Source organism: Chenopodium album, chromosome 6 (assembly GCF_948465745.1).
Source record: "Chenopodium album chromosome 6, dcCheAlbu1.1, whole genome shotgun sequence".
Lineage (NCBI taxonomy): Eukaryota > Viridiplantae > Streptophyta > Magnoliopsida > Caryophyllales > Amaranthaceae > Chenopodium > Chenopodium album.
Window position 1 is genome coordinate 76,656,683 of NC_137839.1, and position 61,156 is coordinate 76,717,838.

General features: G+C 34.7%; 7 protein-coding genes across 8 annotated transcripts; 1 reads left to right on the forward strand and 6 right to left on the reverse strand.

Moving 5' to 3' along the window:
- Positions 1 to 1,753: 1,753 nt before the first annotated feature.
- On the reverse strand, positions 1,754 to 6,457 carry LOC145636381 (cysteine-rich receptor-like protein kinase 15). Its single transcript, XM_081687932.1, has 9 exons — positions 6,335 to 6,457; positions 5,490 to 6,198; positions 4,580 to 4,743; positions 4,246 to 4,374; positions 3,359 to 3,489; positions 3,022 to 3,232; positions 2,692 to 2,929; positions 2,370 to 2,520; positions 1,754 to 2,219 (listed from the first exon to the last, which is right to left on the reverse strand). The coding sequence occupies exons 1-9, from the start codon at positions 6,396 to 6,398 to the stop codon at positions 1,911 to 1,913; spliced, it is 2,106 nt and encodes a 701-aa protein (XP_081544058.1). The 5' UTR covers positions 6,399 to 6,457; the 3' UTR covers positions 1,754 to 1,910.
- Positions 6,458 to 18,525: 12,068 nt separating this feature from the next.
- Positions 18,526 to 23,778, forward strand: LOC145636383 (cysteine-rich receptor-like protein kinase 25). Of its 2 annotated transcripts, none has more exons than XM_081687937.1 (7): positions 18,526 to 19,561; positions 20,644 to 20,769; positions 21,139 to 21,263; positions 22,231 to 22,441; positions 22,548 to 22,785; positions 23,076 to 23,226; positions 23,326 to 23,778. In XM_081687937.1, exons 1-7 carry the CDS (start codon positions 18,700 to 18,702, stop codon positions 23,635 to 23,637), a joined length of 2,025 nt encoding a protein of 674 aa, XP_081544063.1. In that variant the 5' UTR covers positions 18,526 to 18,699; the 3' UTR covers positions 23,638 to 23,778. The 2 variants fall into 2 exon arrangements, with proteins under 2 accessions (XP_081544063.1, XP_081544062.1); XM_081687936.1 differs by having other exon boundaries at positions 18,528 to 19,561; positions 21,136 to 21,263; positions 23,326 to 23,777.
- Positions 23,779 to 28,484: 4,706 nt separating this feature from the next.
- LOC145637322 (cysteine-rich receptor-like protein kinase 10) lies at positions 28,485 to 30,534 on the reverse strand. The gene is made up of 5 exons (XM_081688784.1): positions 30,385 to 30,534; positions 29,656 to 29,866; positions 29,323 to 29,560; positions 28,917 to 29,067; positions 28,485 to 28,802 (listed from the first exon to the last, which is right to left on the reverse strand). Exons 1-5 carry the CDS (start codon positions 30,532 to 30,534, stop codon positions 28,485 to 28,487), a joined length of 1,068 nt encoding a protein of 355 aa, XP_081544910.1.
- Positions 30,535 to 30,624: 90 nt separating this feature from the next.
- On the reverse strand, positions 30,625 to 32,555 carry LOC145637323 (antimicrobial ginkbilobin-2-like protein). Its single transcript, XM_081688785.1, has 3 exons — positions 32,164 to 32,555; positions 31,348 to 31,778; positions 30,625 to 30,815 (listed from the first exon to the last, which is right to left on the reverse strand). The coding sequence occupies exons 1-3, from the start codon at positions 32,553 to 32,555 to the stop codon at positions 30,625 to 30,627; spliced, it is 1,014 nt and encodes a 337-aa protein (XP_081544911.1).
- A 3,913-nt stretch (positions 32,556 to 36,468) lies between these two features.
- On the reverse strand, positions 36,469 to 40,782 carry LOC145635354 (cysteine-rich receptor-like protein kinase 25). Its single transcript, XM_081686636.1, has 8 exons — positions 40,271 to 40,782; positions 39,294 to 39,781; positions 38,403 to 38,582; positions 38,178 to 38,299; positions 37,629 to 37,839; positions 37,269 to 37,506; positions 37,027 to 37,177; positions 36,469 to 36,936 (listed from the first exon to the last, which is right to left on the reverse strand). Exons 1-8 carry the CDS (start codon positions 40,696 to 40,698, stop codon positions 36,619 to 36,621), a joined length of 2,136 nt encoding a protein of 711 aa, XP_081542762.1. The 5' UTR covers positions 40,699 to 40,782; the 3' UTR covers positions 36,469 to 36,618.
- Positions 40,783 to 41,500: 718 nt separating this feature from the next.
- On the reverse strand, positions 41,501 to 45,596 carry LOC145637325 (cysteine-rich receptor-like protein kinase 15). The gene is made up of 8 exons (XM_081688786.1): positions 45,311 to 45,596; positions 43,381 to 44,061; positions 43,124 to 43,252; positions 42,842 to 43,032; positions 42,545 to 42,755; positions 42,211 to 42,448; positions 41,960 to 42,107; positions 41,501 to 41,857 (listed from the first exon to the last, which is right to left on the reverse strand). The coding sequence occupies exons 1-8, from the start codon at positions 45,594 to 45,596 to the stop codon at positions 41,561 to 41,563; spliced, it is 2,181 nt and encodes a 726-aa protein (XP_081544912.1). The 3' UTR covers positions 41,501 to 41,560.
- A 4,084-nt stretch (positions 45,597 to 49,680) lies between these two features.
- Positions 49,681 to 51,720, reverse strand: LOC145636393 (cysteine-rich receptor-like protein kinase 25). Its single transcript, XM_081687947.1, has 6 exons — positions 50,946 to 51,720; positions 50,735 to 50,839; positions 50,539 to 50,657; positions 50,222 to 50,432; positions 49,881 to 50,118; positions 49,681 to 49,786 (listed from the first exon to the last, which is right to left on the reverse strand). The coding sequence occupies exons 1-6, from the start codon at positions 51,712 to 51,714 to the stop codon at positions 49,681 to 49,683; spliced, it is 1,548 nt and encodes a 515-aa protein (XP_081544073.1). The 5' UTR covers positions 51,715 to 51,720.
- Positions 51,721 to 61,156: the final 9,436 nt, after the last annotated feature.

The window sequence follows — 61,156 nt, forward strand, 5'->3', positions numbered from 1 at the left end:
TATTTATTCATTGATCCTAAATATATATTATTGATAGGAATTTGGGCTGATACAAACTATAGATTATTTGTAAAATAAACTTAAACTACGACGTACAATATTATTTTGACCTCTTCTAGAGGAATTTAGTCAATTACATTATGTTTGTCGATCAAGAATAAAAATACTTTTGGTTTTTTGAGATGTAATTCCTCCAATTTTTTTTTATTGCAACCATAAGAATTTTACTATATTCACATAATTTTTTTTTTTTTTTATCATTTTTTATGATTTACTTCATCTGTTCAACAAATATTGTAACAAAGATGAAATTACGCATCCTGAAGCATATTTTATATATTAAATATATAATTAAGAAAAAATTATTAAAAGTTGATGTTTTGAAAGTATTTACGAGACAAATTTACAAGACCTCAAATGACTATAGTTTACTTCAGGTATAAATCATAATATATGGTCAAACAAGGTGTTATGAATAGTGTAAAAATCCAATAATTAAGGCAATATTATTAGAACGGAGAAAGTATATGTTAGAAATATCATAACATACATATTCATATAAAGTTTTGTTATACTCGTAAACCATGTTTTGTTTACTTTAATTTGACTTATAGAATACACCTAATATATACTTTCAAAATATTAATTTTTAATAATTTTTTGGACTTTTAGTAAAGAACTACCTTATACAAGTTAATTTTTGTGAAAAGTACCTTATTATAAACATGTTGTAAGAAACTACTTATTAAACAATAGATATTGTAAGAAACTACCTTAAAAACAATTAATGTTGTAAAAAACAACCTTTTGCCGAATTATTACTTTGTATAAGAGACGTTTAATGACCCATTTTCAATCATTTTTTCTCCTTTTTCCACCCAATTTTTCCATAGCCCCCTTATAACCCTTAATTTCCCTTGTCTAGCATGTTAAAGTAAGCACATGGTAACAACTTACAGCATTTAATTTTATAAGGTAATTTCTTACAACAATTTTTTTTATAAGGTAGTTTTTAACATATTTTGATGTATATAGGAAAATTTGCAAGGAAGGTCCTTTTAAGTGGTTTACCTTGTGAGAAAGGCCTTTTTATAAATAAAAAAGGTAGCACAAAAGGTCCTTATATCCCATTTGGGTTGTGGGGAGGGTCCGTTGACCAAAATTTGGCGTTGACTAAAATTTTTCCAGCCAAATAAAGTCACGTGCATAATACGTGACAACTTTAGTTACCTTTTTTTTTTTTCCCCTTTTATCTCTTTTTCCCTCGATTTTGCCTTCCCCACCCCTGGTTATAAAACCCTAATTTAAGACCCAAAGTAATTTCAAGGATGAGAATTCAAGATTTGTGATTACTTTGGGTCTGAAATTAGGGTTTCATAAGGAGGAAAAGGAGGAAATCAAAGGAAAAAGAGGGGTAAGAAAAAAAAAGGTAACTAGGCCGGAAAATTTTTAGTCAACGTCGAGTTTGGTCAATGGACCCTCCCCACAACCCAAATGGGATATAAGGACCTTTTGTCCCACTTTTTTTTTATAAAAGGGCCTTTCTCACAAGGTGGACCATTTAAAAGGACATTTCTCGCAAATTTTTCATGTATATAAGATAGTTTTTACAAAAAATCCTAATTTTTTTATTATAGTATAATTATAGATATTATCATATTAATAATATAAAATTTACATTGATAAATGTGAAAAGCACTACTTTGCAATTACAGAGTAAAAAAATAATGAAGTAAAACCACTACATTTCCTCTATACCATGATGTAGTACATTTACACAATTTTTAAGACATGCTTTACTATCACTAGTCAGTATCATTAAATACATGATACCAAAAATTACAAAATGTTGATATTTTTTCTCTCCTATTAGTACAATGTAAGATAAAAAAATGAAAGAATGAAGCAGGCTAGTCGCGAGGATACAATTCTGTAATCGATGCAGTACCTGTGTATACATCTTGAAAATTATATTGCATCTCATTATCTTCTACATTATTATTAGTACCAAAGAAATGGGGTGGTTTCGGCACTGGAAGACTAATTGCTTGTCCATTAAGGGCAGCAACAATAGAGGCCATTCTTGGCCTTGCGATGGCTTCTTCTTGAATGCATAATAGACCAATATGGATGCATTTAGTTACTTCGTCGATTGGAAAGTTGTCCATTGTTGTATCTACCAAATCTAAGGTCTTCTCCTCATTCCACAACCTCCATGCCTGTTCAGCAAGAGATTATTAAGTATGTGAAGATAGGTTAATGACCTTTCAAAACATTGATATTTTATATGGATCATAAATCATCATTATTATTAAGTATGTGAAGATAGTGTACATGAATTATGTGTTAAATTAAATTAAAGGACTTACTCGGTGTAGTAATGCTTCTTCAAGCTGCAATCGTCCAAAAAATCTGTTTCTTTGACCGCTCACTATCTCAAGAACTAAGACTCCAAAACTAAAAACATCCGACTTTACTGAGTAATGTCCTGTTATTGCATATTCAGGAGCCATATAACCACTGCATTTCACAATAATAAATAGAGTTAATTACTAAAATACAATAACAATGAAATTTATCATGAATACTAGCATGCTAAAATCTAGGTATAGTTTATCAACTAAGATTACAACAAAGGTGATAATTAACTAAATGATCACTAAAATAATGGTTGAAGTTTAGAGAGCTTACTAAGTTCCAACGATCCTTTTAGTGTCACCTTGAGTTTGATCGACTCCAAATAGTTTAGCGAGGCCAAAATCCGATATCTTTGGGTTCATATCATCATCTAGTAATATGTTACTTGATTTTAGGTCTCGATGAATGATCTTAAGTGGGGAGTCTTCATGAAGATATAATAGCCCTTTAGCAATACCAATTATAATCTTGAACCTTGTTTGCCAATCCAAAGATACTTTCTTTGTCTGATCTGCATGCAATACAAATATGTACACAAATTATAAATGAGTGCACAAATGAATTTCTTTTTGTTTAATTTATGACTTAAATGATTGTAATTACCAAACAAAAATCTGTCCAAACTAGAATTTGGAAGAAACTCATAGACAAGTATCTTTTCTTCTAATTCTACACAAAATCCCAAGAGCTTGACCAAGTTCTTGTGTCGAAGTTTTGCAACTAAATCAACTTCAGTTTTAAACTCTGCAACTCCTTGTCCCGAGTTTTTAGATAGCCTTTTGACAGCAATTTCCTCTCCATTCTCAAATTTTCCCTAAAAAAATCCCCAATGCAACTAGTTACATATATCTCCGTTTTTCTTTCTTTGGGCCACTAGATAAATAAGAATTCACGAAATTGTTCATTTTATTGAATGAGAAGTGATTTGTCTCCATATTACCTTGTAAACTTCACCAAATCCTCCTTCTCCAAGTTTGTTATTTGCCGCGAAATTATTTGTTGCAATTCGAATTGTATTTAGGTCAAATTGCAAAGAGTCCACTACAACTTTTTTGATCTCAGATGCTCTCGCTGTTATAAATTCAGATAAAAGAAAACATAATTATTATATTGAAAATTACCTTATCAAGACAAATTTTATAAAAAAAACTACCTTATAAATAAATTTTTTGCAAAAAACAACTATTTAAAACAAAATATTGTGAAGAGGTCCATATTGTCGGATTACAAGAGTTTGACTATTATCGAGCATTGACTTTTTTTTTGCCCTTTTTAATTATTTTTTCCCTCCGTTAATGGCCCCAAAGACATCCCTCCTAACTCGCCACCTTCTATTCTCACTCTTCTCATTCAAATAATAGCAAATTTCTCTTCTTAATCCCTTCATATTAAAAAAAACTCATTAGCTTCTTTCTATCTCTTTCTTTATTATGGTTGGTCTTCTTCAAGGACATGGGAGGGAACGAAATTTTGGGGTTTAGTGGGTAGTTTATGAAGGAATGAGAAGAACGACAGATGAGTGCTCTGAGATAGATAAAGATTTTGGGTGAAAATGAATGGGGAAGTAAAAGAAAAAAGACAATAAACAAAAAGTCAATGTGGGAAAATAGTCAAACTTTTTGGAAACTGGCTATAGATATCTTTTTACGATATTTTATGATTAATACGGTAGTTTATTACATTTTTTTTTCTAGTAAAGTAGTTTTTTCATAAAAAGTGATGAGTTAGTTTCCCGCAAAAAATTCTTTATAACGATAATCAACCATTTTCGAAATAAAACAAAAAAAAATGGTTTCAAAGCTAAGGGAAAATTAGTCTTTTACTTACAACTATTAGTTATTTTGATGACTTTCCTCTTGAATATGCAAGTCATAACTCCATACAGCAACAAAATTGATAATGCGGCCGATATTGATAAGGCAATCAATAGAATAGTACGCTTCCTCTTAGAATCACCTGCATGTTTGTTGCTTTTATTGTTAGTTTTTTCATCATCGACTGTATGCAAACTTTAATTTGAGGATTGATTGTTTTGGAGCTTGTATACCTCTTTCACAATAGCCTTTTAGTTAGGACACCCAATAGAATAGTACACTTACTTCTCAAAATAAGGAACGGAGGGAGTACTAAAAAGTATAGGAAAGTAAAAATTTTAACTTACTTTTCAAACGAGGCTTCGTGGTGTTCTTTGGAATTATATTTGTAGGGGAAGAATTTGTTGTAGGTGTTGTAGGCGATGGCAGTGATGATGGTGATACTGGTGGCGAGGATGATGGTGATACTGGTGGCGAGGATGATGGTGATTGTAATGGTTGAGATACTGCACTGGACATATTAAGGAAAGTTTATTCAAAAATAAGTAATTGATGTACATACATGAATTATTAGTGAATACTCTGATGAGTTTATCAATTAGAATAACAAAATACAAACTAAAGTAATATAGCGTTAAGCTATAAAACACCATAAGACTGTGAAAGAACCACTTTCTACGCCTAAATCTCAACATCTATCCATAGCCAGAACAGAATCCATTATTATTGGTCACATTGGAAAAGTGAGATTACTTAATTATATTGTAACTATTGAAAGATTTTGTGCATTGCATTTTTATAAGTTATAAGTAAAGACTCTACTAAAAGCGCCAAGCAAAAGAAAATCGTGGACGACGATGAGAGCGGATAAGCCCGCCCACCAATGAATTCATGCATGGATAAAATAACATGTTTTCTGTGCTGCTAGCCATATTGTAACTATGAGTGCTAATAAAATAACGGACATTGAGTACTATTGACTAAACAATCCCTTATATTTATTGAGTTACTCTTGAATAAGTTATAATACTGACATAGTAAATTTTGTATTATTACTCATTAAATAACCCCCTTAACTCTAATAGAGTAGTAACCTCTAACCTTTATAAAACTAATCGAGTTAACCCTTGATAGGTGGGTACCTACGCAAATATAAAAGTTACTGTATTGTTTTAATCAATTATTCTAAATTTGAAGATAAAAAAGGGAAAATAATTATATATAAAATGGGAAGGAGGGGAGTTAAAAGGAATATACCTTGAAAGGTTTAGTGACGGGCAGAAGGTAATTTCATACGATGTCTGATAACCGGGACAATCAAAGGTATATGTTTGATCATCCAAAGCATAACTGTAAGCGCGTGGGCAAGCCTTCTTGAAATTTAACGACCCAAGTGAGAAGCTATTACTTCGACAGTCGTTCACATTCGTACAGCAAGACTCGTTCGTATGAAATACATCACACGGACTTTTACACCCAATCACATTTTGATTGTTGGTCACCTTTAATTCGTCAGGACATCCGTGCTCGTAGTCGAACACACAACCTGTCACGGCGCAGCGGCTTCCACTCCCACTACCTTCTGAAGAGGGAGCCATTGTCACCGGGAGGTTGTAGCCGTCAATAACGCTAACATCGTAAAAGTCGTAGTTATTAGACTGGACAGTACCAAACTCGATCAAAGTTACTGGGGATGTGTAGGGCCTTCCCTGGCAATCCATCTTGCCAGAGCCGCAATCACCGGTTAGACATGAGAAGTCTCCTGTCGAGCTATTTGTTGTGCAATTGGTTCGCCCCCAAAGCCTACCCGTCCAGCTTGAGTTTATGTTTATGACCTTGGTAGAACCATTGGTCAAGGAAAATCCATCAGCAGCAACGACGCTTGAGCTAGCGCCGTTGGTGCTTTGTATGACTGGCCACACAGTGTAGCTACAGTTGTTCGCTATTGTAAATTTAGCTCCTTCACCTGATCAAAATTCAGCCACAATTAAAAAAGAAAAAGAAAAAAAAACGAGTCATGGATAATGCACCTAGAGAACATTCAAAAATTAACATTTGCAGTTAATACGAAATACCAAAGAATTTCTTAAAAAAGAAATTACCTAGAAACAGGTGCATCTGTATTGCAAAGACGACGACAGAGAAAATGATAACATAATTGGCCATATCAAAAAATTTGATAAAGAAAGTTCTTGAATGATAATTTACGAAAGTTTGTATATTCATTTGGGTCGCCAATTCTGACCTTCGGTTTGAAACTCCGTGTAATACTTTTCTTTAATTTGGGATACAAGATTACAAATTGTTTGGAAATTTCGTGTTATACTTTTCTTTGGTCAACATGTTTGTTGGAGGCATTCGGTCAACATCTTTGGTACCCTATAATATGGTCCATCCATTGTCAGTATTTTGACACATAATCAAATTTTGTGACTGAAAATTAAAGAGTGTTGAACTAATCAATATAAATAATACTCTGTAATAAATGTGATCGCTTAACTAAAATAAATAATTGCTTCTTATTATTATTTTTATTTTAGCACTAGATTAGAACCTTTGTCACGAAATAATTTTCCGTAGTTTCATTAGAGTGTAGAGTAGAGTATTTATACAAGAGATTAGGGCTCAAGAAATAGGCCCGTTAACTATACAATATAAACACTAATTATAGGCCCTAACACCCCCCCTCAAGTTGGAGCATGCAAATCACAAATGCCCAACTTGCCAAGTAAATACATGAATTGACTTTTACTCAAAGCCTTGGTGAAAATATCCGCTAATTGGTCTGTTGTCTTCACATAAGACGGACTAATGATACCATCCTGAATCGCATCACGAAGATAATAACAATCAACCTCAATGTGCTTGGTACGCTCATGGAAAACCGGATTCTTCGCAATATACAAAGCAGATTGATTATCACAAAACAAACTCATAGCACGAGGATGAGAGACACCCAAACTCAAAAGAAGGGTCTTTAACCATTTCAACTCATCAGTGGTTTTAGACATTGAGCGAAATTCGGCCTCGGAAGAAGACTTGGCCACAGTGTCCTGTTTCTTAGTCTTCCAAGATATAGGAGAAGCACCAAGGAACACCAACCAGCCAGAGATAGAACGGCGCGATAAGGGACAACCTGCCCAATCTGAATCGCACCAACCGGTAATATGTAAATCACAATCCGAACTCAAAAGGATTCCCTGACCCGGACATCCCTTCAAGTATCGCACTGTACGAAGAGCCGCTTCCCAATGGTCCTGTCGCGGTTGTTGCATAAATTGAGACAAAATATGCACCGCGTATGCCAAATCCGGTCTAGTAAAAGAAAAATAAATCAGGCGGCCCACAAGCCGTCGATTCTGCTCTGGATCAGTAAAGAAAGAGGACTCTGATTTTGCCAGAGTATGATTCTGCTCAATAGGAGTACCTGCCGGACGAGCACCTAGCAAACCAGACTCTGCAATAATGTCAAGTGTATATTTCCGTTGACATAAAAATATGCCTTCCGGACTACGAGCAACCTCAACACCAAGAAAATACTTCAAAACACCCAAATCTTTCATATGAAAACAGTCACTCAAGTATGACTTGAATGTTGAAATTGCAGAAGAATCATTACCAGAAATTATCAAATCATCAACATACACCAGAACACTAAGTTGTATAGACCCAGATTGCAGAGTAAAAAGAGAATAGTCAGAGTACGATTGCACAAATCCGTACCTTTTCAGAGAGGCGGCCAATTTAGAATACCAACAACGAGGTGCTTGTCGAAGACCATACAACGACTTCAGAAGACGACACACCATACCAGGTTGAGAGCCATGAAACCCAGGGGGAAGCTTCATATAAACTTCCTCATCAAGATCACCATGAAGAAATGCATTATGGACATCCATCTGATGCAATTCCCAATTCTTTGCAGCAGCGACAGCAAGAAAAGCACGAACAGTGACCATTTTAGCAACGGGAGCAAAAGTCTCATTGTAATCAATACCCACTACTACAAAATTGGCCAAAGAGACCACAAGTTAGAGACCATTTAATTAAATAGGTAGTCTCTTAGTATCAAGAGACCAAATATCCTAAATATGTAGTCTCTTTGATATTTCGAGAGACCACTTATTTGAAATAATAGGTCTCTGGTAGTTTTTCAAAATTTTAATTTAAAACGACAGAGACCATTTTTCTACATAAGTGGTCTCTCCTTTATTTAATTAAATAAATTAATAAAAACATAAACCATTTATTTAGGACAAGTGGTCTCTCTTTTTTTTAATTAAATAATTAAAAAAATTGAGAAACCACTTATTTAAGAAAAATGGTCTCTCATTATTTTTAATATAATAAATAAAAGAGAGAAAGACCATTTATTTAATAGATATGGTCTCTCCTTTTTTTAAACTAATTAAAAATAACCATTTAAAATTAATAAAATAAATAATGAAACTTGTGAACTTGTAAGTCCATAAACCTAACACCTAAAACCCTAATTTCATACACGCCGTCCCCCCCTTCACCCCACCCTCAATTTTTTCTTTCTCCTCTCTTTCCTCCTCCTTTTTCATTTCTGATCATCCCCCTTAATTCTTTATCTATCCTCTTTCCTCTCTTTTCTATCTCTAGTTTTTCTTTCCTATCTAAACTCCATATTAACTCCATCCTCAACCCACAATCGCCGAGCAACGAGTATCGCCGAGCAACACTCGAAAAACTCACGTTGAACACGGCACACCGGCCTTCAACCAACAACCGCCGCAGCCAGATCTTCATTTACCCCGAGCCTAAGTTTTTTTATTAATATTAGATTTTATTATAGTTTAGATTACACAATAGATCTAGGTATATTTTGTTTCAAATTCCTAAGTATGATTATTTTTTTGATATGATTGTAATTTTAGTTTATATTTATAAGATTGTGTTGTAATTTTTTAAATTTTCATACTTTTTTCTATGTATAATTGTTGTTAATATTTGGATTTTAATTGTTTAATTTTAGATATATTTGTTGGTCATTTTGTAATTTTTATGTTTGTTTTGGTATGATGTATGTTGTAGACATGGGTGGTGGTTGTGGGAGGTCGTGGGTGGAGTGGTTAGATTGGGTGGTGGTTGTGTGGGTTTTAGGTGGGTGGAGTGGGCTGTTTGGGGGTCATGGTGAGGGTAGGTTTAAATTGGGTCATGGCGAGGGTGGGTTTGGGTTAAGGTCGAGGTGGGTACGGTGCAGGTGGGCGTGGGTTTGGGGCGTCGAGGTGGGTACGGTGCAGGTGGGCGTGGGTTTAAGGCGTTGAGGTGGGTACGGTGCAGGTGGCGTGGGTTTGGGGCGTCGAAATAGGTGAAGGTAGGGGTGCGTTGTGATTACTTTTTTTTTTTACAAAAAAAACATATATATGAGAGAGACCACCTATTTGAAATAGATGGTCTCACTTTTTCAAAAACTGAGACCATCTATTTAAAATAGGTGGTTTCACTTTTTCAAAAACTGAGACCATTTATTTTAAATAAGTGGTCTCAAATTTTCAAAAATTAAGACCACCTATTTAAAATATGTGGTCTTAAACAAGAGACCACTTTTGATGAAATGGTCTCTTTGGCCAAAGACACCTCTTAGCTAGAGACCACACCTAAAATGGTCTCTTTGGCTATTTTGAGATGATCTCTTTGGACAATTTTGTAGTAGTGACCCTCAACCTGATGATTACCAAAGATAACAAGACGAGCCTTCAATCTCTCGAGTGTGCCATCAGAATTAAGTTTGACTTTGTAAACCCATCGACACCCAAGAGCTTTCTTACCCAGAGGTAAATTTTCCATTACCCATGTGCCATTTTTTTGTAATGCATCAATTTCTGTTTGCATAGCCGCTTTCCACCCCTCATCTTGCATTGCCTCCTTGAAATTACGAGGCTCAACTACCGTATCAACTGCTGCAATAAAAATACGGTGTTGCACAGAAAATTTATCACAATTCACAAAATGTGCTAAGGGGTAAGGAGTACCTGAGGAGCATGGAGTAGACGATGAACATTGCAAGATAGATGGACTAGGTAAAGATATAGTGTGTGCGACATAATCCCGGTGCCACCCTGGGGGTTGCCTTGGACGTTGAGCACGATCCAACGCAATAAGAGAAGTAGAAGAGGGGTCCGGAACAACTAAATCAAGGCTGTCCGTACCAGTGGTCGAGGAGGCGGCAGTGGGGGCAGGGGACACCACGGGACTGCCGTTGTCATGAACAGCAGCCTCAGGTGCCCCGTGGGGGGTAGAAGTAGTAGCACGAGGTTGTGAAGAGTTTTCAGGCACAAGAGAACCCTCACCAACCTCTAATACATACTCCAAATCATCAAGAAAATCGTGATCAACACCAACATAGTCATTAGGCACACTCTCGGCACCCACAGTAGAAGAAACCGAATCACCATCTTTCACAAACGGGAATTCGTTCTCATGGAATTTAACATCACGGGAAACAAAAATATCACCGGTTTCCAAATCATACAACTTCCACCCCTTCTTGCCATGAGGATAACCCACAAACACACACTTCCTACTCCTAGGTGCAAATTTGTCACCCTTAGCCTTTTGGTTATGAGCAAAACAAAGACAACCAAACACCTTCAAAGCATAAAAAAAAGGGTTCTTTGTCAAAGAGAATTTCATATGGGGTTTTATTAGCTAGCAAAGCAGAAGGAGTACGATTAATCAAATAAACCGCCCCAAGGACACACTCACCCCAAAAAGTAATCGGCAAATTGCCTTGAAACATCAAAGCACGACTCACATTCAATATATGTTGGTGTTTACGCTCTACCCAACCATTTTGTTGAGGTGTGCCAACACAAGAGGTTTGGAAAAGAATGCCATTTTCAGTAAAATAAGGGAGCATGGGTTTAAATTCTGTGCCATTGTCACTCCGCACACACTTAACATTGACATCAAATTGACACTTAACCATAGCAAAGAAAGAGCAAAAAGAAGAATAAACTTCGGTTTTGTCATTCAATAAATAAACCCAAACACCACGTGAAAAATCATCAACAATCGTCAAGAAATAATGAGCACCGCAAGTAGAAGCCGTGTTATATGGTCCCCACAAATCACAATGTATCATTTCAAGAATACGACTAGCACGACTATCACTATCAGGAAAACTGGCTCGGGTCTGTTTAGCAAGAGGACAAATTTCACAAGCTTTATGTAAACACGTAGTACCAGTAGTACCTCGAATAGCAGGAATCAATTTGACGATTTTTTCCGATGGGTGCCCCAAACGACAATGCCACAACTCAAATGTAGAAATGTCCGGACCCGGGAGTGCACATACTTTTGGGAGACGCCGGAAATAATATAGTCCATCTATCCGTTCACCGCCTCTAATTAAGCTCCCCGAGGATTGATCCTGTATAGCACAAAGAGAGTTAGTGAATCGGACAAAGCACTTAGAATCATCAATCAACTTAGATACCGAAATCAAATTGCAAGTTAATTTAGGAACAAAGAGAACATGCTCAAGAGTAATTCCATCCGCCAAGAAAACGCGACCCTCCTTTGTTGCAAAGGCTTGAGCACCATCGGGAAGACCAACGGGGCATGGTAAAATTGATTGAGTATCAAATAATGAAGACTCGTCACCCGTTACATGATGAGAGGCACCCGTGTCAATTATCCAAGATAGAGAAAAAGAATCACTGGTGATACGATCGGAAGGAACATCAAATACCCCACCCACAATTGGATTAGTGGTGGCAGATTGATTAGAGGAAGAAGTCAAAATAGGAGTAATGTTGGCAGAGTGTAAAGTAGAAAAAGTAGCAGCAGTAGGCGAAGTGGCAGCAGCGGCCGCAGGGAAGAAGCGCGGGATATCCCCGCGGCCTGGCAGAAACTGCTGGGTTGTAGCAGCGGCCGCGGGACAGGGCCGCAGGCTATCCCCGCGTCCTGGTGAAGGGTGCGACATTAGAAGCGGTAGAGGTGCAGCGGGAGAAGGAACGGCAGCAGCAGTGACGTGTGGTGCAGCACCCGCCGGAACAGTAACACCTGCCAGAACATTTGCAGCAGCCGGAGATGAACGCCCCTTGTGTCCATACTTATCCAGCCACCAATCGGGGAGGCCGTGAACGAGAAAACAACCGTCAAAATCATGTCCCGATCGATTGCAGTGGGTACAATGTAGTTGTGACTTAGCATGACGCTTCAATTCAGCAGACAACACTAGTAGAAAAATTGCATTTGGCACCCCCCATATGGCACTGGTTCAGCCCAAACCGGTGCCAAAAACCGGCCCAAAATTGGGCGGGATTTTAAACAAAGGGAAAAGGCACCGGTTCAATTCAAACCGGTGCCAAAAATGTAAAAGGCACCGGTTTGAACCGGTGCCAAATGAACCGGTGCCTCATTTGAAAAAAAAAACCGCGTCTTCTTTCTTCCTTATTCTTCCTTCTCTTTCTCTTTCTTTTCATTTTCGCTGTTCAAAATTATCTTCTTCACTGTTCCATTCTCTAAACCCCTCACCTCACCTACGAAACCCCTCACCTCACCGCCGCAACAGTCGCCGGCCACCATCACCGCCGCCACCCCTGGCCTTCTCTTTCTCCCCTGCCATTCTCTTTCTCCCCTCAGCTCAACCCCCTCCACGCCGATGTTACTTGAACCTCCAATGTTTCTGAATTTTTGCTGAAGGTTGCTTGGTAGCTCGGTACCGTTGATGTTAACAATAGTTAAGCCGGTAATTTATGGATCTGAATCTATGAACATTACAGTCTCGCTTTGAATTGCTAATCCCTGTGCTGATTTTGGTAGTAATTTGTTTGATTATTGATATTTGTTAGATTTAGGGTTTTAGATTTCAAATCTAGTTGTTATTTCTTTTGAATTGCTGTTATGTGTGCTGTTTTGGTTGTAATTCGTTTGATTATCGGCGTATGTTAAATCGAATTTAGAGTTTAGGGTTTGCTGTTTTTGTGTGAGTTTGAATTTCGTTGTTATTTGCTCAAGTGTTAGGGTTTCAGTTCAATTTGCTCAATATTGAAGCCAAATTTATTCTTATACCAAAGCTTATGGTGGCGGCTAACTGACTATGGTAATTCTTTTTCTTTCCATTTTTTTGGGATTTTTGTGCTGTTTGGAGAAATTTTATGCTTTGTTGGATTGATGGGCTAATGCAATTTGTAATTGAGAGATTTATTGAGTTTTATGCTGGGATTAGATTGCCTACCAACTGTTTGATGAATTTTCTGAATGAGGATGGTGGAATACTAGTGAATCATACTGCTAGTTGAATGCATGCTATATGAATGCTATTGGAAATACATATATTTTTTTTTTTCAACTAAAATTTCTGTATATATCTATTGAGAAATATCAAGATGACTTAATGAATACTGCATATTTTGAGAAAAGTAAGCTAGAGGGTATCCTGCCTTGTTCAAGTTTTTCCCCTATATTTGCTGCCCCAATCAGTTCAGTTGTTTTCAGTAAATCGGAATAGACCCTTGGTAGTTTTTTTTTTTGGGTGATATTGAGCTGATAATGATTCTGTTTTTGTACAATGCTAAAATCTCCCAAGGGCTTCTGTGTTTGATATGTGTATGGTAGTGTGGATTTGGCATTGATGAGATGAGATTGTATGAATGTCATAGAGAGTCTTGTAGAGTAGTGATGTAGAAGAGATTGAATACCAGCATTGAATATTAAGTTGATCAAACTTGTTCTATGGTAGTAAATATTTGCTCATTTCCTTTGCATGTTTCACTGATGTGATTTGTTTGTCATATGCTAGTGCGCACAACAAGAGAATGGACTTGATTGTGCTTTGTATGTGATGAGATTCATGCTTGACATTGTGACTCATTGTACGGACACTCAACAGCTTGATGAGGTAAGTCCTAAAACTTCTTGAAATGCTATATTGATGTGATTTCACGCCTTAGACACTTAATATTACCCAACAATGGCATGTTATGAGAAACAAAAAAGCTATTTCACAAGAAAGGTAGAAAATGGGCTGAATAGAAGTCATATGGGCCATGTTAGGGCCATTTTGTGTTAATATGCTCTTTTGATGTGATTTCTTTCCTTATACACATATAACTAGATAATATTGACATGTTATGAGATAAATAAAGTTCATTTAATAAGAAATGTAGGAAATGGGCAAAGTAAGGTCATATAGGCCATATTCGGGCCATTTTGAGTAAAAAGCGTCGTAAACCTTAATAAAATGCTCTCCTATACAATTTTAGGGCTTACACACATACAACTACCCAACATTGACATGTTATGAGAAAGAAATAGTTCATTTGATAAGTAATGTAGAAAATGGGCTACATAGAAGTCATATAAGCCCTATTTGGGCCATGTTGAGTAAAATGCGTTGTTAAACTTCTTGAAATGCTATATTGATGTGATTTCTAGCCTTAGACACCTAATATTATCCAACAATGACATGTTATGAGAAACAAAAAGGCTATTTCACAAGAAAGGTAGAAAATGGGTTGAATAGAAGTCATATGGGCCATATTAGGGCCATTTTGTGTTAATATGCTCTTTTGATGTGATTTCTTTCCTTATACACATATAAATAGATAATATTGACATGTTATGAGATAAATAAAGTTCATTTAATAAGAAATGTAGGAAATGGGCAAAGTAAGGTCATATAGGCCATATTCGGGCCATTTTGAGTAAAAAGCGTCGTAAACCTTAATCAAATGCTCTCCTATACAATTTTAGGGCTTACACACATACAACTACCCAACATTGACATGTTATGAGAAAGAAATAGTTCATTTGATATGTAATGTAGAAAATGGGCTACATAGAAGTCATATAAGCCCTATTTGGGCCATGTTGAGTAAAATGCGTTGTTAAACTTCTTGAAATGCTATATTGATGTGATTTCTAGCCTTAGACACCTAATATTATCCAACAATGACATGTTATGAGAAACAAAAAGGCTATTTCACAAGAAAGGTAGAAAATGGGTTGAATAGAAGTCATATGGGCCATATTAGGGCCATTTTGTGTTAATATGCTCTTTTGATGTGATTTCTTCCTTATACACATATAACTAGATAATATTGACATGTTATGAGATAAATAAATTTCATTTAATAAGAAATGTAGGAAATGGGCAAAGTAAGGTCATATAGGCCATATTCGGGCCATTTTGAGTAAAAAGCGTCGTAAACCTTAATCAAATGCTCTCCTATACAATTTTAGGGCTTACACACATACAACTACCCAACATTGACATGTTATGAGAAAGAAATAGTTCATTTGATAAGTAATGTAGAAGATGGGCTACATAGAAGTCATATAAGCCCTATTTGGGCCATGTTGAGTAAAATGCGTTGTTAAACTTCTTGAAATGCTATATTGATGTGATTTCTAGCCTTAGACACCTAATATTATCCAACAATGACATGTTATGAGAAAGAAAAAGGCTATTTCACAAGAAAGGTAGAAAATGGGTTGAATAGAAGTCATATGGGCCATATTAGGGCCATTTTGTGTTAATATGCTCTTTTGATGTGATTTCTTTCCTTATACACCTATAACTAGATAATATTGACATGTTATGAGATAAATAAATTTCATTTAATAAGAAATGTAGGAAATGGGCAAAGTAAGGTCATATAGGCCATATTCGGGCCATTTTGGGTAAAAACCGTCATAAACCTTAATAAAATGCTCTCCTATACAATTTTAGGGCTTACACACATACAACTATTCAATATTGAAATGTTATGAGAAAGAAATAGTTCATTTGATAAGTAATGTAGTAAATGGGCTATATAGAAGTCGTATAGGTAATATTTGATAAAATACATATTTTTTGCCTAATTAATTATTTTTAAAATAATGTTTTTGTATTTCAAGTTTTGCAAGGTCCAAAAGGATGGTCCGTTGACAATCAAGGAGCTTAATGAAGTTCGTGACATGTTGGCGTCTTTCATCACCTTCAACATGTAAATGGCATGCATTGTAATTGTAAATTATTTATGTTAACTTTTGAACTATATATAACTTATTATTCATTATATATGTGTACTTACTATTATTTGTATATGTAAGCAACTTTTTTTTTTTTGTATTGCGTTTGGGAATATTTATATCTATATATATATATAATTGAATTCTTGTATCTAATATTATTTTTGTATATAATAATTAATACCATTATTATTAGTTATTATAATAATAAAATTATTAATTATTATATTTAATATAATTGCTGGAATTACAGGGTATTATTATTGCAGGTTTTTTTTTAAATATTATTGCACGATTGAAAAAAAAAACGAAAAAAAAAAATTATACAAAAGGCACCGGTTAGGCAGGAACCGGTGCCTAAACTATCCACCACCCAAAAAAAAATGGCGGGAGAGCAGTATTAGGCACCGGTTAACCGGTGCCTATTCTACCCTATGGCACCGGTTTTGAACCGGTGCCAAATAGGGGGTTTTTGGCACCCCTCAAATAGGCAGCGGTTCAAACCGGTGCTTAAGACCGGGTTTGAACCGCTGCCTAATGCGTTTTTTCTACTAGTGCAAGAAGGAAGAAGATAATCCACCATTCACCATTGTTGAGAAATCGAATTGTAGAGTAGAATTAAAATGAAAAAAAATCAGCACTTTAGGGTCGAAATTTCGGCAGGAGAATACAGAAATTCAGCGATGTGGAGTAACAATTAAGCAAATCGGCAATGTAGAGTAGCAATTAAGAGTAGAAATTTAGATTAAAATTTCAGAAATTTAGTGATTAGAATGTAGAAATTTAGGGATTAGAATTTGATTGGCTCCGATACCATGTCACGAAATAATTTTCCGTAGTTTCATTAGAGTGTAGAGTAGAGTATTTATACAAGAGATTAGGGCTCAAGAAATAGGCCCGTTAACTATACAATATAAACACTAATTATAGGCCCTAACAACCTTTTTAATGATGATCACTAGATTAGAACCTGAACAATGCACAAAATCTATTTTAATTTTATAATTTGTACATATAAATTTTTTTTCTTTGTGACAAATTTTCGTAGAATTATGCATAGGGGTGAGCAAAAATTCCGGGTACCCGGAATTAGAACCGGAACCGGTTAGGAATTGGCTGGTCCGGAACCGGAATTGGACCCGGTGGTTCCAATTCCGGGTAATAAATTAAGGACCCGGTTATAACCAATTCCAATTCTAATTCTCAACTTTTTGGAACTGGAACCGGTTGGGTACCCGGTTACCTAATATATGCTAAACTAAATAAATTTTAAATAAATAAAAATATGTTGAATGTATCTAAATTGTAAATTAAAAAAGTATTTATTAATACCTAACATAAATACAAATAGCTTAATGCATATATAAATATAAGTATTAAACGCTAAAAATGAACCTAACAAAAATAAGAATTATAAAATGTATTATATTTTAACAATTACATATATAAGTAGGTACTCGGAACCGGAACCGGTACTCGGTGGTTCCAATACCAATTCCTAAATTTTAGGACCCGGTTGAACCAATTCCAATTCCGGATTCGAATTTTTCCAACCAATTCCAAGTCCGGGTTCTAAAATTTTGACCGGGTACCCGGTTTGCTCACCCCTAATTATGCACCTTAGCTTGTACAAAAATAATTTGAATTTTATAATTTTAAATTTAAATAAATCGAATGAAATAAATGTTTAATTATAACTATTCCCTGTATTTTAATGATGTCCTCCTACCTTACTCATTAATATTGGTAGCTCCCAACACTTTGGTAATGCATGCCTAGGAGGCTAGGAGTAAGGAAAAGGGATTTGTTCATGCGTGGTGAGGCTCAAACCTCGCACCCCGAGAATGCAAGGCGACCCCATAGTCATTTATTTAATTCCTTTAGTTATAGGACAATCTCAACCAAAAAGTTAAGTTGATTATAGAGGCGCAAGAATATGTTTTATACTATATCACGCCCCTTCACACAATATAGCCCGTTGGATTTGGACAGTGGATGAATTAGAACCCATGACCTTTGTATCACGCTAGCTCCGATATCATGTTACAATCACACTTGAAGCTTAATGAGTACTCGTGTGAGATGAAGCTTAATGAGTACTCGTGATAGAGTATAAAACATATTCATTGGCATCAACCATCAGCTTAAACGCAAGATTGACTTGTTCCTTTAACATACAATGAACCGTCTTGTATTTATATACATAAATCTGATTTGGTCGTGTATGTGGAATTGCAAATTACAAACCTCATTGTCATGTTACGTCAAAGCTAGGTAATATATATTCACACAGCCTAACAGGTGTTAGTAATAGATAACGACATGTCCACATATAAAAAAAACTACTTTTCCACAAATTTGTCCTAACTAATTAAGTACTTATAAAGTAATATTTTGGTAATTTATCTCTAAAATTTATGCCTACCAAATCACAAATTAAAGTCAAAGCTTCTTGACAACAATAATTAACATAATAATGTTCATGTTAATACATATTATTGTCTCAAAACTATTTCTGATCTTAGCTCTTTCATCACTTATTTTTTCTGCATCGCTAATCAATAGTGATCCGGGGCATACCCTTATCAGATCATGGTGCTCGCCCGCCAAATTCGGTACTGATATCTCTTACAAGAGCAATCTCGATTTGTTGCTCAATTCCCTTCCAGCAAAGGCAGCCACATCAGGTCATAGCACTAATACTGAAAACTATTATACAAATTCCTCGGCCTTAGGTGCAGGCAATTCAGAGGTAATCTATGGCCTTTTCCTATGTCGAGGAGATACTACTTCTAAGGATTGTAGCGGGTGTGTGTCTACGGCAACAGCCAACCTACCTTCGAACTGTCCGAATGCCAAAAGTGCGGTAATTTGGTATGATAAGTGCATGGTTCGATACTCGAATGAGTCTTTCATTGGAAATGTTGATGGCTTAAATTTGGTATGGAAAAATAACGATGGAAATGTTCAAGCCATTAAAAGTTATGTGAACGAGAGTATGAAATTGGGGTGCGATATTTTGAAGGACATAGCGTCTCAATTGGGTTCGGCGAAGAATTATTCTCGATTGTCATGGAATGGGAAACAGAAGTACTATTCGACTAAAAATGTTTCGTTTAATAAATTTGTGAGAATAAACACAATGGCTCAATGCACGCCTGATCTTGCTCCTAAGGTTTGTGAGTTATGTCTTCGAATTGTTATCGATGAAATGATGTCGTATTGCAATGGGAGTCAAAGAGTTCGGATGTTGAATCCTAGCTGCAATATAAGGTGTGAAATATATCAGACTAAGGCCTCATTACTATTAGAACCAACACCTTTGCCAGTTTCTCAAGGTATGTTTGTGATTTTATATACACCGGTTGAACTATATTGATTCGTATAATATTGCGATTGTTATATCATTCCTTAAGGAGCACCATTTTACAACCCAAAGTTTTACATTTTGGAATAGTTATCAAATAAGGTGTATCATCTATTTCCTCCTTTTCTTTTTAGTTAACATGTTTCTTTAATCATGTTTGTCAATATACAAATTCAACCATTAAGATCTTTAATTACCCGAATACCAAAAATTATATAAAAAAAATTGATATTTTAAATATATATATATATCGTGACGAATCTAACAAAACCCCACATGACTGTATTTTTCATACGTATAAATCACAAAACACGGTTAAAAGGAAGTGTGTGAATAGTGCTAAAGTCAAAACGTGTCAACTAAAGAAAACAGAGGGTAGTATTTTATTCTATAGCTTGTCATATACTTGTATGTAGGAGTATTACATTATAAAATTATGTGAAATAACACCAATAAGTTCATGGAAAAAGAAAAAAAAATTATTGGTTTGTTGAGGGTATATATATATATAATTAAAAATAAATTAATAAAAGAAATTTAAATTGAAAAAAAAAATTATAGTATGTAACGGTGACGCTGATAAATTCTAATATGACGTACTTCCTAAGACTTGTTCCCTTCACTTTAAACAAGTAGATATGGTCTGATCTGATCTGAATATATTAAAGAATAAGTAATAAATATTTTAAATAAGTTGAAGAGGATAAGTCCTAAGTAAAAACATGACCTTAGATCTATAGTATATTAGTCCATACATAGATGTGACTTTTCTAACAAAACAAAATACAAAGCACAAATGATATTGTTGCGTACATTTTAACACGTCATTCAGGAAAACACCACAATAATAAAAGGCCTTCTAATGATATTGATTGAATACAAATATTTATTCTTTTGCATATTAATTGATCAGTTATTACCAAGTGTGCTATCTATTTATCTCACTTTCACTTATTTGAGTTGATATAAACTTATTTTATTTATAGTTATTTAAGATTTATTAACCTTAATATCAACTTTAATTTTTGAACATATTTTGTTTTGAACATGTAGATAATTTAAAGAGGAAGCGTATTTTACTATTGGTTATCTTACCGATATTGGCAGCCATATCAATTCTTTTGTGTTATGGAATTTGGAGTTGTTTGCTCAACCGGAAGGCAACGGAAACAGCTAATGGTAAACTATCTTTAGCATGACATCTTCAACACACAAAAATCTATAATATACAGTTTGTCTATTCTGCAATATATGGAATATTAATGTTTGCACTATCCACACATAAATTCTGACTTCAAATTTTAATTAATACGAGTAAATAATGTTGCTTGATTATGTTTCAATTATTTATATTTTTACATTTATCAGATATGTTAAAAGTCAATTTAGACACTTAGAAAAGTAAAAATTCAAAATGTTGCAGATATTTTGAATCAAAATGTAAAATTCATGGAAGCATCAAACTATTTTATGATTTATCTACATAGGCCTATATAATGTTTTAATTTTGTTCATTCTCTTCTCTTTGTATATTCATTTCTTTAGTAGAAGCATATGAGATTAAAAAAGCTGTGGACTCACTCCAATTTGACTTCAACACGATACGGAAAGCAACATGTAACTTTTCTGCAAAGAACAAACTTGGACAAGGCGGATTTGGTGAAGTCTACAAGGTAACTAACATATATAGAAAATGAAAATTATTGATCATGATGAGATTGTGACATATATATATCAATCAATAATTAATACTCTTGTAACTATATATTAAAAGACATCAACACTGACACATGTCATCTTCTGGTGTGTCCGTGATTTATTTATTTTTTAATTTTTTTTTTGAAATTTTTTTAATTATAGTTATACAAAAATAATTTCTTATATAAGTTAAAAAAAATAATTACCTTAAATATAAAAAAAAAATTGATATATCTTTCCACACAAACATTTATGACTATATAAGAAAATATTAACATAATTTGCGACATATTTAATCTACTTCAACGAAGTATTCATATTTTTTCTCTAATAAAAATAGTTGTTCATTTATTGATTAGAATTCAAATCAAAGTAGTGTGTATATTTATTAATTTTTTACAAAAATTTAATTTTTTTGTAAAATAACCAATTATATTTAAAGGTTAATATTACAGACTATTCACATTTACTTAATTTCAGTTCAATTCAATTCAGTTCAGCTCCAATCAGTTCAGTTCAGCTCCTAATTTCCCTCTCTCATAAAATATTCATATTAACTCAGTTTAGTTCAGTTCAGCTCCAATCAGTTTAGTTTAGCTCAGTTCAGTAAGTGTGAACAGGCCCTACATAGTTTTATTTTCTTAAAATTACCGTGCATGGCATGGAACCTAAACTAGTATCTTCTATATATAGGCCCAAGCTCGCACGCATAAGCTTTACTTGGACGAGAAATTATGACCACATAAAAGCTAAGCCTAGCATGATGCGAACGCGGGATGATTACAAATAAATTTCAGATCAATTTTAGCATGATGAGGTTTTCTAATTACAAATTTACAAGATTGAAGTTAATAAAGAAATTATTACAATATCATAAGATATATTAAAGTTTTATTCCTAATTCTTTTGTTGAATTTGTGGTTGGGGCATATTTTTGATCAGGGGAAACTTGATAATGGAGAAGAAATAGCTGTAAAAAGGTTATCCAAAAAATCTGAACAAGGAGCTGCAGAGTTCAAAACTGAAGCTGTTCTAGTAGCAAAACTTCAACACAATAACTTGGTGAAACTCTGGGGATTCTGCCTTGCAATGAATGAAAAGATTCTTGTCTACGAGTTTCTCTCAAATTCTAGTTTGGATCGATTTATATTTGGTAACATCTTCACAAATTAAACTTTTAATTTCGTTACATTAAGTACAAATAACACAATGGACGGTGTTATAATACATCTTAATTCTTACACCATGATTTATTGCAGATCAAAACAAGCAAGGTTCTTTAGATTGGCAAACAAGGTTCAAGGTTATAGTTGGCATTGCAAGGGGTCTTTTGTACCTTCATGAAGACTCTCCATTAAAGGTTATTCATCGAGATCTCAAAGCAAGTAACATATTGCTTGATAAAGATATGAACCCAAAGATATCAGATTTTGGCCTTGCAAAACTTTTTGGAGTCAATCAAACTCAGGATGACACTAATCGAATAGTCGGAACATAGTATGATCTCTGCACTTCATCCCCCCCCCCCCCCCCTCTCTCAAATCATTTTTGTATTACTCCATATTATATACTTTCCATGCTACTCCATCCGTTTTTAAATACTTGTTCTACTTTTCTTTTTCGACTGTTTTTAAATACTTGCTTCATTTCCTTGTTTGAAAAGCTTTTACAATATTACAGACTTAAATTAACTGCATACCGTTTTTAAATAATGTGTTACAATATGTACCCTATACCTTGCATTCTTGCTAATAATAAGGTTTTATAATTCCACATATGTATTGCAGTGGTTACATGGCTCCGGAATATGTAATAACCGGTCATTACTCTGCAAAATCAGACATATATAGTTTTGGAATCATTATCCTTGAGATAGTGAGTGGTAAAAGAAATAAATTTTTCAATGGATTTCAGCTTGAAGAGGCACTACTACATCGTGTAAGTTATTCCTACCTCTCTCTCTAATTAATGTGTTTGAATCATATCCAAATGTATGTAGTTAATTTAAGTCTTTAAAATCTTAAACTTATCTACCAGGCATGGAGACTATGGAACGAGAAAAAAGCCTTGGATTTGGTTGATACAACGTTGAGTAATAATTTTCCTATAGACGAAGTACTGAAATGCATCCATATCGGTTTATTATGCATCCAAGAATACGCTGTTGAAAGGCCGAGAATGGCATCAATTGTTGCTGCTCTTAGCGGACAATCTATTAGCCTTCCTCTTCCGAAGCCACCTCATTTCTTTGGTACAGTCAGTACTTCTGAAGATAATCAAACACTTGATGAGCAAGACTCTCCATATACTGGCACTTACAATATAACTGAATTGTATCCTCGTGACTAACGTTTTCCTTTACTAGATGGTGCACTGTGAATTCAAAAATATTGGATGGCAATTTATCCATGTTAGTGAACATTTCTACATACTATGCATATATAACAAATTTGTTTTATAGTTGCAATTTTTCAGAAACGGATGGAATAGTAATATATACAACTAATACAAGTTAATCACTGTCTTCAGGTGAATATGTGGGTTTCATAAACTATCCTACTGACCCCATATTGCATATTTTGATGATGATAGAGGGGTTGATTCATATAATACTCGTAATATCTAAGGCCCTGTTCATTTCACCTTAAAAAAAATATTAAGTAGAAATAATTTCAGTTCAGTAAAAATAAGTTCAGTTTAGTAAAATTAATTTCAGTTCAATAAAAATAATTTTAGTTCAGTAAAATTAATTTCAGTTCAGAAAAATTAAGTTTTCTTAACAAAGAATCATAATAGAAAATTAGTAAAAATAATGTCAGTTCAACAAAAATAATTTAAATTCAGTAAAATTAATTTAAATTCAGTAAAAAAAAAAAATTTAAGCTCCGCAAATATAATTTTGTTTCTGTAAAAATAATTTCAGTTCGGCAAAAATAAGGTGAAGTGAATGGAGCCTAAATATAAAAAAGAAGTGGATTACTAAAGTAGAATAACAACTAAAACTGCTACGCTAGATTGCCGATTTTGCTTCTCACAATAAAATCAAAATTCCTTGAAATCATGCATGTATCTAGTTGAAAATTTAAATCACTATCTTTTATTAGAAATTATAACATAACATGACAATATTATTCTCCCAATCTTCGTGCATCTAATTAAAAATCACAACCGTTCAAAAAAAAAAAATTAAAAATCACAAAAGATAATAAAGTTGAGTTTAATTTGTAAAAAATAATAAAAAAAAGTCAAAACGTGACAATTAAGTAATGTTTTAATAATTTCAACTTTAATAACTTAAAACCCCTTCGTGGATTATTAAAAAAAAAACACAAAAAACAAAAAAAAAAAAAGTTATTTAAGGTCGGAAAAAAAAAATAAAAATAAAAAATCAAAGGTTAAAATTCACCAGTAGAAACCAAAGAATAAAGACTACCCCTGACATGGATGGGTGGTATGATTGATATTAGTTGAGTTGTCAATTTGTCATAGTTCATTCATACTAGAGCCTCAACTTTTAACGAGGACAATTATAGATTGACCTCAAGTCAGCCAATACAACAAAACACAGTGCGGGTCATATACTCGTATGACTTATTGAGCCTAGCCCGTCTACTCGTCTAGGACCCAAGGCATAATTTATTTTTATTTTTTTTAGGAAATGGTCTAAGGCATTTTTTTTTTAAGGGGCCCAAGTCATAAATTTTGTTTTGGTCATTGATGTATTTTTCAGGGTACATTGTATTTTACCACCTTAAAACACCTAATATGGATTTAACTAGAGTTGTCAATTCGGGTAAACGGATCGAGTAAGAGTGGATCGAGTCAATTCGGATTAATTCCATAACCTATGCAGGTCAGGTTTGGGTTGGGTCATGCTTGAGTCGGGTCACGTCGAGTCATACTTCTTATCGAGTTTGGGTCGTGTTAATAACATGTTGGGTTACATTCGGGTCGGTTGAACAATAAGTCGGGTTTAATTTGGGTTTTCACGGGTTAAAACGGTTTAGGATTATTCTCAGGTTCGAGTCGGGTTCGGTTCAAGTCAATAATTTGCGGGTTAGAATTAGGTTGGGTCATTCACGGGATAACAAATATTTCCTCCGTTCTGTTAATATTGCAACAAGGAGGAAATTACGCATCCCAAAACACATTTTATATGCTAAATATCTATAATTGTGTAAGAGTAAAAATTATAAAAAGTTGATATTGTGAAAGTATTAAATGAGACGAATCCAACAAGATCCCACTTGACTATATTTTGCTTAACGTATAACTCATATTATATGGTCAAACAAGAGTGATGAATAGTGCAAAAAGTCCATTGTTGCAATATTAATAGAACGGAGGAAGTATATACTATATTTAACTCTTAAATTTGAGAATGATGCTCCTTTCTTTTGTTGGCCTAGACCGACTAAGACAAAATGCTTTGATCAACAATAATAAGGTGGTCTAAATTGCATTTAAGTTGATTTGAAATCATGTCAGGAACAATTTGGGTTGAATTTAGGTCGGGTCAATAACAATTCGTGTTAATTTCGAGTCGGGTTAGTAACAGATCGGGTTAATTTTTGGGTTGGGTAAGTAATATGTGTGGTAAAATTCGGGTCGGGTTGATAACAAGTTGGGTTAGATTTGGGTCAGGTCAATAACAAGTCGGATTGATTTCGGGTCGGGTTTGTAATAATAGGTTGGGTTAAATTCGGGTCGGGTTAGAAACGGGTCAGGTTCTTAACAAGTCGGGTTAAATTCAGGTTTTGACGGGTTAAAACGGGTTTGGGTCAATTTTGGTTCAAGTCCGGTTCGGTGCAAGTTAATTAAATTGTTGTTGCAAACCAGTTAATCGGTGCAAGTTGTATACCGGTAAATTGGTCGTTTAAAAGCAAATTGAATGGTTCCACAAACCTAATTGGACTTCCGGAGGATATTAGGGACCATGGTAAACATTTCGGTAATCTTTATTTACGGGCGAAAAAAAGTCAAAAAATTCCAAAATCGAACGCTAATATCCACGCTTTTTGAGAAATTTTGGAGGTTTCGGTGCCCGGTGTTGAAAAGTCTTGAAATTCTATGGGATACATCTCGGGGTCATATAATGTCGTTTGGAACCATATATGATCATGATTTGTTGTTATAAATGTTCGTGGTAGGCTTGAATTAATGAAATCAGTGCAAGTTGTAAACCGGTAATTAAATTGGTTGTTTAATTAAAAGGTAAATTGGATGGTTCCACCAACCCAATTGGACTCCCGGAGGGTATTAGGGACCATGAAAAACATTTCGGCAAATTATATTTCTGGGCAAAAAAAAAGTCAAAAAGTCCAACATTGAAGACTAATATCCACGCTTTTTGAGAAATTTTGGAGGTTTCGAAGCCCGGTATCGAAAAGTCTTGAAATTTTAAGGGATACGTCTTGGGGTCATATAAGGATGTTTGGAACCATATAGGATCATTATTTGTTGTCATAAATGTTCGTGGTAGGCTTGAATTAATGAAATCAGTGTAAGTTGTAAACCGGTAATTAAATTGGTTGTTTAAAGGTAAATTGGATGGTCCCACCAACCCAATTGGACTCCCGAGGGGTATTAGGGACCATGAAAAACATTTCGGCAAATTATATTTCCGGGCGAAAAAAGTCAAAAAGTCCAAAATTGAAGACTAATATCCACGTTTTTTGAGAAATTTTGGAGGTTTCGAGGCCCGTTGTCGAAAAGTCTTGAAATTTTAGGGGATACATCTCTGGGTCATATAATGCTGTTTGGAGCCATATATGATAATTATTTGTTGTCATAAATGTTTGTGTTAGGCTTGAGTTAATGAAATCGGTGAAAGTTGTAAACCGGAATTGGTCGTTTAAAGGAAAATTGGATGGTTCTACCCACCCAATGGGACACCTGGACGGTATTAGGGATCATAGTAAAATTTCAGCAATTTTTATTTCCGGACAAAAAAAAGTCAAAATTTTCAAACTTTAAAGCTAATATCCACGCTTTTTAAGAAATTTTGGAGGATTCGGGGCATGGGTTCGAAAAGTCTTGAAATTCTAGGGGATACATCTGAGGGTCATTTAATTCTGTTTGGAACCATATATAATCATTATTTGTTGTCATAAATGTTCGTGGTAGGATTGAGTTAATGAAATCGGTGCAAGTTATAATCCGATAAATTGGCCGTTTAAAGGCAAATTGGATGGTTCCCTCCACCCAATTGGACTCCCGAATGATATTGGGGACCATGGTAAACATTTCGACAATTATTATTTCTGGGCGAAAAAAAAGTAGTTTTTAAATTCTAATTATAAAGGCTAATAACTATGTTTTTTGAGAAATTTTGTAGATTTTGGGGCCTGTTATCAAAAAACCTTGAGAGTCTAGGGAAAATATCTCGGGGTCATGTAATCATGTACAGATCAAACCAAACGACTTATACCAAACGAGGAGAGTATATTTTTTATTTCTCTGCTACCATTGATTAGTTAAACTTTTTTTTTTTTTGGAGTAAATTAAAATTTATCCAAAACTATGAATAAGAAATACATATTTTTTGTAATTTAAATATTAAATAAGCTAACACAAACATTGAATTTTGTTAAAACCAATTGGCCTATAAATAAAGGACTTTTTATGAAAAACTACCTTATATACATCAAATCTTGTGAAAAACTACCTTATAAAAAAATTATTGTAAGAAACTATGTTATAAAAACTAAATTTTGTAAGTTGCTACCATGTACTTAATTTAACAATGAAAAAGAAGGGGAATTAGAGGTTATAAGAGGGTTATGGAGAAATTAGGTAGAAAAGGGAGAAAAAATGTCTGAAAATGGATCATTAAACGTCTCTTATTAAATGTAATAATTCAGCAAAAGATAGCTTTTTACAACATGCATTAATTGTTTTATAAAGTAGTTTTTTACAACATCTATTTTTTAAAATGTAGTTTCCTACAAAAATTTTTTAATAAGGTAGTTTTTCATAAAAAATGACTTGTATAAGGTAGTTCTTCACAAAAAGTCCATAAATAAATGATCCCTTTCCCTAATTTTTTGTCTTATGAAGACAATGTAATAGTAGATGGCAACAAGCTTAGTTTATTAAACCATGAAAAGCTTCATAATAGCCAAGTATACCTTTAGGTACACATAGCTCTTAAACCCTTGCAAAGTATAAGAATTTATCATTGAACCAAATGAAACTCAATAAGTTGAAGTTTCTGAACTAAACGACAACCGCATTGACTTGCTTGAGGATGCATCGATTTCAAGGTCCTTTATTTCAGCCCACGGTTGAAATTTGTTACAAATAAACAGACCAGGTTCTTGAGGCGTAGGAAGTTCAGAATCACTATTAAGATTAATAGCTATTGAAGCCATAGTAGGTCTTCTTTCAGCATCTCCTTGAGTACATAATAACCCAAGTTGAATGCATCTTATAACTTCGTTTCTTTTGTAAGAATCTCTTAAAGATGGATCCACAACTTCTAAGGGATTTCCCTCTATCCAGTGCTTCCAAACCTAGGAAATATTACCAAGATTTTATTAAGAAATTGAAACGAATAAATTAGGAGAAGTAATAATTAAATCCAAATTTAAACGAACAAATTAAGAGGGATAATTTCTTGTACTCACATATGTAAGAAGTTGTTCGCTTGTCCGCGGTTGTTGAAAATTGATGCCCTTTCTTCCACTTATAATCTCCAAAACTAGCACTCCAAAACTATATACATCTGATTTTAGCGAAAACTCACCACTTAGCAAATACTCTGGGGCCATGTAACCACTGTAAAACAAACAAAATTTCATTAACCCAAGCACGTTAAATAAAATTGCAAATAGCCCACCTTCCCTTCACTTGAACTTGCCAAAGGTTGTCTTTGACTTTTAGCCAATTCGCGCATAAACCTAGGACTTTTGTAAATAGAGGAAAGATGCATGTGTGTGTGTAAGTATTCTAAACTTGTTAGTTATGAATTTTTATCGTCTTACCGGCCTAGTCAAATTTATTAAGAAATCATACATATTGAAGATAACTTACAATGTTCCCTCAATCCTGTTTGTGCTGGCTTGGCTTTCATCGACGTTGAAGTGTCTTGCTGAGCCAAAGTCACATATTTTTGGATTCATGTCATTGTCTAAGAGTATATTGCTAGCCTTAAGATCTCGATGTACAATTCTCAACCGAGAATCTTCGTGTAGATAAACCATCCCTCGAACAATGCCAATTACAATCTTGTAGCGTGTTGGCCAATCCAATTCTTCTTGTCTTTTGGGATCTGTTAAGTATGAGAACCCAAAAAAATCTAGTTAACATGACATAAGTTAATATTATTGTTGTTCTTTTGTTTTGTTTAGTTTATTTTACTCATACCAAATAGGATGAAGTCGAGGCTTTTGTTGGGAACAAGTTCGTAGACAAGCAACTTCTCGTATGCAGCCAAACAAAACCCTAGCAACCTGACAAGGTTTCGATGTTGAAGCTTGGCTACAAATACCACCTCGTTCATAAATTGCTCTACACCTTGATTAGAACACACAGATAATCTCTTTACTGCTATTTCTTGTCCATTGGGAAGTATACCCTGATGCAAAATGTTACACGTTAAATATGTTAAAGGCTTTCGTGTTGTAACTTGGCTGAAGATTTGTAAGGTTTCTGAATCGGAGCCTGGGCTGGCCTGGTCACGATGTTCATTAAGACCGAGCTTCATATCCCAAATTAGGTAGATAGCAGGGGTGGCAATTCGGGTCAGTGGGTCAGGTTCGGGTCAGATTTCGGGTCAATTTCGGGTTATGCTTAGAAATAATCAAAAATAGTGCAAACTTAAAATTATTACGAAATATGAAATTTTGGTCAAATCGGGTCGAATTCGGGTTATTCGGGTTATTCGGGTTCGGATCGGGTCGGGTTTCTCTCAGTAACTTTGGGTCGGGTTCGTTCGGGTTATCGGGTCGGGTCAGGGATTGCCAGCCCTAGTAGATAGATTTACCAAAAAATCATTAGGGCAAGACAAACTTTATTAGCATATTATTAATTCATAGAAAAAAAAAAATACAATATATTAGAAAACATTATTAGTAGAGAAGTCCATCACCATACCTTATAAACTCCTCCAAATCCCCCTTCTCCTAGCTTATTATCATCCGAAAAATAATTCGTTGCTATTTGAAGTGAATTCAAATCATAATGCAGGGAGTCAATATTCGAAAACTCTTCACCATCTACTGCATAACATAAAGTATATTTCATAATATTATCAGTCTACAACATAAAAACTACATAAAACGAACGGAATAATTTACGAGTACTAAGCAAAATAACATTGAGGTATGTATATGTCTACGTACTGTAATCTAAACTTGGAATTTGATTTACTTGGTTTAGATTATGCAATGGTATTATTTCAGCTGCATCTCCAAACTTCTTCATTTCTCTCTTCCACAATAAATAGATACATATTGTGACTTGAACCACTAAAATGGCTATTAAAACCACAATTGCAATAGTTACATAATTTGATCTTTTCTTTCCTGCATAGGCAAATTACAAGTTAAATTTAACCACATTTTTAATACAACAATAATATAACGCAATATGGTTTTTCACTCAACATCATTATATGGAAGTGTTGATTTTTACCACCTCCAAAAAAACCACTTATTTAACCACTTATTTGCTTTTACTACCTTCATAAAAAAAAGTTTTATTTTACCACCACATAAAAAAAAAAAAAAAAAAAAAAAAAAATTGGCTTTTACCACCAATTACCGCCAACTAATGGATTCCTTCTATAAATCCGTTAGTGTGGCCCACTATGCCCACGTGTCATCATATTATTGGGTAAAAATAAAAACAAAACTTAATAATGTGGTGACATGTGGACAATCCGCTAGTTGGCGGTCATAGGTGGTAAAAACCAACTTTTATTTTTATATGTGGTGGTAAAATAAAACTTTTTTTTTATAGTGGTGGTAAAAGCAAATTTTTCGTTTTTTCCATGTGGTAAAAGTCAAAATAACCTCATTATATTGTACAAATATGAGATAAAGGTTTCTAAAATACCTGTAGAAGACCGCGAGGGGAGATTAGAAGGTGTTTGAAGAGGTTCATAAAACCGGTAAAGTTCGTATCTAGTGTTACAGCTTGAAGTTAACACTCTAGCACCTATACTACTACTGCAACACTCAGGAAAATAATTGTTGGCCTTCCTTAAACATATCTGGCACTGATCTATGGAAAGATCTGGTGTGCATTGAGCTGCAGCATACTCTGTCCAGAAGCTAGTAAAGTTGACCTCTTTGGTTGCATATTTCTTTGGAGATGTCCCAACATTGTTAGCCAATTCTTGCATGACTTCACCCACTACTTGATTGAAGGCGCTAGTGTTCGTGATATTGTTTTCATAGTTTTTGTTAGTCATAAACAATGGTGGAGATTCGTCCACGATTCCGAAGAAGGACTCGTTGGAGTAACGGACCATGCAATCAACATACCTATGGTGCAAAATAATAATAATAATAATAATAATAATAATAATAATAAGGGACGGAGGGAGTAGAAACGTAAAAGGCCTTGAAAATACGCCCAAACATAAAATTGTACGAGTAATCATTAATCTACATATGTACTCCCTCATAATGGGTCATTTATAGGGGGCATCCTGATTCAAGCTAATATGGTTTACTAGGCATACTTAGCTTGATCAAATAAATACCTATTATTTATAAACATTTTACACAATGATTATTATTATTTTAATAAATTAGCAAAGAAAATTATAAAATTAAAAACTTTGGGTATAAATAGTGCAAAGTCCATTTGTGTCAATTATTTTAGAACATATTTAGTATATTGATTACTATAAGTTCTATAACTTACCAAATGGTAGCCATGACAGGGCGAGTTGAGCATTTATCTGATATACTCTGAATGGCTTTCGGCACACATGTTTTGCAATCGTAGTTTGAGTCATCTCCACGACAAAGATAAAGGCCATATACATTGTAAGAACGACCATGATCATACCCTATAACAGTCGTATTGAAGAATTTTTTTTCCCCTAGGCTTTTTGTTGCATTTGTGGCTAGAGAAGATAAAAGGGTATTGAGATTGGCCTCATATGTGCTGTTGGGAGCATAACTATTGTTGGAACAAGCTATTTTAAGTAAAGTATCGCCTGCGAAGCTTCTATCGATGCAGGCAATACAAAGCACAAGAAGCAAAAATGTATGAAAAGGCCTTAGAATGGCAATGTTGGTAAATCTAGGCATTTTTTAAGTGGTTTAAAATTGATGATGATTTGTTCACCAAAGAGGAAATCCTACCGAAAGAGGAATTAGTAGAGTACATAGTTAACTTTGGAGAGCATGATTAAGTAGCCTAATAAATTTACCTTTATGACTTCTAGGTCAATTTAGAATAATTATTTACGTAATAACATTGGAATTTTCTTAAAATTAACTTTTAGTGATCATAAATTCATGGTATTCATTCTTAAATTGTGATTAAAAAAATAACAGGACTAATATAAGTGTAAATTGGATTGATGGCGGTCAGCAAATTCCAGCTGGAGGAAACTTAAGAATGAAATTTGAGAAGGAAGAAACTTCATAGCTGATGCATGGTGGCATAGGGTCCCCATGCAGGAAGACTCAAAGGTGAAAAAAGCAATGTGAAATGCTGAATGTTTAGCTTCACTCTAGACTCTAGTACGTCTTTTCCTGCCGTGAACCAATGAATATAACCCATCCTATACATTATAAGTTTATAATGTCATGCTTTCATCGTTTTTTAAAAAACTACCTCTATTTCATACTTCCTCCATTTTGTTAATATTGCAATTTAGAGAAAATTACGCATTCCAAAACACATTTTATATGCTAAATATCTATAATTGTGTAAGAGTAAAAATTATAAAAAGTTGATATTGTGAAAGTATTTTATGAGACGAATCCAACAAGATCCCACTTGACTATATTTTGCTTAACGTATAACTCATATTATATGGTCAAACAAGAGTGATGAATAGTGCAAAAAGTTCATTGTTGTAATATTAATAGAACGGAGGAAGTATTATTTACAATGATTAGACATTTTTCCCTCTCTATTTTATGTTAAATCACTCATTATTATAAAAAAGAAAAATTTGCAAATTGCAGCTATTTAAAGTTTGTATTTTGCAAATTGCAGCCATTTAAATTTTTTTAGCAAATTGCAGCCCGATTCAATTTTTTCATCGGTTTACAAGTTGAAAAATCTTCGATTAAGGTTTAAGGGGCCATTTTAGTTCTTAGGGAACCGAATTGAGCTCGAAATTAGCAAAAAAATAACGCAAGTATCTCGTTTTGCGTAACAAAAGTGTGTCGATTTGTGGGAAACTGTAAATATGAGACACTTACGTTATTTTTTTGCTAATTCCGAGCTCAATTCAGGTCCCTAAGGACTTAAATGACCCCTAAAACCTTAACCGAAGATTTTTCAACATGTAAACCGATGAAAAAATTGAATCGGGCTGCAATTTACAAGTTATACGAACTTTTGGGCTGCAATTTGCAAAAAAAAAAGTTTAAATGGCTGCAATTTGCAAAATAAGAACTTTAAATGGCTGCAATTTGCAAATTTTCCTATAAAAAAAAAAAAAAAACAAGAGTAGTAATTATAAAAAAAATATAAAATTATATACGGAGTAATATAATAAGAAAAATAAAATTACAGGACAGGCTAGTGTAACGATTTAATATCCTAATACGAGTAGCACAGATTTACAAATCGAATATTTTTTTTTTCCTTATTTCCACATTTAAACTTATTGTATACGAGTAATGAAAAGTTTATTACTTCATATATAATTACATCATATCTATTGGTTCAAATACAGATCATGGATCACTTTTAAACATATACAAAGACTAGAATAGACCCGGTCTACAATAACTTATTGTAGACCCAACCTTCTTGTATACCATACAAATGTGATTATATCATACGAGATGTGATTATATCATACGAGATGTGATTATATTACTACAAAAGTGATTATATCATTTTAAAACTGTTATGTAAATGTATAACTAAAAAAGTGAATTTATCATTATAAAAAGTATCAAATAGTAAATTACATCATTCAAAACAAGATTTTTAAATTTTATCATCCTAAAGATAATTATGTAATCTTATTAAATGGTTTAATATGAGATTATATTATTCAAAATATGACTCACAAAAAGATAATTATATCATCTAAAAAGGTGATTATATCATCCATAATGTGATTATATTATTTGAAAGTGTCAAATTTTGGGTCTACAATAATTTATTGCAGACCGGGTCCATACAAGACCTATTGTTAAACATATAATGAAAAGTTTAGTATAAGTATTACTATATCCATTTATTGGTTCAAATGCATAGTTAGTTTACCATGAACATTGTTATAACGGAAGTTAGAAAGATTAAGGAAATCAACGAATAACTAAGGGCTTGTTTGACATTGTTTTTTGTTTTTAGTTTCCAGTTTTTTTGAAAACCAAAAACAGGAAACAAGAAAAAGGTGTTTTCACTTTTCTGTTGTCAGTTTTTAAAATTATTATGATTTTAATAAGTTTGACTAATTTTTGATTCATTATATGATATAAAGCATATGATTTTAAAAAACAAAAAACCCAAAAACAGAAAACAACAGTGATGCCAAACGAACCCTAAATAATTACACAAATTTGATGTGGTTCGCTAATGATGATGAGTTAGCTACTTCCATTGATTGATCTTCTTGAGAATAATACAGAATATTACTATGTAATAATAGCTAGGTCCCCTAATGATAGCAATTTTTGATCCATACATCACAAATAGCCTTTGTTTCTTGCAGAAGAATTGACAACATTTCGCCATCTCAGGACTTATTTGAGAATTATCATAGGGAGTCCCCTGCCCTAGGTGTGCCATCGAAGTGGACTATCAATTGGAATTTCATTTAGGATACTCTACATTGCTATAATTTTTTTTTAATCCATTTTCATCTATCCAATGGATCAGGACAAGTATGTATCACCATTGCTATATCTATTTTTTTTAGAATCTATGTTGTATAATACAAATTACCTAAACTTTCATACGTGGCTGGCCACACCGTACGGCCGGCCACGAAGCCCACAATTTTTTTAAAAAGTTTTCTCTCATCTCTCCTCTCACTTTCTCTTTCTAACTTTCCCTCTTTAACCATCAATGGCGGGAGCACCGACTTTCATTGTCATCTTCATCTAGTCGTCGTCTTCATCTCACCATCGGCGCCGTCGTCGTCTTCGCCATCATTGGCGCTCCAAATCAGCCCAAATCTCCTCAAAGCTCCAAACCCTAACATTTCCCCCAAATTTCAATATAATAGATCAGGTACAAATTCCTTTTTCTGGGTTTCGAAATGGTGATGGAATGCTTGTGGAAATGATGTGATGTATGTGGGAGTATGGGAGATGATGCATGGCTCAAGGGTTTTTTTTTTAATATTTTTGGAAATTGGGTGGAATCTAAAGGGGTGAGTTGAAGAAGAAAATCAGAAACATGTGAAATTTAAACAAAAATCGGTTAACAGGTGACAATTGTTTAAATGTGGAACGGTAAGTTTAAGGGTGAATAGTGTGGTGGAGTTAGTTTGAGGGTGGTGCAACATTAGGGGTTACCGGGTTACTTCCTTGGTAAAGGGTTACTAGGTTGGAGGGGTTATTTGGTCAGGGGTTACTAAATCGGTAAGGCGTTACTAAGTCGGAGGGGTTATTTGATCAGGGGTAGTTACTAAATCGGTCAGGAGTTACTAGGTCGGCCAAGGGTTACAAAGTCAGGGGTTACTAGGTCAAGGGTTACTCGGTTAGGGGTTACTAGGTCGGAGGAGTTACTCGGTCAAGGGTTACTAAGTCAGTCAAAGGTTACTTGATCAGGGGTTACTAGGTCAGAGGGGTTACTTAGTCAGAGGGCCAAAGGGGTTACCAGATCGGTGGGGTTACTTTTGTCATGTGTTAGTTGGCCACACCGTGTAGCCAGGCACACACAAAACCTCCTGTACAAATTAAGATGAGCTCTCTTGACACGAAAAGAATCATAAATAAATTGATGCTCCTTATCTTAACGACAAGTATGTTATTATAAAGATGATGTCATAGCTCATAGCATTCTCAACAAGTTCAATTGATTGACCCTTGATAATCATTAAATTAAATGAATAATTGGATACATACATGATACACTTGACTATAAATGTAGCATCCGTGTGCAGGATGCCTTAGAAAACTTGAAAAATACTTGTACAAGAAGTTCCAACGAAACAAACGAATAATTTGAATTTTAATTAGTCGAAGATTCCGAACAAAATGACAGCTGCATTGACTTGCTTGAGGATTCATCGGTTTCAAGATCCTCTATTTTAGCACGTGGTTCAAATTGATTGCAAACGAACAAACCAGGTTGTTGAGGTGTAGGAAGTTCGGTATCACTATTAAGACTAATAGCTATTGAAGCCATTGTAGGTCTTCTTTCAGCATCTCCTTGAACGCATAATAGCCCTAGTTGAATGCATCTTATTACTTTGTTTCTTGTGTAAGAGTCTCTTATAGATGAATCTACAATTTCTAGGGGATTTCCCTCTATCCAATGCTTCCAAGCCTAAGAAAATTACCAAGAATATGTTTTAAAACATTAATCAATACAATCTTATAATTAAAGAAATAAAGAGATATAATTACGCGTACTCACATAAGTAAGAAGTTGTTCTCCTGTCCTTGATTGTCGAAAGCTAGTGCCTTTTCTACCACTTACAATCTCCAAAACCAGAACTCCAAAACTATACACATCTGATTTTAATGAAAACTCACCATTTAGCAAGTATTCCGGAGCCATGTAACCACTGGAAAAAAGTAAAATGGTTAGAGTCCTTAAAACAAGTGTATAAAGATGAATAATTTTATTGATCAACATATAGATTGAAAATAACTTACAAAGTTCCAGCAACCCTACTTGTGTTGGCTTGGCTTTCATCAACATTGAAGGGTCTGGCTGTGCCAAAGTCCGATATCTTAGGATTCATGTCAGCATCTAGGAGTATATTACTAGCCTTAAGATCGCGATGCACAATTCTCAAGCGAGAGTCCTCATGTAAATAAAGCATCCCTCGAGCAATGCCACATATAATTTTGTAGCGTGTTTGCCAATCCAATTCTTCTTGTTTTCCATGATCTGTAAGATGTACACACAAACACAAACACAAAAGATCAGATCATATCAACAGTTTAGCAATTATGAATTAGCTAAAAAGCCTAAAATTGATCATCTTAAGTATATTTTTTAAGTACTCATACCAAATAAGAGGAAGTCAAGGCTTTTGTTGGGAACAAATTCGTACACAAGCAACTTTTCATATTCAGCCAAACAAAATCCCAATAGCCTAACAAGATTTCGGTGTTGGAGCTTGGCTACAAATACTACCTCGTTCATAAATTGCTCTACACCTTGATTAGAACCCACGGATAACCTCTTTACTGCTATTTCTTGTCCATTAGGAAGTGTCCCCTGATTCAAAAACTCAAATTATTAAAATTATTTAATGCTCATACTAGAACCATGCTTGGCTATAATGTGACAAGATTTATGCGCTTGAGATAAGGTACAAAGTGCATTCAGACTAGGCTACATCCCAGATTAGGCGGCCGGTTTTACCCAATTTGAACAACCTTGATAAACTTTCTTTTTATGCATACAAATAACTATAATACTACCTGCGTTACATATTATTTGCAACAAGGAAATTAATTATGTCTCACAAATAATACCTCTTTGTTGCAATTAATACAAAGATTGCAATTAATATGATACAGAGGTAGTACATGTAGAAGTCCAACGATACTTACCTTGTAAACTCCTCCAAATCCCCCTTCTCCTAGTTTATTATCATCGGAAAAGTTATTCGTTGCTATTTGAAGCAATTTCAAGTCATATTGCAGAGAATCAACATTCGGGAACTCTTCACCATCTACATTGCATAAAGGAATGTTCACAATATGATCAAACAAAAAACAGATCATTTTTTGAAAAAAAAAAAAAAAGTTAAAAGCTTTTAGATGTATGTTACTTACTGTAACTAAAACTTGGAATATGATTCATTTGGTTTTGATTTTGTAGTAGTACTTCAGCATCTCCCAACTTTTTCCTCCCTTTACTCCACATCAGGAAGATACACACTGATAATTGAACCACTAAAACGGCTACTAAAGCAACAAGTGCAATCGTTACAGAACTGGACTTTCTTCTTCGTCCTGCAATAGCAAATTAAATTGTAAATTCAAATAACCATTTCTTTCAATGCCAATACTTTTGAAAGCGAATGATACATCATAGTGCACATAATTAGTTGAGATGACTATGGTCTGTACAACTTTTGGATCAATGTGGCTTTACCATCATTAAGGATCCATGACACGCACTTTAATAAACTAAGAGGGAGAGTCCACTTCACACTTACATGTGCTATTTGGTAGGATATATTTCAACACTCCCCCTTACACCATGTGTCTGGTAATATATTCAAGCCATTAAAGGTCTCAAACTATGGGCTTGACTCTAATACCATGTTGAATATGGGTCAGGCTCCTTAGAGCATCCACAATGACTAGCTACATGTGTTTGTAGCTAGAAATTGTCACATCATTATTTTCTTAGTTAAAATAAGGTACAACATCTAAGCTACAACCTTCACAATGGTGGAGCAAAACCTTTTAGCTCCATGAAGCTACAAGGTTTGGCCTTAGCTACAACCTTTGTAGCTCCACATTGGTGAGCATGTAGGTTCAATTATTTATAAATTGCAAGCAAGTCCTTTTATATTACCATTGTGAATGCTCTTATATAGCTTTATAATTAAAGTGTTTGACTCTCTCAACTTTTATAAATGTGGGACACTTACATGTGTTATTTAGTAAGATATACTTCAGCATACAAAGTACGAAGTATAAGGATTTTGAAATTACCTTTAGAAGACATTGGTAGTTGTGGTGAGTGTGTTGGAGTAGTAGTAGGCAAACTAGGCACCAAGGGTAGTGGCGGTGATGAGGACGAGGGTGATGGAGCAAGCTCATAAAAAGGGAAGAGCTGATATATAGCTTTACAGCTAGGAGTCAGCACTATGGCTCCTTTGCTGCTACTACAACAATCGGGTAAATAATTATTGGCCATCGTTAAACACCTTAGGCACTCCGTTGTGGAAAGGTCTGGTGTGCATTGAGCCTCGGCATACACGGTCAAGAAGCTAGTAAAGTTGGCCTCTTTGGTTGCATATTTCTTTGTAGATGCCGCGACATCATTAGCCAAGGTGTGCATGACTTCACCTACTAATTGATTGAAGCCGCTAGCGTTTGTGGTGATGTTATTACGGTTGTTAGTCATGTACAACGGTGGAGAAGGGTCCATAATTCCGAAGATGGACTCGTTGGAGTAGCGGACCATACAATCAACATACCTATTAACAAAACGTCAATGCGTTCACACATATATATTGTTACCGTGTGAGAAATATGCATGATGGACCCATTGGAGACTTGGGAGTAAACGGACCATACAATAAGACTAGTCAAAAGTCAATCTTCTAAGCATAATTTGTCCAAAGTAGCTGATCTTTAATGAAAAACTCATTAATGTGCTTACATACACCTAAAAGTATGTACTTTAATGGATAAAAAGGAGGTATGGACTAGAAACATGGAATTAATTAATCTTAGCAAATTAAAGCACAAATAATCTAAAATGTGAAACTATACAAAAGAATTTATGCAAATAAACTATGATCAATTACTCACTAATATGTTACTAATAATTAATTAGTTCACCTTGATTATTATTATTATAACTACAAGTATATACTATATAGTATCAATTTGTCTATTAAATTAATTTCAGATGGAAGTTATATTGTACCTACAATAAATAAAGCAGTTGATCAGTAACTTACCAAACTGTAGCCACAACAGGCCGGGATGGGCATTGCTGTGATAAGCTCTTAATGGCTTTCGGCACACATGTTTGGCAATCTTTGTTCGAGTCATCCCCACGACAAAGATAGAGGCCGAATACGGTGTAAGAACGACCATGATGATCATACCCTACAACAGACGTATTAAAAAATCTTGTCTTGCCTAGGCCTCGTGTCGCATTTGTGGCTAGAGAAGAGAAGAGGGCATTAAGATTGGCCTCGTACGTGCTGTTCGGAGCATAACTATCGTTCGAACAAGCTGTTTTGAGTAGAGTATCGCCTGCGAGGCTTCTGTCGATGGTGTTGGCTATACAAAGCGCGAAGAACAAAAGAACAAGCAATGGCCTTGAAATGGTAATGTTATGTTTAGGCATAATTTCAAGTGGCTTGAAAATTGAGTTCATCATCAAATGAAGAATTGGAGTATAAATTAAAGAGAAAATTCTTTGCAAATTTGAAAATGGAGTTTCTTAAATTTGCTTTTAGAAGTGGTCATAATTCTCATTCTTGCATCATTAAGTCAACTTGACTTACAAAAATAGTAAATAAAAGAACACGTCATAAAAAAAAATTATATGTAATTCATATTTTTTTTGTTTGTGAAATTAGAATAAGTGGACTTTATTTTAGTCAGCAACATCCAGCTATAGAAAAATTTGATTGAAAGAAATTTCTTAGATCGTTCAAATTGTCACTGGTGGTCCATGCACAGAAGTTCGGTGGTGCAGATACAATGTTTCCTCAAATGGGCCTCTCTGGCCCAAGGTACTAACTATCTAAGTGTTTGTTGGGCCTCTCTTGCCCAAGGTACTAACTATCTAAGTGTTTGTTGGGCCTCTCTTAGTTAAAAACCTCTTCTACTACGTAAATATCCAAGTGTTTGTTCAGTTGATAACAAAAAAAATATGAAGTATGAGAAATGAAAACTCATTGGAATTGATCCAACATACAGAGTAAAAATATTGGATAGTGTTTTTTTTTTTTTTTTTTTTTTTTTTTTTTTTAAAAAAAAAAAAGAAACATATTGGATAGTTGTTTAGTTAATACATTACTTGTAGTTTATTTTATTTTTATTACAAATAAGATAAATATAAATGTAAGTACTTAAATCAAGAGGACAAATTTATAACAATATTGTTATGAGGGTAATTTTTTTAAAAAGATATGGATTCAAAACACTTTTATAGTAAATCTTATACAGTGAAATAGGAGTGATAATTAAATTTATGCTCCACAAGACTATACAACAATTTGATTACAAAGTCAATGTTATCTAGGAACTATTGTCGAGGTTGTTAGATCATTTACAGAAGAATTACAAGCTGCTATCATACGATCAGCATCATGTCTTGCAGAAATCGAAAGCACATTCGGCTGAGGGAGAGTCAATGATTCACCACCGAGTAAAGAAACTACAGTTGCCATAACAGGTCTTTCTGCAGGGTCCTCTTGCACACAAAGAAGCGCGATATGAAGGCATCTTAGCACTTCTTCCATTGAACATGGCACAGCTAGTAACGAGTCAACGAATTCCAACTCTCTGCCTTCATTCCACAGCTTCCATGCCTACAAAAACAGAAACCAAGATCAAATTTTAGTTCATTCATGCTCAACCCTGTCTAATAAGTTCAGATAAAGGCGTTTTTGGTTAGAAGTATGAAGCCTTACATATGAAACAAGTGACTTGGAATGTTCTTTGAAGTATCGACTGCTACGTATCCCACTGATGATCTCTAGAACAATAACTCCAAAGCTGAACACATCAGATTTTACTGAAAACAGGCCTTCCATTGCATACTCTGGCGCCATATATCCACTTTTACATTAGACAAATTAAATGTCAGTCATAATTCAAGTCATCATATATAGTCTAACACAAATTTATCCAGGAAATTGTAAGAACTAGGAAGTCTACTTACTATGTTCCAACAACTCTCTTTGTGTTAGCTATATTTTGATCAACACAAAATATCCTTGCTATACCAAAGTCTGAAATTTTCGCATTCATATCTTGATCCAACAGAACATTACTAGGCTTCAAATCCCGGTGAATGATCCTTATCCTGGCACCATCATGAAGATACAGAAGTCCTCGAGCAATTCCATTAATGATATTGAATCGCACCTCCCAGTTCAGGTCTACACGCTTCTCTGCATCTGAAATTTTTTTCAATTCAGCACTAAGATAACAGCAAATAACTATACAAGCCTAGTTGTATATGCAGCATCTTAAGAAATCGATGTAAATTATACCATAAATATACAAGTCAAGGCTTTTATTTGGCAATAATTCATATACTAGAATCTTTTCTTGGCCTTCAATTCCACATCCTAACAATCTGACAAGGTTCCTGTGCTGGAGATTTGCCATCAATATGATCTCGTTTTTTAATTCTTCTCCTCCTTGCCATGTCCTTCTTGCCAGCCTTTTCACAGCTAGTGTCGTTCCATCAGGAAGACGGCCCTGTAATCTTTTGTTTAGTTTCTTCTCAAGCTTAAGATTATAAGGCTAAATGCACTAACAAAACACGAGTAAGGAAACGTTTAAACCTCATAGACAGCGCCAAAACCTCCTTGACCGAGCAAATTTGAATCAGAAAAGTTATCTGTTGCATCTTTCAGAGTAGCTAAATCCATAGATGTCAATCCTTCGGTACTTACTAACTTACCTTCTTCTGTTATCACCACATCTTTAGGAATGGTTAAGGCCGACATCATCTCACTTTGATTCAAGTCATTACCTGTAAGAAATGTATTGTATCACAGTAAAAAGAAGTGTGGCCTGATACACAGCACCATTTCTATATATCGAAAACTGAAGTTGATACTTACCCTTTTGTACCTTCATCCGATAATAGACAGCAAAAAATGCAGCGATAACTATAACAAGTAATGTTGGAACACCAATTGCTATGATCAGCACCCAAGTTCTGCTTCTGCTCTCAGAAAGAACGAATATCTCTGCTTTGAAATAAAGTCATCAGATTTAAAGTTACTCCTCAAATCATGAAGTTTTTTTTTTTGACAACAAATCATGAAGTTAAATATAACTAACTTCAAACTTAAAAGGACTTAATGAAAGAACTCACCGTTAACAGCAGTGGCATTATAAAAGCGGTATGCCTCAAATCTCATACTACAACTGAAGCTAAGAATTGATCCTCCTTGATGCAAAGAACAACATCCATCGAGATCTCCAAATGCAGAATTCAGACAATTGCTGCAGTCATCAGGGGAGATATCTCTAGTACACTGTACTAGTCCATATATCGTGTTGTCTGAAACTTTCGTCTGTCCAACAGCAAACATTTGACTAGAAGAATTAGAAGCAGCCTCAAAGGACAGTTCATGCATTAGACGCGACAAAACTTTACTAGATACTGCAGGATTGACAGTATGATTCTCATTTTCGTACTTTCCACCATAAGTCATGGAGGAGAAAAACATGTAGTATGAGTAACGAACTTGACATAAATCGAGCCATATTGTTGCTTCTATTGCTTTACACTGTCTGAAAATTTCAGAGCTTGCGATCTGAACACAAAGTTCACAATCAGATGCTGACACATCTCCCCTGCAAAGTGCTTGAGCATATACTTTGTTAGGATCACTCCCTGCAGAACCATTGTAAAAACCTGAAATGGATGTATTCGAAGGAAGAGAATCGAGGAGGGTTCTAAGATTATGTTCAAACCGGCTATTTGCTGTATAATTTCCGATTTCATTTTCAGTACAGGAAATAGGGATATGATCTGCACTAAAGACAGTTGCTGACAGAAAATACAAAAGTAGCAAAAATAGATTAATTGATAGTATTTCGCAATTCTTCATGTTTATTTAAGGAAATGTCAAAAGGATTTACATCTTTAGTAGAGATAAAGGTTTTAAGCTTTCAGATAAGATAACAGCTGCCTAGAAGTTGGTTCTAAAAAAAAAAAAAATCACTCGAATTTTCAAGTTGCTGTTAATTCTGCATTGAAAATAAAATCAAATGTTCAAAGAGTTGACTAAGCATATTCCTTCATAAAACACAGAAATGTTATATTTTATATACCAATTGAGCTGGATGCAATGATTTTTGTGCTTTATCTAGTTTATTATTTGTATGTATTATTTTTATGATTTTTAGGAGATGTATGATAAAATCCTGTAAACAAACTCTAGTCGTCGTGTAAGTTGTAATCTGTATTTCTCAGACTTTACATTCTCTACTAATGGATGTGGCAAACAACCTAACACATTATCAGTGAGCCACAGAAATTCTGTACGTGTGTTGTTCTTTGCTGTTTGTAACCACTTATTAAGCTATATCTTTCTCGCACTTGTTACAATAATGATTTCGACATAATTGTGGCCCCTGTTGTTAAAGATGCCCAACTGCACATGGTTGCTTGCTTAAACAATGGATAACATCAATTTGTATTTGTTTAATGAAGACAGTTTTAAACAATAATTGGAAAAACAGAACCTGTCAGATTTCTGAAGTCAAATCTTCCTTGTTAAATTTAAATCTAATGTTTTAAAGTCATCAGGGAAGTACTCCATATTAGCTCAATCTAAGTAGATGCACTGCATTTACAAAAGCAGTGACGTCGATCTCTTAATCTAAGTGTCGTAATTGTTGTCCTATTGTATGATGCATGTATTTTTATAGAAGCGAAGTCATACATTGAGGACATGAAAATATTGTGCTACTAATCTATCGCGGTCAAGACTTGATACTCTCATTTTTATATAAGGATTTAGTCATCCTTCTGATATATTAATAGTTTCAGACAAAGATTGTACAATTGAGAAGAAACAACTAATACAATCAAACAGCAAATTCTATACAATTTACATAGAAATTCACTCACCAATTACATTCAACAGTCTAACGAAATATAGCTTCAAAAAATTGTACACTTAATCTATGAGTCAACTATTTAACTAACTAAAGCCATATATAGGACTAGCTAGCTATATCAGTGAGCAAATGCATCACGAATCATCGAGCTGAAATATCTGAAAGGGCAAAACATCTTAAAGGGGTTGGTGTTCTAGAACTTGTTTCATAGTGATCACCAAATCTTCCAACAGTAAAGGCAGGTTGTTTTGGAGAGTGCAGATTTACATTTTCGTGTTTTAACATGTGAACCACGAATGACATTGTGGGGCGTTCAGACGGATCCTCTTGAACACATAGTAATCCTATGTGCAAGCATCTTAAGAACTCGGTAGTGACATCACACGAATCATTACTTGTTAACATTGGCTCCATCAATTCTTTCCACCTTCCTTGGATCCATAATTTCCATGCCTGCATTTTCGATCAAATCTTTTGAGTATGAAAATATTAACAATAGGAGATAAGAAGAAGCAGGACATTTTGGTCACTTACATAAGCTTGGAGGCTAGGACCATTTCCAGTAAAATGAAATCCAATGCTTTTTTATTGAGATATTATCGTATATTAGGAGATTTGATAGAATATTTCCTTATATTTATCTTTTATATTTTAGTTAATTCCTGATATCTTTGTAACTCTATATATTCCCAATGTTTTTCAATGAGAAGGCAAGCAATTCTATTCCAATTATTTTCTATTCTTCTCTATTTTATCATGGTATCAAGAGCAGGTTAATTTTTTTTTCCCTTCAAAATCACAACCATGGCCGGTGGTGAGACATCACCTTCGTCCCCTTTACCTATAATTGTGGGTAATGCAAATATTCATGAAAATCATCTATATCGTCAATTTGATGATACTTGTTGGATTATAGATACCGGAGCTACTCATCATGTTACCGGCAATAAATCTTGGTTATTTGACACTCGTTATATTGAATGTCCCGTTGGATTGCCGAATGGTGAAAGTGTTTTTGCTACTTTGGAAGGATCGGTCAAATTATCCGATCAAATAACTATCTCTGGAGTCCTTTTTGTGCCACATCTTAATTGCAATTTACTTTCCGTTACACAACTCAGTGATCAATTAAATGTTGTTGTTCAATTTAACTCATATATGTGTGCTATACAGGACCGACTGAAGCAGCTGATTGGAACGGGAATTAGGCGAGATGGACTATATTATTTCTTTGGCAAGTCGAATATGGTGCAACGGGTGTCTGTGGTTGAAGCAATGTCAGATTTGGAGCTTTGGCATAGAAGAATGGGGCATCCTTCGGAGAAAATAGTTAAGTTACTTCCGCACATTAGCAATAAAAGTAGTTTAAATAAAGGTTGTGAAGTATGTTTTCGTGCTAAGCATCCTAGAGACAAATTTCCCTTGAGTGAAAATAAAACATCTAGAATTTTTGAGAAAGTGCATTGTGATTTATGGGGTCCATATCGACATGTTTCTTCGTGTGGGGCTCGTTATTTTTTAACTATTGTTGATGATTATTCAAGAGCTGTGTGGATTTATTTGTTGATTGATAAAACAGAAGTTTTTCAGATGTTTATGGCGTTTGTTGCTATGGTTGAAAGGCAATTTAATCAGACAATTAAAATTGTTCAGAGTGATAATGGAACCGAATTTAATTGCTTGATTGATTTTTTTATTGCTACTGGAATTATTTTCCAAACTTCTTGTGTGGGAACCCCTCAACAAAATGGGAGAGTTGAACGAAAACATAAACACATTCTTAATGTTGGGAGAGCCTTGAGATTTCAAGCAAAATTGCCTATTTATTTTTGGGGTGAATGTGTTTTGGCCGCCGCTCACTTAATAAACCGAACTCCAACCCCTATTCTTCAAAACAAAACCCCATTCGAAATTCTCTTTAATAAAACCCCTTCCTTTGATGCTATTCGTACCTTTGGATGCTTGTGTTTTGCTCATAATCAAAAGACTAAGGGGGATAAGTTTGCTAGTCGGAGTCGAAAGTGTGTATTTTTGGGGTATCCGTTTGGGAAGAAGGGATGGAGGTTATATGATCTTGAAACTAAAGAGTTCTTTGTGTCTCGTGATGTCAAATTTGTGGAAGAAATTTTTCCCTTTGGTTGTCCGGATGACATTAATATTGATGTGAGTATGCATGATATGTCGGTTGATGTTCATAGCGATTTTTCGGAAATTTTTGAGGATGTCGAAGCCTATGAATACAATGAGGCAGCCCACTCCGCAACCCCCTTGCGGCAAAATGTTGCTGGCCACAGGGGGGCCGCGGAGTCCACTGCCCAGCACAATGAACAGCAGCAGCAAGCTACTGCCGTGGCTACCCAACAGCAGCAGCAAGCCACTGCCGAGGCTGCTCAACAGCAGCAGCAAGCTGCTACTGCCGAGGCTCAACAGCAGCAGCAAGCTGCTACTGCCGAGGCTGCAGCACAGCAGCAAGCTGCCACTGCCGAGGCTGCAGCACAGCAGCAAGCTGCCACTGCCGAGGTTGCCCAGCAGCAGCACCATGCTGCGTCACAGCAGCAGCAGCTTGCTGGGGCACCGCAGCACACTCCAGCCACACAGCAGCCAGCCACTAGCACTATACCCGTAGCCCAACAGCCTGATATGGGTCGCGGTTTTCGAGAAAAATACCGGTCTGTTAAGCTTCGTGATTTTGTCACTCACTCGGTCTTTGCCAATAGTCCATCTCCGTCTTCCAATCAGTCTTCAGGTACTCCTTATCCTTTAGCACACTATATACATTGTGACAAATTTTCTGTGAATTATCGGAAGTTTATTTCAGCCGTTGTTCAAACTAAAGATCCGACAACTTTCAAAGAAGCTATGCAATATGAAGGATGGCGTAAGTCAATGAATGAAGAAATTCGAGCTTTAGAGAACAATGGTACTTGGACTTTGGAGCCTCTTCCCCCGGGTAAAAAGGCTCTAGGAAGTCAATGGGTCTATAAAACCAAGTTTCTTGCTAATGGTGAAGTTGAGCGTCTAAAATCTCGTTTGGTGGTATATGGGAACCATCAGAAAGAAGGTGTAGATTATGATGAGACATTTGCTCCGGTTGCTAAGATGACCACGGTTCGTACTGTTCTTGCTATTGCGGCCGCCAAGAATTGGGAAATTCACCAAATGGACGTTCATAATGCGTTTCTTCATGGTGACTTGGATGAAGAAGTTTACATGAAATTACCACCCGGTTTTCAGAGTTCGGATCCTTCTTTGGTTTGCAGATTGAAAAAGTCTCTTTATGGTTTGAAGCAAGCACCTCGATGTTGGTTTGCTAAACTCACCAAAGCCTTAAAACAGTATGGTTTCAAACAATCTTACTCTGATTATTCTTTATTCACTCATACTACTCGTGATACTCAGATTACAGTTTTAGTGTATGTTGATGATTTGATTATTTCTGGGAACGATTCCGCTGCATTGACTGTTTTTAAGGCCTACTTATGTGACTGTTTCAAGATGAAGGATCTAGGTCCTTTGAAATATTTTTTGGGGATTGAAGTGGCTCGTAGCTCTGCAGGTTTATTCTTGTGTCAGCGAAAATATACTCTGGATATTGTTTCTGAGACGGGCTTGTTAGGAGCAAAGCCTAGTGGTTTTCCCATGGAGCAAAATCACAAATTGGGATTGGCCACCGGCGAATTTCTTTCTGATCCAGAGTCCTATAGACGGCTTGTTGGTCGATTGATTTATCTTACTGTCACACGCCCTGACTTGGCGTATTCAGTTCATATTTTGACTCAGTTTATGCAGCAACCTCGTAGTGAACACTGGGATGCTGCAATGAGGGTAGTTCGATACTTGAAAGGGACTCCTGGACAGGGTATTTTATTAAGCTCTGATTGTGATTTAACTCTGCAGGGTTGGTGTGATTCAGATTGGGCTGCTTGTCCTCTTACTCGACGTTCTTTATCTGGTTGGCTAGTTTTTCTTGGAAAATCTCCTATTTCATGGAAAACTAAGAAGCAACCAACAGTTTCTTTCTCTTCTTCGGAGGCCGAGTATAGGTCCATGTCTTCGTGTTCTAAAGAGCTAAAATGGGTGAAGGCTTTGTTATTGAGTCTTGGTGTGCAACATCCAAAGGCAATTAAGTTATTTTGTGATAATGAGGCAGCTTTGCACATTGCAAAGAATCCGGTTTTTCATGAACGTACAAAGCACATTGAGATCGATTGTCACTTTGTTCGTGATGCTATTACTGAGGGATGGCTATCTACTTCTCATGTTTCGACATCTTCACAGCTTGCTGACATTTTTACAAAGGCACTTGGGAAAGCACAATTTGATTATCTTCTCTCCAAGTTGGGCATTTTTTATCCCCATGCTCCAACTTGAGGGGGGGTATTGAGATATTATCGTATATTAGGAGATTTGATAGAATATTTCCTTATATTTATCTTTTATATTTTAGTTAATTCCTGATATCTTTGTAACTCTATATATTCCCAATGTTTTTCAATGAGAAGGCAAGCAATTCTATTCCAATTATTTTCTATTCTTCTCTATTTTATCTTCTTCCTGTTATCATCTCTAGCAGCATAATTCCGAAGCTGAAAACATCAGATTTTACAGAATACATTCCTTCCATTGCATACTCCGGAGCCATATATCCACTATTAATTGTAGCATTATTAGTAAACAACAGCTAGTACTGCTAGACAACTATTAAAAATGGAAAAAAGATCGAATTGTTAATAAAGAACTTACTATGTACCAATTACTGTAATAGTGCTTGCTTCATTTTCTGTTGTTCCATAGATTCTGGCATTTCCGAAGTCAGAAATCTTAGGATTCAGATCAGAGTCCAACAACACATTGCCAGGTTTTAAGTCTCGGTGTATGATTTTAAGTCGGGAATCCTCGTGCAAATACAGGATTCCTTGAGCAATCCCATTTATAATCTCAATCCGTTTGCTCCATGTAAGCTGTGCACTCTTCTGTGCATCTAAGATCAGAACAGAAGTAAACAAATTTCAAGCAAACTTATTTATGCTAAAATTTTGAATTTCTTTAAATAAAGAACTAAAAGATCTTTCTTGTTGTTGTACCATAAAGCCAAGAGTCTAAGTCACCAGAAGACAAAAGCTCATAGATAAGCAGCCTTTCAGCTCCATCTACACAGAATCCCAACAGTCTGACAAGATTCTTATGTTGAAGCTTCATGATTAGCAGAACTTCATTTTTGAATTCTTCCGTTCCTTGATCAGATGTGTTGGAGAGTCGTTTCACAGCAACTTTAGTACCGTCTTTTAGGACACCCTATAGAGTGGATAACAAAGGGCAAAGACTTAATTAATTCGGTTCCAAAATTTTTAAATGTCAGACTGTAAAAACAAGAATATATTGTCTTTTTTCGTATGCTAACCTTAAAGACAGGACCAAAACCGCCTTCTCCTAGCTTGTGTTTTTCAGAGAAGTTTTCTGTGGCAGCTTGAATACTTGCCAAATCAAACAAAGGACTGTCCATTCCTCGAAAATTTGTAGCTGCATATAATGAAGCTGCTGCTTTATCTGAACAAAAAATGAGCATATTTACTGCAAGAAAAAATATAAACTCTTACCTTGACTTTTACGTCTTAGAATGATGTAGAACACACAAGATCCTACAAGAGTTGCCAGGGCACAAGCCAACCCAATCGAAAGAATACGAGCTGTCCATTTCTTACCTAAAATCATTAGCAACAAAAAAATTTCTCAAAGTTAAAAACAAATTGAGCTACTTGACTTAACATTGTTAACCAAGTATAACTGTACACAATTCAGAACACTTACCCTGAATTGCAGGATCTTCTGACGTTTCCCCTTCATAGAAAGCGTAGAACTCATACCTTAGATAGCAACTTTTACTAAGAAGCCTTCCACCTCGAAATTTATAGTTTTCTGAACCAAGAACATCTACAATACCCTTATGCAAACATCGTTGACAATCGATTGGAGACAGGTCTAGAGTACATTGCACAAGACTATATACATGCTGTGCACCTGAAAAAGGCGTCGACTGAGTTGCATACATATGATCCAAGGAAGTATTATTATAAGCAGCCTTCAGAGCAAGTTCATGTAAACTGGTGTTTACAACTGTTCTAAACTTCTCTGGTTCTGATACATATTTTTTGTTATACTTGTTGATATTTCCTGTCATATCTAAATGGCCGAAGAATCTTTGATTTGATACATGAAGCAGACTTTGCTCACCCCAAACTGTTGCATCAGATGAATTCGGACAAAGTCTGCGAATTGCTTGTGTTGCCATGATCATGCTTGTCCTGCAGGTCTCGAGTGTGACATAATCGTAGCAAAGGTAAAGCCCATATGATGTAACACTACCATTTCCGGAAGATGTGTTGTAGAATTTAGAGACAGAAGCATTTGAAGAGATTGAAAATAGAAGACTGTCAACATTCTGCTGGAAAAAACTTTTTGATGTACTGTTGTTGCTGCTGTTAGCATCAGGGCAATTCCAGTATGGTGGATCAGCAAGAACAAGAATGTTATTGAAGATGTTGATCATAAGAAAAATACAGAGCAGAAGATTATGCATTTTAGCTTATAGAATTGAATGAAATATGAGGAAGTACTTTAATAATAATCATCTAGTTTATGCATAATAGAACAATAGCAATACAATATCTGAAGACAGTAAGACTTTTTTTGTTGACAAGCAACTAGAATTTAATCAAAGACTCCCCCTATCAGGACTTTAATAATCAAATACAAAGTATATTGATTTAAGATGTCCGAGAAAAAATTGTCACATTTTCGATCTAAGGCACTTGACTGGATTTTATAAATCGGGCCTTAAACTATGTGACGAGGAGATGATAACAATGACATAACAAAGGAGATAACTATATGTACGTACACGTAATCATATTGTATACGGAGTACTTACTAATACTATGTCAATATCAATTTTTTTTTTTTTTTGGTTGTATATAAAGACACAACAGCTTAGTATTACATCTCAATATTACATCTCAAGACTTTACGAACTAAGTTAGGCATTATACAAAAGTAAAGCAAAATCTAATGTAATATTGTTTACAGTTACCACTGATTAATAATCAGTGATTCTGTCAATATGTGTAAGATGGTTATCCACTTATGTGATAGTTAACTACTCAATTTTATTTATTTTTTTCAAGTAGCTTATCAATAGTTGAATTTCTTATTGGATGGTACAATTTTCCGTAAAACGTTTGACTTGGGATAAAATAATGGAATACAAGTAGTATACTCTTGATCGTTGTATTATTTTATTCCATGCATTAAACTTCCATGAAAGATTGTTTAATTAGTCAACTTTAATAATCTTAGGGTGTGATCAGTTGTTGGCTTGTTGCCCAAAGAATAGACAATCAAGATATCATTCGTAATGCAACGAGTAGACAACCGTAATAACTAGCACTGTCAAAACGGTTTGACAGTTCGGTTTCGGTTCGGTTTGAAATCGGTTCGGTATTAAATCGAGTCGGTTTGGAATCGGTTTAATTGTCTCACGGGTCGGTTTAAATAGTTATCGGTTCGATTCGGTTTCGGTTTATTCTTGAGCGGTTTTAATTCGATTTCGGGTTGTAAACAGTCCGGGTAATAAACGGTTCGGTGCAGACGGGTTGCGGTTTGTTAACAGTGCGGTGTAAACGGTTTTTATCCCGGTTCAAACAGTTTCGGGTTGGAAACGGTTTCGGGTTAGAAACAGTTCGGTTCTTTTTTGGTTCAGTTTATAATTGGTCTATTCTTTTTCGGTCCAGTTTTTAACTGTTTCGGTTCAGTTTATAACTGGTTCGGTTCTTTTTCGGTTCAGTTTATAATTGGTTCGGTTCTTCTATGGTTTAACGTTATTCAGAGGTTCCATTTCAAGTTTACTAAATTACGGTTCGGGTCGGTTTTCGGTTTCAAAAAATAAATTGTTTATCGAGTTGTTTGGATTCGGGCAGTTAAATGGTTTTGGTTTGAAATTTGATAGTACTTTTTTTTTTTTTTTGAACGGGAAGAATAATATCATTAAATAAAAGCCATACGGCATCTACATTAATAAGGATCTGTAAACCACAGATTTAGAGAAAATATCATAACTTTTACAATCAAAATCATAACTAATTTGCATATTTGGCATAGCTCATACTCCACCACTTCAAGCTTGACGCGAATCATTTGATAGTACTTGCTAACCTTTTGCGTTCACAAGTTTTATATAAAGTCACGAATCATTTCATATTTAGGCATCATATTATAAGCAAATTCTCCTTGATTTTATAAATACATATTATGTTTTGTTTCAAGTTTAGTCATACTGATCTTACTAGTTTATTACGAAGTAGATTATAAGAGTTAGTGTATTAATGTATTATTGTTTTACAATTAGGTTATTATATGCTTCTTATTTAATCATTTATATACTACGCGTAGTATCATAGTCATGATTTGATGAGTTCTTGTGAAATGGAAATTTGCAATTTGGTAATTCGATAATTAATTAGTCAACAAGACTGATAATTATGACTCGTTTATCATTATATATTTTCATGAAATTATGAAGATATTACAAAGTACTTTGATTTGTATAATGAAAGAAAACAGTAATGACTAATTAACAAGGTAATATTGATTAGTTCAATCGATCATATGTACACATTATTAACACATGGCATCTAACTATCTCATAGGTAAATATTCGTATCATCGTTATTCGTATGTATTAGTACAAAGTTATAGACTCATGAGTGATCTTTTTAAATTTATCTATTTATACATTTTATTAATATAACGTTTTTATAATTTTTACGTGTATGAAAATAAAGATATATACTAGTAGATGTTTTAATACGTGTCTTGGGCACTGATCCCGATCAAATGGGGCAAAAAAATACTTAAGAATTGAAGGAATAATATTTTTGTAGATGAATATACAACACACAAACACACACGGATCACCACTCTCAACCATAGATTAAAAAATCAATGGTTAGATTCTTTCTCCCACAACACACACGGATCACCACTCTCAACCATAGATTAAAAAATCAATGGTTAGATTCTTTCTCCCACAACACACACAGATCACCATTCTTAACCATAGATTAAAAAATCAATGGTTAGATTCTTTCTCCCACAACACACACAGATCACCATTCTTAACCATAGATTAAAAAATCAATGGTTAGATTTACATGAAACCCTTTTGAAACCCTTTCACTCTCACTCTCACTTTACCACTCTCACTCTATTCTCACGGGCTCACGGCGCCTCTCAAATCTCCCTCTCCGTAACATTCATTCTCACGGGCTCACGGCGCCTCCGTCTCCCTCATACATTCATTCACGGCTGCCAGAATACCAAACCTTGAAGTTGTCCTGATCTCCCTCTCTCTCATCGATGTTGTTGCTGCCCTAAATCTCCAAATTCAGGTATGAACTCTCTCTTTCTCGTACTTTTTGCGATGTTGTAGTGTAGAATCTGAGCTAGGATGTAGAATTCAGGTATGAAATTCTTAGTAACATGATTTAACCAATTTATAATGGAGGAAGTATACAAAATATATATAACAAATTAAATTGATGTATAATTCACATGCAAGCACTCCAATTCTTAGCAATCAAACATTAATTTATTTAGGTATAGTAGCTTGTCGATAATATATCATGGTCATTGGCACATGATATTTTTTGTTTCCATCAATTTTAATTGATATTTTTTGTTGGTATGAATTGGGTTTTTTTTTATTATTATTTATATTTTGTTTATGTATTTCTTGTAATGTATGGCAATTGAAAATGTAAATTTGGGGATGAATGGATGATAGTAATAGTATATAAAAGATGGCCAAGTTGTTGATTTTATATATATAAATGAATAAATTGACTGAAAGTGTTGAAGAATGGGGTTTTGTTTATAAGGATATATAAGTTTAATTGTTTTAGGAATTGAAAATTAGAGTGAATTAGGAATTAAATTGACAGAAAGTGTTGAAGAATGCTATATATTCCATTAAATTATGTCCAGGAACATTACTAGTCTATTATAAACTGAAGTTTGGGCCCAAATGTTGCTAAAATAATAATGCATCAAATTTTCCTCAAAAAAAAAAAAAAAAAAAAAAAAAAAAAAAAAAAAAAGTCTACAATTTGATGATCAGAGTCAATTGATTAAGGGTAATTGGTAACACACGAACATTCAAGAGACAGAATTGTACATATTTGAGATTATTAGAACATTGCCAATCATATATTCTCATGAATAAACTTCTATGCTGCTCTTCTATTCTGTTGCTAATCTGTTCTGCTGATGCTGTTCTATGCTGCTGTTGTTCTATTCTGCTGTTCTGCTGTTCTGCCATGTCTGCTGCTCTTCTATTCTGCTGCTCTTCTATTCTGCTGACTGTTCTTTGCTGTTCTGATGTCTGCTGACTACTGCTCTTCTATTCTGCCATGTCTGCTGTTCTGCCATGAAATGTGTTGTTTTGTTTATGTTTTTTTAGTAATGGAGCAAGGGTTTGGAAATTATGATGAGCATACTATAGATTCTCAAGACACTGTTCAGAATCAAGATTCTTCTCAACAACAAGTCACTACCACTAGTGGTAGTAAGCGTCAACGAACATCAGATGTGTGGAGGCATTACACCTTTTTTGATAAGTTGGTTGGTGTTGCTCTGATAAGATATGCCCGATGCAATGTTTGCGGTAATGAATATAAAGCACCAGGTATGGCTGGTACCTCCACTTGTAAAGCTCATACTACCTCATGCATGAAAAAACATCCACATCATCCTGGACATAAAGAAAGTGGTGTTCAGCCTTTGTTTAATCAAACTCGTCATCATTTACAATTGCTTGCTAAAGCTATAATTTTGCATTCCTATCCTTTAAGTATTGTGGAGCATCATGGCCTTAAGGAAGTTTTTACGAATCTGAATCCTAATGTGAAGCATGTGTGTAGAAACACTATTTTGAAATATTGTATTGTTGAGCATGATAAGTTTAAGTCCTTGTTGTTGCAAACTTTTTCTGGAATTGAAGGTAGAGTTAGCTTCACTTGTGACTTGTGGACAACATGCACTAATCGAGGTTATCTCACTTTAACTGCACATTATGTTGACAAAAATTGGTGTCTAAGGTCTAAAATTCTGAATTTTAGATATTGTGGTCCTCCTCATACTGGTGTTGAGATAGAAAATTTTGTGTTTAAACTTATTGGGGAGTGGAAGCTTCAGGGTAAAGCTTTTGCAATTATTGTTGATAATGCTCGATCCATGGATGTCATGGTTAATCTTTTGAAGAAAGATTTAATGTTGACTTCTCCTCTTCCTTGTAATGGTAAATTTTTTCATATTCGATGTTCAGCTCATGTGTTGAACATTATTGTTCAAAGAGGTTTGAAAGAAGTTGATAGTAGTGTTCAAAAATTGCGTGAAGTTTGTCAATATATTGATTCTTCGGACTCTAGGCTTACTCAATTTGAGCATGCTCTTTCTGAGGCTAATTGTGTGTTTAATGGTAAGTTACGTCTTGATGTTGTGACTCGTTGGAATGCCACCTATACGATGCTCCGAAAAGCTTTAGAAGCAAAGGAAGCCTTGAAAATGGTTATCGATAAGTTTATGGGTTATGAATTCAAACTTTCGGATGATGAATGGGATACCCTTGCAAAAATATGTAATTTCCTAAAGCCATTTTATGAAATCACTGTGTTATTTTCTGGTTCAGAATATCCTACTGCAAATTTGTATTTTGCTAGTGTCTTGAAAATTGAGCACACAATAACTAAAGCCCATATAGACCCTAAACTTGCACCCATGGCAAAAGTTATGCTTGAAAAGTTTGAGGGCTATTGGGATGACTATAGTTTGATCCTTTCAATTGCTATTGTTCTTGATCCTCGCTATAAGCTTATTAAAGTGACAAAGATGTTGAAAGTGCTTTATGTTGAGGAGGCATGTGTTGAAAAGGCAAAGGTGATTAAAGATGCTCTTTTGGAGTTGTATAACTTTTATTCATCTATGTCTTCCGGTTTTAACTCAAGTACAATTGTTCCCCCCTCCATCCCAATTGTGATCGATAAATCAAATGGTGACGATGATGACATATTCAAGGTAATTAATTTCTTTTTAAAAATATTACCTAATAATAATTGTATGTTTTAATTTTATTATTTAATAAAAACATTTTGTTTGAACTTTTCTAGAATATTGATGATGATGATGGCCCATTAAACCGACCATCGATGGAGATTGATAATTATTTGAGTACTCCTCGTCAACCATCTATTGAAGGGGAGAATTATGATGTTCTCAAGTATTGGGAATCTCAAGTTAGGGTGTACCCTATATTAGTTGTTATGGCTAGGGATGTTTTGGCCATTCCTATAACATCGGTAGTCTCTGAGTCTTCTTTTAGCATGGGTGGTCGTATTTTAAACAAGTATAGGAGTGCGCTTTTGCCTAAGAATGTTGAGGCGTTGGTTACCACACAAAATTGGTTACGTGGTTATGATTGTGATATTGAAGAAGACGTCCTTGAAATTGGTAAAGAGGTGATAGATGAAAGTTTTGCATCTAATTCGGAAGGTATTGACGTCCTTTAATCTTTTTTTTTTAAATAGCTTTTTTTTCCTCCTGCCTCCCTTCTGCTCACATATAGCTTTTCTTTTTCCTCAAGCCTAGGCGATGCTACATTGGGGTGAATGTCTGCTGATGGCTTATTGCTGTTTTAATGTCCGCTGACTGCTCTTCCATTATACTGACTGTTCTTTGCTGTTCTGAAGTATGCTGACTGCTGCTCTTCTATTCTGCTCCTGATTGCTACTGCTCTTCTATTCTGCTGCTCTCTGCTGCTGTTCTTCTATTCTGCTGCTCTCTGCTGCTGTTCTGCCATGTATGTTGTTCTGTCTGCTGTGTTCTGCCATCTCATCTTGTTTAATTTCATCTGTAATGTTCCTGTGGAAAAAAATTGCTAATGGACTTTGCTTGGTTTTGGGATTGTTATATTGAAGTGTTGTGTATTGAAGAATGAATTCATAGTTTTTGTTTGAGCTTGAAGAAATCACTTAACACTCTACTGTTTTAGTTATCTCAGCACATTTGCTAAGCTTAAGGATGTTGATTCAATGCTTTGAAGCAGTTGGCTTTTCATCTGTTGTGTTACCCTACTGTTTTAGTTATCTCAGCAAATTTCTAAGCCCTTTTGCTGTTTTTTCTATTGCTTCAAATTACTGTTTTCCTGATGAATTTCTAGGAAAGAATAAATTAATTTTTTGCATCAGATGTAACCTAGTTGATCAATCATAAAGTATTATAACGTGAAATTCTTGCTTGCAGTTTCTGTCTCTCGATTTCTGTTCTTTGTTGTCATGCCAAACTGGCTGGCCTATGAACTACATGAGAGCATTGCAGGTGCTATATTCTGTCTGGTGATTTGCATTTTACTTCTCGTAATGGAGATACATGCAAATGGAGGAGGCAGCAGTTGTATATGTAATTTGCAATGCTGTGCATATTAGCTCTGTATGAGCCTGCTTGTTTTGCTCTTGTTTGTGAACACTGATTAATGTTGTCAACTCTAGTCTCTAGTACGTGGTTCAAGAGCTGTCTGAATTCAGTTTCATTAGGAGACAGAATGATTTTAGGGGATGGGAACTAGTTAGGTGTGTAATTGCTTCAACCCGAAATAGAAAGACTAAGAGGAAAGGTTGAAGCTTTCATTGATAACAAATGATTTTTTTTACAAGTTAGCAGCTTTAGGCTGCAAGTCTACACACTCACTTTAGCTCACAACTCTTAAAACACAAACATCACCATTCTACTGCTATACTACTTCCTTTTTATAATCAATCAAACCTACAAAAAATAACCTAATATTGTATTTGACTGTTTGTCCTCTACTGATCAAGAGTATCAGAATTCAGTTCCATGCTGTCACACACTCACACCTCTTAGTAATCTTTTAATTAGTTTTGTCTTCTTTTGCTTAAGGATAATCATACATACACAAGTGTTGCTAATCAAGTAATCAGTGATTATCCTTAAGACCTTAATGAATGATTTTCCTTGCTATTTTAAAAAAAATATTCTAAGATTTCTAATATTTAATCCATTTAATTATATCCCCGTAAAAAAAAAAAAATTAAAAAAAAAAAATAAAATCCATTTAATTATATAAAAAAAAGTTTGTAAACGGTTCGATTTAGAAGCGGTTTGGTTCATAAACGGTTCGGTTTATAACCAGTTCGGTTTTTAAATGGTTCGGTGCAAACGGGTAGCAGTTTGCTAACGGTTCGGTGTAAGCGGTTTTTTTGCCAGTTTAAACGGTTTCGGGTTGGAACCGGTTTTGAGTTCAATACGGTTCGGTTCTTTTTCGGTTCGGTTTTCTTTCAGTTCGGTTTATATTCGGTTCAGTTTGTTAACGGGTTCGGTTCTTATACGGTTTAAAATTATTCGGGTCGATTCGGTTTCGGGTTTACTAAAATACGGTTCGGGTCGGTTTTCGGTTTCAAAAAAATCGGTTTTTAATCGGTTCGGTTCTCATTTGGGTCGGTCGGTTTCGGGCAGTTAAACGGTTTCGGTTTGAAATTTGACAGCACTAGTAATAACAGCTACTGATATACTTGTAAAGTTGTAATCTTGTACTTGTATATAGTATCTTCAACTAATTTATGTGTATGTGGTTTAGGGGTAAAAATGGGCATGGGCCATGCTGTATAGGCCCATATGCCGATCTAGCGTGTCTCATGTTCAAATGGGCCATTTTTGAGACAAACCATAAAAATTCCTATTCTGCTGGGCTCATGTCAATCTTTTATAAACAAGGCTTATGCATAGCTTACCCGGTGTGTTGTGTCAGGTAGAGCTTTAATTATCATATAAGCAAAAAAAAAAAAAAAAAAAAAAAACCAAGTACCTTAGGGCTTAGGTACCATATTCTTTGTGCTTTTCACTAGTAGAAAATATCAAAATGGCACCCCCTAATTGGCACCGGTTCAGTCCAAACCGGTGCCAAAAATGGCCTACAAAATTGGTGGGAAGCTAAACCAGAGTAAAAGGCACCGGTGCCAAAAACATAAAGGCCACCGGTTTGAACCGGTGCCTTTTTGAACCGGAGCAATTAAAAAATTTAAAAAAAAAAAAAAAAACCGGCCCTATAAAACCCCCCCAACCCTAATTTTTACACTCCTCTCAGCCGAATCTCTTTCTCTCTCCTCCTCTCTTCCTCTTTCTCTCACCTCTCCTCTCCTCCTCTTTCTCGATCTCCATCTCCTCCTTCTACTTCTCTTCCCTCATCTCCTTCTCCCTGGTGTCCTCCTCCCTTCTTGCATTCGAAGAATTCCAACATGCAATAGGTTTTTTTTTTTTTTTATTTTGATTATTATTTTTGATTTCTGGTTCTTTTTTATTCGAATTTAATAGGTTTTTTTTTCGATTTTGATTTATTTTTCTTCGATTTCTGGGTAATTGTTTTTTGATTTCATTTTTGGGTATTTGTTTTTCGATTTCATTTCTGGGTATTTGTTTTTCGATTTCTGGGTATTATTATTGTTTTTCGATTTTGATTCATTTTTCGATTATTATTCATTTTTCGATTTCTGGGTATTTTTTCGTTTTTTTTTTAATTTTCTGGGTTTTTATTTTTTTCGATTTTAATTTTTTTCGATTCTCTGGGTTTTAATTTAATTTTTTCTTCATTTTCTGGATTTTCTCGATTTTCTAGATTTTCAACTAATTTTCGATTTTAATTTTTTCGATTTTCTGGGTCTTAAATCCTTTTCGATTTTAATTTTTTCGATTTTTTTTAATTTTCATGGTTTTAAACTAGCTTTCGATTTTATTTTATTTTATTATTTTTTTTAATTTTCTGGGTTTTAATTTTTTTCGACTTTAATTTTTTTCGATTTTCTGGGTTTTAATTTAATTTTTTCTTCATTTTCTGGATTTTCTGGATTTTCAACTATTTTTCGATTTTAATTTTTTCGATTTTCTGGGTTTTAATTTTT

What these genes read in the sequence shown, in the direction of transcription:
- LOC145637325 (XM_081688786.1), bottom strand. Translation starts at nt 45,596, where the DNA reads ATGCAGGCATGGAAATTATGGATCCAAGGAAGGTGGAAAGAATTGATG. An exon ending in AACACCAACCCCTTTAAGAT is followed by an intron (nt 44,062 to 45,310) that starts GTTTTGCCCTTT and finishes ATTTTCTGTCAG; the next exon opens with CAACTGTCTTTAGTGCAGAT. An exon ending in CCTTGACTTGTATATTTATG is followed by an intron (nt 42,449 to 42,544) that starts GTATAATTTACA and finishes AAAAAATTTCAG; the next exon opens with ATGCAGAGAAGCGTGTAGAC.
- LOC145636381 (XM_081687932.1), bottom strand. Translation starts at nt 6,398, where the DNA reads ATGGCCAATTATGTTATCATTTTCTCTGTCGTCGTCTTTGCAATACAG. An exon ending in GATTTGGTGAAGTTTACAAG is followed by an intron (nt 3,233 to 3,358) that starts GTAATATGGAGA and finishes GGATTTTTTTAG; the next exon opens with GGAAAATTTGAGAATGGAGA. An exon ending in AAGAAGCATTACTACACCGA is followed by an intron (nt 2,220 to 2,369) that starts GTAAGTCCTTTA and finishes CTTGCTGAACAG; the next exon opens with GCATGGAGGTTGTGGAATGA.
- LOC145636393 (XM_081687947.1), bottom strand. Translation starts at nt 51,714, where the DNA reads ATGCATAATCTTCTGCTCTGTATTTTTCTTATGATCAACATCTTCAAT. An exon ending in AGAAGATCCTGCAATTCAGG is followed by an intron (nt 50,840 to 50,945) that starts GTAAGTGTTCTG and finishes TAATGATTTTAG; the next exon opens with GTAAGAAATGGACAGCTCGT. An exon ending in CTTAGACTCTTGGCTTTATG is followed by an intron (nt 50,119 to 50,221) that starts GTACAACAACAA and finishes TTCTGATCTTAG; the next exon opens with ATGCACAGAAGAGTGCACAG.
- LOC145637323 (XM_081688785.1), bottom strand. Translation starts at nt 32,555, where the DNA reads ATGCCTAGATTTACCAACATTGCCATTCTAAGGCCTTTTCATACATTT. An exon ending in CCTGTCATGGCTACCATTTG is followed by an intron (nt 31,779 to 32,163) that starts GTAAGTTATAGA and finishes TTTGCACCATAG; the next exon opens with GTATGTTGATTGCATGGTCC. An exon ending in CCCCTCGCGGTCTTCTACAG is followed by an intron (nt 30,816 to 31,347) that starts GTATTTTAGAAA and finishes TTGCCTATGCAG; the next exon opens with GAAAGAAAAGATCAAATTAT.
- LOC145635354 (XM_081686636.1), bottom strand. Translation starts at nt 40,698, where the DNA reads ATGATGAACTCAATTTTCAAGCCACTTGAAATTATGCCTAAACATAAC. An exon ending in GATTTGGAGGAGTTTACAAG is followed by an intron (nt 37,840 to 38,177) that starts GTAAGTATCGTT and finishes TTTTTGAATCAG; the next exon opens with GGGACACTTCCTAATGGACA. An exon ending in CCTTGACTTCCTCTTATTTG is followed by an intron (nt 37,507 to 37,628) that starts GTATGAGTACTT and finishes TACATCTTACAG; the next exon opens with ATCATGGAAAACAAGAAGAA.
- LOC145636383 (XM_081687936.1), top strand. Translation starts at nt 18,700, where the DNA reads ATGTTCATGTTAATACATATTATTGTCTCAAAACTATTTCTGATCTTA. An exon ending in GGCAACGGAAACAGCTAATG is followed by an intron (nt 20,770 to 21,135) that starts GTAAACTATCTT and finishes TCATTTCTTTAG; the next exon opens with TAGAAGCATATGAGATTAAA. An exon ending in GATTTGGTGAAGTCTACAAG is followed by an intron (nt 21,264 to 22,230) that starts GTAACTAACATA and finishes ATTTTTGATCAG; the next exon opens with GGGAAACTTGATAATGGAGA.
- LOC145637322 (XM_081688784.1), bottom strand. Translation starts at nt 30,534, where the DNA reads ATGAAATATACTTTATGTTATGCAGTAGATGGTGAAGAGTTTTCGAAT. An exon ending in CCTCGACTTCATCCTATTTG is followed by an intron (nt 29,561 to 29,655) that starts GTATGAGTAAAA and finishes CATACTTAACAG; the next exon opens with ATCCCAAAAGACAAGAAGAA. An exon ending in GCGAACAACTTCTTACATAT is followed by an intron (nt 28,803 to 28,916) that starts GTGAGTACAAGA and finishes AATATTTCCTAG; the next exon opens with GTTTGGAAGCACTGGATAGA.